The 72,089-nt window shown below is 36.3% G+C and overlaps 1 protein-coding gene across 1 annotated transcript; it reads right to left on the reverse strand.

Moving 5' to 3' along the window:
- On the reverse strand, nucleotides 17,237-53,849 carry SLC6A15 (solute carrier family 6 member 15). Its single transcript, XM_021385310.1, has 12 exons — nucleotides 52,699-53,849; nucleotides 42,696-43,171; nucleotides 34,085-34,242; nucleotides 33,440-33,566; nucleotides 31,151-31,332; nucleotides 29,452-29,562; nucleotides 26,813-27,054; nucleotides 26,526-26,718; nucleotides 25,465-25,657; nucleotides 23,047-23,206; nucleotides 19,912-20,074; nucleotides 17,237-19,273 (listed from the first exon to the last, which is right to left on the reverse strand). The coding sequence occupies exons 2-12, from the start codon at nucleotides 42,982-42,984 to the stop codon at nucleotides 18,902-18,904; spliced, it is 2,190 nt and encodes a 729-aa protein (XP_021240985.1). The 5' UTR covers nucleotides 42,985-43,171; nucleotides 52,699-53,849; the 3' UTR covers nucleotides 17,237-18,901.

The raw sequence follows: 72,089 nt of genomic DNA on the forward strand, positions 1-72,089 counted from the left end.
TGATCATGAATGCATCCATCTCTGAATAACTAGCACAACAGTTTTCCTTGACCTTTTAGGCAATAAGATGACTTTTATGCAATTGCTAACAACGATAATCTGAAGAAAAAAAAAAAAAAAACGTAGTCTGCCATAAAACCTGAAACAAATTTAAATTAAGCAAATAACTCTAACAAACTGCCATGGCTGGGACCATGCAAATGGTTTCCCACTTTCCAGTCTTTCTTTTCTTTCATCTTCCATGAAAGTAATCAAATGCTATTTTTATATCAACAGTAATGCTCAGCTCCAGAAAACAGGACTGATTGATGATTAGCCATTGTTCCATATGCAACCATGTGGTTCCTACTGTGCTTTGATTTAAATGCAGGCTTTATTGACGACAGCTTTGTTTCACTTCCCTCAAAGCTTGCTTTTGCTCAATAAGAATAACTGCCAGAGTAAGGCCAAACTTTTCACAAACACCCATGCATCCAAGTGCAGCACTCCACAGATCTGGCACAGAGCTGACCAAGTTGATCAGTGCATACTACTATTTATTTAAGGACACTGTGTCTTATAGAAGAGTCAGTGCCTGATCTTTCACTGGATCACAGAATCACCGAATAGTAGGGGTTGGAAGGGACCTCCAGAGATCGAGTCCAATGCCCCTGCAAAAGCAGGCTCCCTGCAGGCTCCCTAAGGATCTTTCCTTCAACATCCTACTACACAGTTCTTTGTCTTCAAAGGATGAGTTTAATCAGGCCACTGACAAATAGAAGTGGGAGTTTTTCCCTGTTCAGGGCTATTCTGATTTTGGAGTCATCTTTTAGCACTCATGGAAAATATCAGATGATTTCCAATATACTTTTCCAATCAGAAAAGTAAGATATCACTTACTTACATATTTATCCTGATTACTTGATAATTACTGGGTTCGATATGAGGGAGACACTGAGGGAAAGTATACCACAACTTGTGAAATGTAAAAAGACACTATTGTTCCCACTGGATGTTTTTTTTAAATATATGGAACAGTGAACTGGTTTACTTCAAATTATTTAGTATTTTGCTTCTGTTACACATGAGGATAAAAAATACTTTCCAAGTATGAAAACAGTCTATTCTTATATCGAATCATTCATCTCCCTCCACAACAAAAAGCTATTCTGCTTCCCAAGAAAAGTTGCAAGATGAACTCTGTAGTCAAGTTAGGAAAACTGAGTTTTTCTTGTACTAAAGTGTGACCAGATGGTAAGTACACATTACTTTGAAGCGGCAAAGAGAATGAAATCTCTTTCCACTTTATGCTCAACAACTGAAATAAATGTCCACAAGTTTTCAAGGTTCATGTTCACCTTTTGAAATATGTCTCGTTTCATATCTTAAAATTAAATTAATTTTCTATTTATGGACTAAAACCTATTGATGGTCTATTGATAACTGGTGTTTTCTGCATTTTGAGAAGTTCCTCCAGTCCATTCCTACTTGACAAACTACAGTACTACATGTAATTTTTTCCTCTTTAACTTACTTATTTAGCAATACTGTAAATTTTCAACAGCTACATAGTTATGCTCTACTCTATCTCTTTGTGTCTTTGAGTACAATATTTCCAAGGCTCAGAAGTCTGATTCAAAGAAACTGTTTAAATGTGCAGGCAGCAGAAGTGACAGACTGCAATATCTTCTGCAGTTCATGGTGAATTTGAGCCACTGCTTCTATCTCTTCTTATTTTGTGTGGGTGGTCATTGGACAAGTTATCTGCAGGGATATTACTAATACTCTGATGCTTTTATTTGAAGTCCAAGCCTATCAGTTAGAATGAAATCATTCCAAAGAACAAACACATTTTATGACGACAGGAAAAACTTACTTTCAAATGAAATTTAGTCTCATGAAATCCACAGCTCTGGCAAGTGTCTTGGATTGGCTGACCTTCCCATCACCGACAGTTTCTGCAATGGGTTGAGGAAAACTATCAACAAAACACCTCATTCCCATGAGCATCAAAACATTCCAGCTGCCAAAAATAACCTCATTTTTATGAGTATGTAAAACCTGCCAGAGTCTGACTATTAGCCACAGCACTGTGGAGAAAACAACTGCTTTGATTTGGTGAAGAGCTGAGTACTCACAATTCCCCACGCTATAATAAACAGTCCTAATAAGAAAGTCAGGCCTAACATGGCCTGTGGTTGTCTGAGAAGGGCTACTCCAACCAACATCCCAGCATTCACAAGTGCAATAGCTATGGGAATGCTACTTTAATGAACAAAAAAGTATTATGCTGGCATTACTACACGTGGTAAAATTTTTCGAAAAAGATAAATATATCTTCCAATTACAAGTAAAATCAGATCTTAATATGAGGTTACAAGACATGATGTTCTCACCCTGTTTCCTGGAAAGATTTTTAGCAGGCTGGGAAAAAAAACTGAATATTTTCATGGAAACTTCAGTATCAAATGAGCATCTTTCATCCACAAAGAATTTCTAAACAACAAGTAATTTTGGCTTACCTTGCAAAATTATTACAAAATCCCAAACACTCCTTGAAATCTGCACATCTTTCTTTTCTTTCTTTTTATTTTTTTTCTTCTGTAGTCCTCTGGTAAAAAAAAAAAAAAAAAAAAAAAAAAACTTTCTCTGATTTTCCCCTTACTCAACTCTATGTGATGTTGACTGAATCAGATCTGGCGTAACAGCACCAAATTGTGGTGCTAAACTGCTTGAGAACTCCAGCTCATGCTCCTGACGGATGCTGTTCAAGTTCTCATTCTGTACTCAGTACCACAGCACATTGTTATGTCTAATCCATCGTATACTTGATTACCTCCAGCCTATTTCCATAAAACTGAAGTATTATGCACCATACTGTATTGAATGGGCTGGATGCATGCTTATGACTACACTTGAGAAAGTACTGGTTAGACACATTTCAGAATGTAGCGTTCCATACTGCCACAAAGGAGAAAACAGATCAGTGTCATAGGCAAATCTGAGGCATTTCTATCATTGAGAGAGATGATTTTCATAGGAATTGACTAACCCATCTGTATCAATACCTATAGTTTTGTCTCCACTTATCTATTTCCCAAGAGCTGTGTGGTGCTTTGTCATATGTGTTGAACAGATTGGAATTGGTGTTCTTAGCAGCAAAACCTGAGACAACGATCACTATAATAGTATGTAGTGAATGAGGAAAACTAAAATATCTTGTTCTTGAATAGATTAACTTATAAGAAATGAAGATACTTCTGTTTATGGATCTGTTAATCTCAGTTTTTACTTTATTATTTAGTTTTGAATTTATGAAGAAGTTTTTGATTGAAATCTAAACTTTACCTCCATTTCCTTCTGGTGATGAAGGAGCATAATATTATTATTCTGCAAATCGAATCATTATTATTTTTATTGCAGTGACTTCATTCATGGTTTTGCTAGTCCACTCTTGCAGAATCATAAGATCATGGAATGGTTTGGCTTGGAAGGGACTTTTAAGATCACCTAGTTCCAACTCTCTTGTTACAGGCAGGGACACCTCCCTCTAGACCAGGTTGCTCAAAGCCCCATCCAGCCTGGTCTTGGATGCCTCCAGGGAGGGGGATCAGCAGGCTCTCTGAGCAACCTGTTCCCGTGTCTCTCCACTCTCACAGTAAAATCCTTCTTCTCAGGACTGCTCTGAAGCCATTCTCCACCCGGCCTCTCCATGTGGCAATATTGGTAGAAAGTCGGAACAGTATGTCGGTGACTCCAGCCCTTACAAAGAGGATTTCTATCCTAACCAGCTACAGCCTAATTAGAAAAGAAAGTGAAATGAAATACAGACAGAAATACAAATCTAGTTTCTTTAGAGAGAGAGATCATATATTCAGCTTTCCAGGCTGCCCCCTGAATGCATGGCTTAAGATGTAAGTAACCTGAGCATTACCTGAGGCCCAGGCTATGTTTAGGCTAAATTAGACAGTGATGAATGCTGCCAGGGGAAAGGAAAAGTAAAAAGAATCCTTGTTCCCCATGAAGCCCTCCAGGTCTAACAGTGGCTGTAAGAGATGTAGCACTTTATCACTGTTGATAACAAGATTACTTTTCTCTGCTCAAATGCAGCTGGTGTCCCTTATCCCTTCCTGAGAAGAAACTTTTAATGCCAACAACAGAAAAAAAACATTAAGTAGAGTAAGAATACTCACTATCCTATTTTGACTGTTTTCAACGTGTCAGTGAAAAAAAATCATGTAATGTTAAAATGTAGGTTACTATTCATATTTTATGGAGAAAACAGATATGAAAAGAGATTAATCAAAACATTTCACAAATGAAAACTGTGTTGAAGTTACATTTAGAACTGCCTATATCAGTTCTTGAAACTTAAGAAGTTATTTTTCATATTGCAAAGATAAATTTGCTTTCTGTTATTTCTAGGAATTTTTTTGTATATGCTTTCCAAATAAGTGGAAGAGGATTCAAGTTTACATTTTATGCCTGTCGGGGCATTTTTGTTGCTCAGCTGTTTGGAATTTCATTCACCTTACATCACAGCTCCACATTTACATCCTCTATACAGTATCTCCTTTTCCCAAAGTCAGGTGCTGTACATGATTATGTGACACAAGGAAACACTAACATGCATTTGAATGTTCTACTTTTGAAGCAAAGAAAAAAAATAACAGTTAATTTTTTCCACCATAAGAGCAAATGCAATGAGGAAAAAGGATAGTTGAGATCACAGAATCACAGAACTGCAGAGGTTGAAAGGGACCTCAAGAGATCATCGAGTCCAACCCTCCTGATAAAGCAGGCACCCTACAGTAGGTTGCACAGGTAGGCATCCAGATGGGTCTCCACAACACCACTGGGCAGCCTGTTTCAGTGCTCTGTCACCCTTACTATAAAGAAGTTCTTCCACATGTTAATATGGAACTTACTATGTTCAAGTTTTAGATGAAATGAATGAAGATAGGATATGTTCAATTTCATCTAGTTCTCATGAAAGAATGAAGATATTTCTAAACATTTATCAGATCCCCTCTCAGCCTTCTTTTCCCCAGGCTGAGCAGACCCAAGTTCCTCACCCTTTACTCATATGGGAGATGCTCCAGGCCCTTAATCAACTTTGTGGCACTACACTGGACTCCTTCTTGGAGATCCCTGTCTTTTTTGAACTGGGGAGCACAGAACTGAACACAGTATTCTAAATATGACCTCACCAGGGCAGAGTAGATGGGGAAGATCACTTCCCTCAACCTGCTGGCCAAGCTCTTTCTCATGCATCCCAGGATGCCATTGGCCTTCTTGGACACAAGGGCGCACTGCTGGCTCATGGCCAACCTGTTGTTCACCAAGATCCCCAGGTTCTTCTCTGCAGAGCTCCTCTCCTGCAGGGCATCCCCTAACCTATACTCATACTTGCGGTTATTCCTCCCTGTCAACGGTTTACAGGCGTTCAGCCCAGTTCCGTGACGAAGGGGACGGGGGATCCACGGGTCCACGCCCCGGGAAAAGGGAAAAGGGAAAAAAGGGTAAGGCGATGGCCCTGAGAGCAAAGAACAGCGGCAACAATCTGAGGAGAAACAAACTAATTTACTAAATAAGATATCGAAATGCAAAACAACACACTATAATACAATATAATTACAATTTAAGCTGATAAATCCAATACAGAGAGAGAGAATGTCCCAAAATCAAGGTAGGCCTTACTCTACTACCGACGATAAGACGGCCGGAGAGTGAGGTGCTGCCAAGACGAGAGACGGCGGAAAAAGGGACGAGGTCTCGTGATCTGCAAGTTTTTATACTGCGAGCTTTTATCTTTTCCCTCTGGCTGGAAAATGGTAACAGAGGAGCAAAGTACCGTGGGGACTGCAGTAGTCCTTCTCTTCCGAGAACCAGGTATATCCACTACATGATGTTATGATGTGGAATACCAATAACCGAAAATCATAAAACCATGACACTCCCCAGGTGCAAGACTCTATATTTGCTCTTGTTAAACCTCATCAGGTTCCTCCCTGCCCAGCTCTCCAATCTGTCCAAGTCTTGTTCAATGGCAGCACAGTCTTCAGGTGTGTCAGCCAGTCCTACCGTCTTTGTATCATCAGCCAACTTGCTGAGGGTGGACTCTGTCCCTTCATCCTTGTTGTTGATGAAGACGGTGAACAAGACTGGTCCCAGCACTAACCCCTGGGGAACACCACTAGTTACAGGCCTCCAACTAGACTCTGTGCCACTGATGACAACCCTCCGAGCTCTGCCAGTCAGCCAGTTCTCAATCCAGCCCACCATCCACTCATCTATCCTACATTTTCTAAGTTTCATAAAAAGGATGTTGTGGGAGATAGTGTAAAACGCCTGCTGAAGTCAAGGTACACAAAGTCCAGTGCTGTCTTCTCATCTACCCAGGTGGTGATGACATCATAGAAGGCTACCACATTGGTTAAGCATCATTTCTCCTTGGTGAACCCGTGCTGACTACTCCTGATAAACTTCTTCTCTTCTACTTGCTTGGAGAGGTTATCCAGAGCAAGTTTTCCATCACCTTTCCAGGGACAGAGGTCAGGCTGACTGGCCTGTAGTTTCCCAGGTCCTCCTTCTTGCCTTTTTGGAGACTGGAGTGACATTGGCTATCCTCCATACCTCAGGCACATCTCTGTTCACCAAGACCTTTCAAAGATGATAGAGAGTGATTCATCAGTCACCTCTGTTATGATAGTTAAGATCCTCAATGAAACAAGTTACTTGACTGCTCTTACTGTTAGTTCAGAAAAGCTATGACAAAAAATACAGAATAAAACCTGGGGGAAACACACAGGCCAAGGGCTGTAGCACTCGCCAGCTCCACACTAGCCATGTGAAATTGTACCAGTATATTCAATGTCTTCTAAACACTGCCAACCATGTTTTAAACTAAGGATGCATTTATTTCCTTGGCTTCAGAGGGAAAATGTCAGCTCCTTCCTCTCCTTTCAAATGAGCATGATCTGACCTGATAACCTAAACCACTCTTGCATTCTAGAATTATCTGCCATGGTTGTACAGCTTTTTGACTTGCCTGGGCTGCATTAAGTTAAGAATTGTCTCGGGCATCATATATTCATAATATGAATAATGTATATAAATAACAAAACTTGTATTTTTATATATTTTCATTAAAACATAAAAAAAGAGGGGAACAAAAACATAAAAATAGCAGGTTGAACACTTATGAACTATTGTTGCATAATCCTAGCCCTAAATTGTCAGAGTCCCTAGCCATAAAGCCAGAATCCAATAAATTATGTGTAGATTGTGCAAACCTCTTTGCACTGCACTGTAGTTTCCAGCAGTGTTTATAACACTCATTGTGACATGGCTGACAGTGGCATGCATCCTCCTATCCTACTATCTGGCCCTTCCTTGGACTAAAGTATTTGTTAGGAAGGAAGGGCATCTCATGGAAACTGGACAACACTATCTGCACCAGAAGAATCCTTGTCCATGCTGATTTGGAAGCTTATACCTCAATAAAAAGTATGAAGGACTTATTAAAAAATGAAAATATCATAGCTTTGTTAAAAAACCTGGGGTCTTTGGACTCAATTCCCATGCCTGTTTCTATTCCAACCTCGTCATAAAAGATAGAGATGAAAAGTTAAATTCAAACATCTATAAATTATTGTCTCTTTCCCTCCCATGTAACATAGGGTCCCATATAACACGGCCAATGCTTTTTTGTTTGCTTCTTTGTTTTTACAAACAGAATAATTTTGTCTTAATTGCACCTACCAATGAGTTGAATAGGCTCCTCCAAACAGAAAGGAAGCACTTGCCAACACAGATGAATTCTTTGTAAGGCTGTTGATGATACAGCTGCATTAGTTCAATACTAGACTGTCAACCTAAATTAGGGACCAGAGCAACGAAAATGAAAAAGATACTAGCAAATGCTGCACAGTTTGGCTCAAATATGTGATATGCAAGCCAGGATGCATACTGCATGAAAGATTCAAAACTGAAAACCTTCATCCATAATGGTTGCATAGGGACATGTTTTCCAGGGTTAAATTGTGTGACACCCACTGAGTAAACAGAGGTTTGAAGCTTAACTCTCCTGTCCCACTTTCAGTACTTTCTTCACAGTAGATGTATATGTAAGAACATTACATTTTCCCTCTGAGATTTGCCATTAACAAAATAAGATGTTCATTTTCTTGTTTTATTGAATACCACCTGGCTCACCTACTTAACATCAGATGAATAAAAACTGAATGAACAGTTATTTTCTCAGTCTTGGAGGGGATTCCTGCTGTGTTTTGTCTGTTAAAAATAAAAATAAAAAAAAATAAAAAGGAAAGCATAGAGGAATAAGACTGAAATTTCATTCTGTTGCTTTTACATTTCTCTTCCTTTTTCTACAATCACTGTAAACCATGTGAGGTTAGGGAGGTGCAAATTGGGGGTCAGAGTGATGTAACTCCATGATAGTTACTTCTCTCATAATAGCTGTAGCAGTATTCAAAATTTTTGAGATAAGATGAAGTACCTTTGGCTTTTGTTCCATTCACATTTAAGATCAGCATCGAAGACTCACTAAAGCTCAGCATTTCTCCTTGCTGCCTTGAAAGAACTATTTGTAACTTCCACTATCTGCTTACCTAGAGCACTATCTGGTAGACCAGATTGTGAACGGTAAACTACAATCCTTTACTAGATAAGGCTGTTGCAGAGCAGGGACTTAATGCATGTTTGTGGTGGGGAGTATTTCTGGGTTTGCACTGCATTCCACAATGGATTTTGCACTCTAGCCAGGTCTTAGGACACGCCAGCATTATGAATAAATAAATGTATAGGTCTGTTTGTCCCCTGCAAGGCTGCATTTGATGAAGAAAGATTCAAAGTTGTGTGCTTCATGCAGGTAGTATACGAGAGCATGTACAAAAGCAGAGCAGAAAGAAGACTCTTGCCTTCTGTGCTATCATCTGTTTTCTTGTTCCAAGGAAGCTGTTCTTACAAAATGACCCGCATTCCCGATATGCACACAGGTTAAAAACTTTGGATGTTTTTTTCTTTAGTAACTAAAGTAAAAAAGATTATTTTCATGTCTATGTTACTGAGATATTTATATTTGATCCTCATTTCTCCTCTGCATTTTGATTTCCATAATTTTACCCCACAGTTCACCTTTTATTTGTTGATGTTTTCCATCAGGGAGTTCAAATATACTTTGAGCACCAGTCAAGATATTGTATTATTGTACATAATATAAATATAATGGGCCCATCATGCTTCTGCTGAATGTTTACCTAAGTATTTTTAACATCACTAGTGTAGGATGTCTCATTGCCTAAAATGATTGCTATATCTTGAGCTTAGTGAGTTTCTGGCTATTCGTGTACTTTCCACAGAGAATATATTCCCGAGGAGTTGATTCTATCTATAATGATAACGGAGAAATCATCTGCTCATTAAATACTCCTGAAGTTGCTAAGACAGGGTATATTATGCCTATAAGAACAACATGCTACTTGCCATTTTTCTTCAAATCTTACATCTGAAGAAACTGAACAGTCAGCCATAGCTGCAAACCCTTCTGACTTTATTCCTGATGTTATGTCTTCAGGTAATATCTTCTGCACTTTTTATAGTGTATAAATAACTATGCGAAGATCCAGTAAGGACACTGAAGTGTTATATTTTCATTATACATCTTTCTTCACTTTCAGACATGCAGTCTGAAAAACTGTTGCATCACATGCTGAGATTCTGAAGTATTTTCTCTGGACAACAGTCAAAACTTAAATTTGCAATTGCGTTAGGAGTCAAATCTAAGATCTGATTTAGGATTTAGACATATTTGCATTATCTCTGAAGGAATGAGTTCCAACAGTTAGACAATAATATTTCGTAAAATAAAATTCGCCATTCAGTATTACAACTGTGATGATGAGAGGTCAGCAGCACAATCAAGCACACATTAACACAAGGAAATATACTGACTCAATTCAGCAGCAGCAAGCAGGCAAGGTTAAAACGTAAATGACTGACGTGATTCTTTTCTCATTAAATAAGGCACTAACATTTTCCTCACAATTTATTCTGGAAGATTATTAACCTTCTTCAAAAAGAGTATACTTTTAAACTCATTTAGTAATGCATGCATTGAAAGTTCATGTACATATAATATGGGTTTCTTAAAGATACAGTGGATCTGAGTATTGTTTTTGCTATGGCAAAATCCAGATAATCAACTCATACACCTGTTTTGGACAAATGTCACACAACTGAGCTGCTACAGTAATTTATCTATTAACATAAGAAAGAGCTCCATATCATAATCCACTCCAGCTGTTCACTCCTTCCTCTTACTTTCACCCATTTCATCCAGTGCTGAATAAATTCAATTCACTACCCAAAGAAAATAAAGTGAAATAAAAATTGAAGAGTTCTGTTGAGATAATGAACTGAACCTCTTCTGTGAAGATCTGAAGAATGTCAAAGTGGGGAAGAATGAGAGTGGGAAGATAAAACTGCCTCCTCCTCCTCATTATCAAAGAGCTAGATTTATTCAGTGTCACGTCATTTTGCTCTTTGATATCACAGTACCCCCAGAAAAAAATCTTGAAATTGATGCATTACAGAGAATGAGTAGATCCCAGAGAGATGTAGTACATGTACATAGGCCACGTGTGATCCAGACGAGATTCATTTTAATCTGTGCAGTATTAGCATAAACATTTCCTGTCTAGCATAGCAACATAGGCTAAAATTATCTGCATTCAGACTGCAAAGACAATGAAGAAATCCAGTGCTTATAGTCACAATGTAATTTACACATGTATGACACATTCTTTAATGTGGCTCTGCAAACTCCAGGTACTTCACTGACTTCTGAAGTTTGGTGATTGTGCAATAGGGAAAAGACAGAACAGCAGAAAAAAATTCTACCCAACAATAGAAACCAAATGCAGTCCACACTGTTGTTTTTGATGACTGTGAAAAACTCAGTGTAACCAGCTCTTTGGTACACATATATAACCATATGTATCTGTATGTCATGTTTTGTAGTTTTCAGCTACCTGATAATAATAAATTTCATAAAAATCTTACAGAACTGTGGATATTTTTTTCTTGTTCACATCAAAGTTTTCATGAATAGAATGGCATATTTTAAAGGTTGAAAGTGAAATTCCATGTTTCTTTCTGCAGTGGCAGTGCAAGTTTAAGCTGTTTCTGTTCTCAGCCCATCCTTTCTGTCTCCATGCTACCAAATCTATTGTGCCAGCACAGCATTTGGGGCTGGTCATGTAAGCATGATATTATGTTTTTGCTGTCTAAAGAGAAGACCATTCATGACATCTTGATTAAGATGTTGTTAAGCTCTATTTTCAATTTAAAATATACTTTTTAGCTGAAAGCTCAATTTCCACAAAGACCTACAGGCATTAATGTCTCTCACCTGTCAGATCTGGCAGTTTCTCTAGCATGCCTTAGTTTCTCTTTTTTTTTTTTTTTTTTTTTTTTTTGAGAACAAGGGGTTCTGTCACAGCAAAGTTACCACAGGAAATGTTGCTCATTTATAGATCTATAATTCTGGAACACTTTACTGACCAGACGCATTGCATCTGGAGACTGGGTATCTGGTTTCCATTCCAGGGGCCTTGCAGTAAAATGCATATCATTTAGGTGTCTTAAGTTTTGGCTAATTTCAAGCCTATGAGTAATGACTGGGACCATTCATATCCTTGACAGTAGGCAAATGCTCAGGAGATTTATTACAATGGTAAATCACAGTGACACTGCAGCCTCCAAATCAGAGATTTTAGTCACAAACTCTCATTTTTTCTTCACCCTACATCCTCATATCCTTATACAATGAGTTTTCTGTGTTTTTAAGTAATTATTTTTCTCTATAAACTTTATCACACAGTTGCCTGATATTTTACCCTGATTTCTTTATCTTCAATTCAGAGGGCTAAGATAAAATAATTTTGGAAGGCTGCTATATGGAAACCGTTAGGTCATAGCCTGAACCAGTGATTGAGCACCTGGTGAAAAGGCATAGCCAGCCCTGGGATCACAGGTGGAAGCAATTCACCTGCGTGACTGGAAGGGGTAGACCCAGGGTCTGCCCCTCCCTAACCTCATTCAAGGGCTGGCAGTCTCTAATTGGAGATTGTCTCCTTTGGACTGTTCAGCAAGCCCTGAATATCAGAAAGGGGTAAGAGATTCCTTCTTTATTACTGCATTGTGATCGCTGACCTTCTTGAGTAATTTGAAATTGGTTTAAAGCAGCTACATCTGCTGTCTCCTATCCTTACAGCTGCATTTCTTTAGCATCTTTCCCCAGACCATCTCAAAATACTTTACGAAAAGAGACCCAGTATGTCAAAGACACTTCTGTACTTAAAGGGGAAGGGATTCTTACACAGCCTAAGTCTTTCTTCTCCTGCCCTGATTCACTTCTCATCTCTCACTTCTCATATGCTAACACAACTTCAAAGAACTTTGATACATATATCTCTTCAACGACTGCATCTTACTGTAGGCTGTATCTACCAAAGATCTGATTACATCCTACTTCACATACCCTTCAGAAAAAAAAAAGGGGATTTTTTTTTTTTTTTTCCATACCTCTTTATCTTTCTGGTTTCTTACTGCCTATTCAGTTTACACTTGTTTGGTTATTGAATTATCCTTAATTCAATGGTATATTTCCCATTTTTATTTTACTATTTGTTCTTTTAATATACTCGATTTCAGTTCCTCCTTCTTCCATTATTTTTTTTCACTTTTTATTTTCTTGTTCTTTGAACTTCAAACCTGACTCTACCTTTGCGTGTATTTCCTTTTTGCTTGAATCAAAAATCTGAAAATCAACTAGACTTGCTTTAAAGCAACATTTTTATTTTCTTCCTACTCAATTGTTTGCTAATTGATTCTAGCAATTAAAAAACAGTCTTATTTTCCACCTGTTGAAGTCGGATTGGGTATGAGACATCCAGAGGGCTTCTCATATACATATACGCATATATATGGATGTATGTATATAGGTATACATGCATATATAAGAATGTATGCATATATGTATACACACGTATATAAGGAAATAAACCAAAAGACACCTGTTTTTTCACTGAGCAACTTCTTTGTATTAGCAACATGAATCAAACATTGTGGCATGGGAGCTTGTATTGCCGTTCTATGTACATCGTTGAGAAAGAGTAAATGACAAAGATATCTACTGATGATTTTTAGACATAAGTCTCTTAATTACTTCTTTTGTTCACTTAGTGCTAAGTTATGAAGATACAGGAGAGATGAAACGTACGGTGTTTCTGTCAGAGTGAGTGAGCTATTCTTTACACCCTCATTGCCAAAAGGTTTTAACAGCTGCCCAATACATGTTTTAGTAGCAGCACTACTTTCATAATATTACTAGATATCACAGTACTAGCCTTCTTGAGAAAGTTATAGGCTCAAGTCACTCCATCAGCTGCTGTCCCTTGTTGGTGTCCCTTGCTGCCCCTTCGCTTTCAGCTACCACATCACATCTTTCAGCACTTAGCAATGGAGCACTGAGGAGCTGCTTGCTTCCAAGACCCAAAATTGTATGCCTAGGCACTGGGATACTGACAGCATGTTGCTGTTTTATCTTTAAAAATATGTTGTATCTTTAGTTCCCGGGTATAAAAAAAAAAAATCATGAAAGCATTTGAACATGCAGAAGACATTTGAAGTACTGACTTTCAGAAAGAGACCATGGTAATTCTCAAAGCTAGAGAATAAAAGAATAATATTCTCTGCTTATAAAAACTCCCGAACATGCCATTTTACCAATGGATATGAAACGCGAGCACCATCCAGTGGCAATGGAAGTAAACCACAGCTGATTTGTTTCATTCCTTTTCTTTTTTTTTTCCCCTCTAACCACAAAATCTAACTAAACTTTTAAAAGTTTTCATTGAGTTTCCTGCATTTTTCAAAACTGGCATGACTACATTTATGTGAAACTCTCAAAGATGTTGTAGCTGTAGGAAGCTTTTTTTTTTTTTTTTTTTTTTTTTTTGGTACACTGAGTACTTTAAGTACCTCAGCTGCACAATGTGTGTTAGTCTTCCTTGGTGTTGAGTAGACACAGGTATTTGACAAATATCTAGAAGCCTTCTGCAAGCACTTTCTTTAATCATGCACTACTATCTTAAATTTAAGTGACTCTTCCCCAGCACAACAAGACTGCCATTACCTTACAACAGAGTGAAAACTCATCTGCTAATATCAGTTAGCTATCGTTAACTGGCTTGTATCAGCTGCTCTCTAAGAACAGGACTGTGATTACTCAGCTCTCCTTTCTGTTTTGCCCATTCTCTTTTTTTTTTTTTTTTTTTTTTCCCTACTCTATTTCTTCTCTGCATGACTAAGGTACCAATGAAATTCTGGAACATCAGGGAAAACTACAAGCAGGCAACAAAATTGTATAATCTCTGTTCTGCAGTTCACTGAAATCGAGTTTCTTGAAGAGTATTGAGGTACAGTGGCATGGCCATCATTTGTGTCATACTTACGCTGACAGGTTCTATTAGCTTTCATTGAGGACATCAGATCTCATAAAGCATATTGGTTTCAGAAACCTTGGACCTTCTGCAATAAATGATATTGGCATTGTATTCATTTCCACAAGTACAATTTTGTTCTTCGGCTATTTCTAATTGTGTAAGATTCGAGTTTTATTTACTTTTAAGCAAGAGCGCCTTTTGTAATTATCTTCTTAACATAAGGCAAATTAATTATGGCTATAACTGACGTGACACATAGGCATTCTGCCTTTTAAGTTAATAAATATCTGAAACTTCTCTTTTCCTGCTCTCCACTGCTCCTTTCTTTTTATCCATAAGGCAGACAAGTAGCAACCTGTACCCAAAGTAGGGAAGAACAGTGAATTCCCTTGGTTTTAACAGCAATTGTACACAAAGTTTCATACCTTGTTTCAACAACTCTTTCATATCCAAGGACTCGAATGCTACACTTGACAGATACAATGTTTTTAAACCTCCACACCTAGCTGCTTTTTGGCCTATTCCTACCAGTTCCTACTCCTTCAGGGAGGAGAGACTGAATTTATTTTTAACCCAACAGAATTAATGACGTTCCAAGGAGCTTCTGCACTTCAAGTTATTCAGTCAAGGCTGAGATTAAACCATGAATCAAACGCCTACCAGTAGATGGGACATATATGCAGGGATTCTTCAAGCCTGCAAAAGCTGATGAAGCTGAGGTGAATTATGCTAATTGAAGATAAAAAGAATCCATTGATCGATAAGCAGTGGTTTAAATGAGTGGAAAATCTAAATACTAATTAGAAGTCTTCAAGGAGACAAGCAAAAGGGGAGAAATAAGATATATATTCTCCAGCAGAATAATCTGCACTAGTACTACTTTCGTTGCATTAGTCTTCTTTGTGGTATTTTTAACAGAAGTACTTATTTTACTTTGATAGTGAGTTCTTATTTATATTCTTTTTGACAGGTCATCTGTAGCAGCAGACATTTCACATCTAAAACTAAGGTCTGTATAACTAAAAGCACTTATTTCTACAGCCAATTACTCTGTAACAATAAACTTCTGCTCTTTGTAGACTGGGCAGTAGATGTTTCCTTTGTATCTCTAACACTGATACATTGCCAACTGATCAGTTATGAAAAAGCAATCTGCTTAAATTATGCCAGCTCTCCCAAATGCTCTAATACATGCATTTTAGAGGACTAGATTAAAAACTACTTTATGTGTACAGTTTTTAACTAGTGTTAAAAAAAATAAGCCTAATAATTCAAGGTATCTTTAATTATTATTAATTAAAAGTCTCTCAACTAAGTCTAATATTTCTACTATTTTAATTATTGGAAACTTCTTCAGAAAATGCCAGCTTAGAGACAGAATATTATCCAGGATTATCATTCTAAAGAAAAAAAAAAAAAAAACCTCGTTCTTAAGGAATTTAACCAAATTGCAACGGTATTTTGGTTTGCTCAAGGTTTGGCATGAAACAAGCAGCTATAGTATGTTACAAAGCAATTATTCCACATGTGGACAAGCAGAAGGCACCCCCAGGGTGTTCCCTGAACCACATTGCACAATTTTTATTCCCATGTCAAAAGTCAAGAGGTAGGCCATACATAATAGAGAATAGTCAGAGCTATGTAAGAAACCTGTTTCACTTTTCTCCCTCTGAAACAGTTATGCTGGAGTGATGGAAAGTAAGACAGTAAGAAATCCTTATCTGGTAATGATTTTGACATGTGCACTTATCTCAAATGAAGTTATTTATTTATTGATCTGATGCTGAAAAAATGCAATTAAGTTCTGCCCTCTGCTTATTATAGGTAGTGAATTCAGAATTTACATCTAATTTCAAAAATCTCTGAGGTATGGAATAAACTATCTTCTAACTTTCAGAGTATCATGTCAGTTTACAGTGATACATCAAACTACTGTGTTCATACTTAAAGTCCTTGTCCAGCAGTTTAATAATAAGAGAGCAATCTCATTTACTATTTTTGTTTTCAGGTTCTTTAGGCACCTCCCTTAGGTGTTATTCTTTCAGATAGTACTGCTGAGACAATAGTAGGCTATGTTCTAATAAGTGGCAAAGGAAATTACAGACAAATACCTTGTCAATCTCTTTATTCATAGATTAAAATGTAATGGCATACAGTTCTTAGCAGTTACTGACTGAAAAAAATTATCGGCATAAAGCAAGCAAAACCAGAAGGAGCCTAATTAAAAAAAGCCATCTTGCTTCAACTTTTGATTACATACAGAGTAATATACATATTTACAAGTATATTATATAAATATAATATATATGTAATTTCATAACCACAATAAATATCAAGAAGGTCTTTTTTTAGGCACACAGCATAGAAAAAAATGCAGAATCTGCACAATCCTTAAGATTCTTGGAGTGACTCACTCTTACATTGTTTTCACACTGAAAAAACAAATATTTTACACAAAATACGTAGGCTGCTCTGAAAGTAATGCCTCCTATTTATTTCCATGGAAACAACAACAGATACAAAGAGAATAACACTATCTGATAGAGCAAATTCTGAGCTACAAAACACTATTTTTGAATATAGCCACCACTGTTAGCTAAGCATTTTCACCAGTGATGAACAAGAGCCTGTATGCCACACTCATCAAAATCTGTACCAGTGAAGGTGACCCACTGTTTCACAGCTGCTATGATGGCATCATTGCTAGGAAAATGTTGCCCATGCAGTCCATCTTTCATCAGCCTGAAAAGACAGAAGTCAGAAGGCACCAAATCTGGACTATACAGTGGATGTGGTAGGACAGTCCATCCAAGATTGAAGATTGTGGAGCACACTGCCAAACTATCATGGGGCCTGGCATCATTGTATTTCAAGAGAAAAGTTATCTTCTTCTCTGGCCTGACCCTGGAAGTTTGAGCCTTCAGTCCTTATGTAGTGGTCAGGGTTGATAGTTTATCTGGGTTCCAAGAAGTCCAGAAGGATCATCCCAAAAGACAGTGCATGTCACTTTACCTGCTGAAGGCTGTGTTTTAAACTTACTCTTTGATCAGGAATTTATATGCCACTGCTCCATGGACTGCGGCTTTGACTCCAGCTCACGTTAGTGATACCACATCTCATCACCAGTAGTGATGCAATCCAGGACACTGTCACCTTCAGCCTTGGTCCTGACAAATTTGAGTACAGTGTTCTTTCTTTCCCTATATGACCATTTGTGGGACTTACCTGGTGCAAACTTTGTGATATTCCAATATTGCCACCATTGTTACCAATGCATTGAAGCTGATATTCATCTCCATACACAGTTCCCTAGTTGTAATCTGCAGACTTGCACAGATGCATTGATCAAGACACTCTTTATTTTGTGGTATGACATTTGTGCATGGCCATCCAGAACGTGGCTTGCCCTTCACATCGCTGTCACCACTCTTGAAACACACCATCCACAGCCTCAGTCTGCTCATATCCATTATTTGGTCACCGTAAATGTTCAGCAAGTTTTGATGAATGTCAATGGATGCCATTTTTTTTCCCATGGAGGACTTCAGTGACACCTTTGCTTCATAGGCACTTCCATGTCAGACACCATTTGTTAGACTACCCCTCTGATGCCATCTGTCACATGGCAACAAAATGTAATGGAATATTGGTGGGAAGGTTCTCCCTCTACTGCTGTATCACCAGCATCCACTTCTGATGTCATGGGCCAGTATAATAAAATAGGAGGCATTACTTTCTTAACAGCCCTCGTATACAAATACAGACAGTTTATGCAGTCCCCAATGAACAGGGAATCTTTTCTTGCCTTCCCATAAGTCTACTCCTTGATTTTCTAATACTATTGCTCTATACAGATATTACATAAGAAAATAGTTTGCAGGTTTTTTACTCAGCTAATAGCCTAGGTAATTATCAGTGCTAACAAAATAAGTACAGCATATCTACATAAGGTATATACAAATGTGTGCACAAACATGGGTTTGGTGAACTACTTCAGAGCTCACTTTTAATACTGGGGAGTTAATCTGGAAGCAGGGAAAAAAAAAAAAAAGATTTCCAGTGACATTACCTCAGAAATATTACATAATCTGAGTGGGACCTGGGCTTCAGTGATAGAAAGATTTAAATTTAGAAATTAATTAAAAAAAAAAATTCTCAGCTACACTGGCAGATGTAGGCTGACACTGATTTTTCATTTCTTCTCTTCAGTGCAAATGAAACTCAGAGCATTAATCCAAAGGGAGTTTTCTCAACCTGTAGAGACAGTCATAACATTTTCAAGACTGCCACTATGGAGCACCTGAGATCGCACCCTAGTGTGTGAATATACCACCTCTTTTAGGGGAGCCATGATCAACAAGAGGAGAAACAGAGAACATTTTTTTCTGCAATTACAAGTCAGATTCTGGCATATCAGGCATATCTGCCATTAGGTATCCAATACCGTAGCGCCCATTTGGAGCAGTGTCCAGAGTTGGTGATCCAGACTGTTTTCGATATATGTTTTTCCCAAAATTTGGAGATGGCACTTCACTTGGACTCTTTCCATGAATTAGGCTTGTATTATCTCCCTCCAGATTAACAGGTTCCTTTATTATCCGGCCTCTTTTGTAGGATACAGATGCCAAGCTACCAGAGCTGTCATCAATAAGGTTGCAGCGGCGCACTATTAAGACTATTGGGACTGGCAGTATGGCCAATACCATCAGAGATATACAGACAATCATTCCCCATGTTGGGTAGCTGTGGAACTCTTCTGTAGCCTGAGAATGCCAAAAGAAAAAGATTAAATATAGGCCTCTCTACTCCAAGCATGAATCACATGACAGCAGACTCAGTTTGTCTAACAGCTCAATTAGTATTTAATTTTATACAGGGAAAGGAGCACCCCAAGCCCACAATATGGAGGCATACTGAATTCAAAAGTCAGACTATTGGACTTAAGACGATCATGGAATGGATTAAAATTCAAGTTCTGTATAAGGCACAGCAGATACTACCTGCATCCAAAAAGGAAAAGTTATCACATTGCTAATCTCTTTATTTAGTTCCAAGTACAAAATTGATGTGATATCTGAAATGATTTATTCAGTGCTGTCACCAACAATTTTCTGCACTAAAATAAAATTTAGTGAAAGTGAACAAATTATTTTGTCCTTAAAAACATCCCCAACATACAGCAACAAACTAAAACTCACCAAAAAAGCAAGTACATTCATGTCAAGCAGTTATATTTTAAAGCAAAAGAAATACTTCAAAATTTAAAAGATTGTTAATCACTATATCATTATTTATACTGATAATGAATTTGTAATTTAAAAATTTGGGGTTTTTTTCACATACTTTTGAAATACTTAATATCTGATTATGATGATTGTGATGACATCTACTATATACATACCGTATCTTCAATCCATGCATTGTAGCCTGGAGGACTTAATCCCATTTGGACAATACTAGCTACCAGCAAACATAACAATACTAAAGGTGAAACATACTTCCACATGTAGTAATAATACTGGCTTGGAGAAAATCCAAGCATATCTTTCAGATCCTCCATGAATCTGTGAAGGAAATAAAAGGTTATCATTACCCCTTCCACTGAGATCTCAAATACTACAGTTGATAGCACCTAATTTGAAAGAACAGACATGCTGACAAAATGTATGTATAGAAATACCTGCACTGTAGCTGACTGGATGGCCTGACAAATAGAACTTTGTTACCAGTTCTGAACAGATGAACAAAAAATTATCCCACAGTGCAATAACTTACTAAATTAGCTTTTCAACTTTAAAGATTCAGACATAATATATACTGTAACTAATACAATTACAGTAGAATAGAATCATGATGCCCTTCTAGTCAATAAAAGTTTACATTCCAAGTTTAATGCCTTATCCAAGATTATAATGTTGGATTGCTGAAGAGAAAATAGAGACTAGAGGCATCTTAAAGTGCATTAAATGAATAATTTTTGGTAAGCAGAGAGAAACAGTGAAATATCTGTAATTTTACTAACCAATTAGATCACATTTACAACTGTTCTCTTGAAACACGGGCTCACATAGTTTGTGAATTCAAATGATACTGTGTGTTACCACATATTTTCTGAAGAATAATCTTTCATGTAGAAGTAAACATCAAAGCAGAATTTGAAGACCAAGCTGCTTTCTATTTCCCTCTATTAACAAGGTTGAGTGGGACAGGAAATACATAAATATAACTTGCATTTTATGAAAGCCTTTACTGAAAAGATTCTTAGCGCTTGAGCCTTCTCCTCAATTTAGAACAGTGAATATTAATTCTGCAATGAAGTAACTACCTGAAGACTCTGCTAAGTGCAACTGCAGTTCAGACAACTGCAGTATCCAAATTTTTTTTCCCATGTGAACAGCTGGCTGCAAACAAAAGCTGTGAAATAAGTCTGCCCCACTTCCTCACCTCACAGCTTGCACAAGAATCCTTCTTCCCTTTCTGCTTCTGTCACTTTTATGGAGGCTGACAAACTTAAAATCCTGTTTCTGCATCATATAGATGGCCTTATCCTGCAGTGAGTTGTAAGCTACATGAGTAGTTTAGGTACTCTAGGTAGTGGAAAGGGTTGAGATTTCAGAGGCAGACCAGACTGCCTACTGCTGTAGATGAAGCCAGATGTCATGGACATAGCCGATTAGCCAAACCCTTTCCAGTTTTTGTGAAGGTAGAAGAAAAAGGAAACACTGTATTCTGCTTCCAAAGCAGGCCAAATCTAGTCATACCTGCTATTCACCTACATCTCCTTGGCCCTACTGTCAACATGAGCATTAGAAAGCAGTAGGACTGTTGCTGTTGATCAACTGCCAGGCCAGAGAAGATACTAGCCTTCCTCTTCTCCTCAGAAGCAGGCCATACAGGAGAATGTAGTAGACCAAATTTAGAACATGGGCCACTTGTTGAACCATGCTGGAAAGATATTTAAACTCATCTTTAATATACAGGAATTTACAAGAATCTTTTTAACATCTTCTTACATTGCCTAATGCTTGCTGAGGCATGTGCCATCACTTCTGAGCACATGTAAAAACAACACATCTTACAGATTCTGCAAAAATAATTTTGAATCCATATGTGTGCTGCAATGTAAAAAAAATATCTTTATACATAAGTTATGGTTTGCATCTTATAAGCTGCTGAAATAAAAATTCGCGAAGTTTTAAATCTGCCTTCTTTTGCCTCAAAATTCCAAGTTATGATCTGAACAAAACTATTTTTGTATTCTTGATGGAGTACATTGTTCCAGAGCCAGTAGAAGAAGAGAATATTTTTAGAGCTAATTCTTTTGGAGTGTGCACAATCCCTGATTCTCTTTTAACTCCCTTGTGGTCCCACTCCCTATTGAAATGTGTGCATGAAAAAATTTCTTATAGCAATAAACACATTTTGAAAGCAGTTACACATGTGAAGTTACTGTCACATAAACACTCGAAGAAATTTTGAACCACATAGCTTGGGGTATTCTGTTCTTTGTTTACACTGCAGTGAAACACGCCGTTAAAAAGATGCCGAATCTACAAAAGGTTTGTGCCCTCAAAAGATTGCCTTTTCTTTCCAGGTTCCCTAGCTCTTCACCTAATGAAACAAAAATCTGTTCTCTTCAAAGTCTTTCATCACCTTCTTCACTCTACTTATCTTATTTTATAAGCCACCATTCTCACATTCTTACAATTTCTGTCAAATGATGTAGAAACATTGGAGATACGATGCTCTTCACTCCCCCCTTCATCACTGTCTAGAAGTCATCACTGCTAGAAGACTAAACTTTTTTATCAAACATGCTTCCTCCTTTTAAGTTCTCATCCTATTCTTTGCTATAATTTCCTGGTTTTTTTTCCCCTCACAATATAATGCAAAGAACATTTAACTGCTAGAACATCCCAAGCTAAATCTAGATAATAAACAAAAACCTTCTTACTGTTACAGTCACTAGTGTTTGCTTTGTTTCTCTCAGGCTACCCAAAATACTACAGATCTGTTCAAAATCCTCCTCCTCATCTGCTGCTCAGACCACTGTTATGACTTCTTGAAATCCTTTCCTCGCTGTCCTTTACATATATAAATTCCTGATATTTGCCCATCCAGCCTGCTTTCTACCTCTAATTCTGACCCTTTTATTCTCTTCTCTATTTGTTCTGTGGGTTTCACCTGATGCACTATGCTTTGTTCCAAACCTGTTCTTTAAAGACTTGATTCAAGTCCAGAATTACCCACTTTGACTCCTTTACCACACCAAGAATAACACCTTTATAATCATACAGACCAGCAAGAAATAATTGCAAAAATAAATTTCTGTTTTCATCCTTAACTCCTGCTGCTTTCATTTTGTTTTGCTTTTCCATATCTTTGTCTCACAGTTAGTTTACAAATAGGGATATATTTCTATTGACTTGAATTTATTTGTTCATAGCAAATACTTGGTGCTATAGAATTATAACAGAAATAAATATTGCAATGAATACTGTTGATATGGACAGGGAAATATATTTCCTTTACTTACTTTTCTATTCCATAAATTCGAGTAACTGCAATGTTCTCCAAAATGACCACAATAAGCAGGGGCAGAGTAGCTGAGTAGTCATCAAACATCGTGACAAAATAATTTCCAGAGCGCTGCACAAAGATCAGGCCAATAAAAAATGCTACCAAGCAGCAGATGACTGGAATGAAGGACAGAAATGTGAGTTGTAATAACAATTTTCCATCGCAAAAGAGGAAATGAAGGGAGAGTTTGAAATAGCAAAGATGTAATTTAACACATTATTTCATTTCATCAAAGATGAAATAATTTTCCTTATTTTGGTCTCAATTTTGAGAATATTAGGAATTCTGCCTACTCCCTGTGAAACAGAAAAGTCATGAAATCGTTAAGTACTGGAATTGCCATACTAGAGCAGCCCTTGTTAAGCAGCAGGGATTCATCAATGGACTTTTTCTCATTAAACATTTCACTTAATGTGAGCTAAGCATCATATTATTTGGTCACTAAATCCCCTCCATAATCAGCATAATTTTTTTTCAGCTAACTTCATCAAGAATAGGATTGAATGCTTAAGCAGCTACAAAATACATCAAATTTCAATAAACTGTGAAATCAGTTGTATGCTGAGTGCCAGCAAGACTGATTCTCCTTCTTGAAGTACCTTTAATTCCCCACACTGAGAAATTAGGCTAATGATACACCTATGCAGTCTAAAATTAGGTGAGGGGAATCTGAACCTAAGTATAAAGCCTACTTACAGAATATAGTAATTGTACAAATTCCAGCTATTTGCTGTTGAGTAAAGTAGCGAAAGGATAACAGTGATGCTTTTCTTAAATACTGTGGTGTGAGATGACCATTCTTCAACACAGGTAGAATCTCCCCAGTGTCACTCTTATTAATCACACTGACTTTTATTACCAACCCCAAGAAAAGAATTTGAGTAAAATTGTATGTATGTGAATTTAGAAAACCTTGTTATTCTTACGTTCTCCCATTATGTCTTACCACCACGTGCACAATAAAGATGCACCTCCAGCTGTAAATTACGCTCTGGTAGGTACACTATTCATAACTCAGCATATACACATACACAAAGTAACTTTAAGCACATTTGTTGGTTTCTCTGAAAAGTAGAACTATAGTGAAAAAAGTTGCAAGTGTATTCATGCTTCCATTAAATCTGATGATTTGCGGTTTCTCAGCACAAACTCTAGTGCAAGCATAGTACTTATCAAATCTCAGTGATATTGTATGGAGCTTAACCCAGGCATTCCAATTTTGTAAGTTAACTATAAAAACACTAGACTACATTGTAATCCTTTGAGTAAAACTGACTTAAGTACTAAAAATAATACACATACAACACTTTTAAATGTTACCAGAGAAAAGCAGTTCTTGAATATTCATTTAATATTTTTTTTCAAATGGTATAACAAGGAGTTACAGTAAAATGCACCATTACACCAGAGTAATGACTATATAACACGGTATTTGCATACAGACTTAGGGCAAACCACTGATTTCTAAATGTCACATTAGTTATTAGTTATCCCTGAAAAATAAGCTGATTAACCTTTGTGAAGAATTTTATTTTTAAATCAAACAAAGCAAAAAAATGCATGTTTTGCATTATTACATGTTACATACTACCTTAGCACTCAGCAGTTAGGAAAGAACAGTATTCTGCTATACTAGGCAGCGGTTAACTCTTTCCTCCATGTAGCCAGAAAATGCTAAAGCAGCAGGTTTGGGTTTTTTTTTATTATTATTTTTTGTTCCTCCTGTCATAGCTATTGATACAAAATCCAAATTTGTACATAAGTGCCTAGCATCTCTCCTGAAGATTTTCAGAGACAATTTTTCATATTTTATGCTGATTTTTTATTTAAAAAAAATTGCTAGAAGAAAATCAAAACTACATGAAGAGGTTATAACTCACATAACTTTAGACATTAAAAAGAGAAAAAAAAAACTTGTTTAAGATCCTTCACATGTTCAACAGAGAAAAATATGTTCTTCTGGAAAGGATTTTTAATATAACAAACATTTCATTATAAATTAAGATTTCATTTGCTATTATTATTATGATTTATTGTAATTTGCAATATATTTTCATCATTTCCTTTTGCTTTGTTTCCTTGATGTGTGACACAGGCTTGGATGGAAAATATTCTAGAACAGCTCAGAAGGACTTAATGTAAAGAAATTTAGAACAGAAGTTCTCTATTAGATTGAAGTTCCCTGTTCCTGCTCTTGCAGCATCCAGAAGTATTTACTTGTAGATATTTACATGCATGTGTATGGAGGTATAATCTGGAACAGTGATTTTCTCACCTGTTAAATGTAAGTACTGAAAACTTTCATGTCAGAAAACCAAGACACATTACTTTTGGCTTACTGTTCTGATGAAAAAAGAAAGGTTGTGAAACTCACCAGTAAGAATTTCTTTCCTAATTTTGAAAGTATCAACAATGGGTGTGATGATGCCTTCAATGGTTCCAAACATGCTCCCAAGTCCCAAATTTACCAACATAAGGAAGAACATGACTGACCAGAAGGGAGAAGCAGGAAAGTGGGTCATTGCTTCTGTAAAGGCAATAAAAGCTAAACCAGTTCCTTGAACAGCCTGTTAGAAAAAAATCCACATTATAATTCATGGACAGTAGTAGTAGTCTTAGTAGTAATAGTAGTGTGACAGTCTGACTTCATGCTCTATTAACAACATAATTTTTGCTCATTTACAGATAATTCAGCATAGAGCTATTATATCAGATGGCGACAAAATACACTCTAATGTCTCTTGTTAGCATATAAAGGACTTCATTTCTATATCTATGTTTCAGTTTTATAAGGTTGGAATAGTACAGAACTTTTTAATGCTCAAGTCACCAATTTATATTTTAGCCTCAAATGCTGGTGCAACTGCACAGAGGTTTGTGTTTCAAACTCGAAGTCTCTTTGAAATAAAGTTAGAAAAATATTCTCTACAGATATGGTTTATCACAAAGATTTCAAAACAGGATGATGTTAATAAACGAATGTCTAATAAGTAAATAAAAATTTTCCTTTCCACTGAAGTAATATCTATATAAAGTAATATTGCTATTATTAAATAATCTTGATTATTTTAATTTTCTTGATATTTTTGAAATTTCAATTATCTTGATAATAAAAGACATAATTGAAACGCAGTATAGATACATCTCTATTTAGAATTTGGAAAAATGTCTGTGGTCAAACAGAACTTCAAAAATTTATCATCTCTAGAGGACTCATGTTATGGTCACAGCATGCTAGAAATCAGTGGAGACGTCAAACACAAAAGTGCTCACACCTAAGCAGGAATGAGATCCTGCACGGAATCTTATTTTCATATGGACTGCTATAGGTACACAGTATCGATATTCTACATAGGTATACTTCAGTTTATTTCAGGCTTACAAATATTCCCCTCTTCATAATATTTTTATTTAAGATGTATTCATTTCTCTCACCTTGTCAAGCTCATCTTCAATTTGACAAGATTTCAAGCCAAGAGAATCAAACTCTTCTTCTTTAACTTTCTGAATAATATCATAAACTAAATTGTAATCTTCTGCTGTAATGCTTGAGAAATTGATATGATGTGGGATCATATCTTGGCTCAGATTTCCTGTTTTCAAAAGTTTTAAAATCTTCTCTGAATTTCTGTAAAACACAATAAACACAAACTTGATGATCTATGTGCATTCATAAATGAAATTTACCATTAAAATAATAATTAAAAAATTGATATTCATACTGGATAACACATTTCTCATTTATGATATTGGCTTTGAAGCCCAGAACTGCAAACACCACCAAGGTTGCCAGCACAGAAGTGAAAAAATTGATGAAGGACACCAGTACAGCATCAAAATGGCAGTTGTTGTCTCTCTTGTTGTAGCTTGAAAAGGCAATGACTCCACCAAATCCAAGCCCTAAGGCAAAGAACACCTGAGTAGCAGCTTCTCTCCAGACCTTGGGCTCCAGCATTATTTCAAGCTGTTTGAAATTAGATACAATATATGTCAGCTATAAAATGCATTTCTATTACATGGAAAGAACACAGAAAAAAAAAAAAAAACAACACATGAAGACAACCTACATTGTAAAATACTAATATCCCACTATGCCCCACTACAAATATATTTTCATTATGATAAAGTTGAATGTAACACCTAAAGTCGGGTGTATTTACAGAGGAGAATTCCCATTTAATTTATACAATATAAGTCTTAAAGAGAAATATTCTATGCTGTAGGTTCCCAACAATGAGATACTACTGAAGCTACATAATAACTGAAATAGCAGCTAGTTATTCTGTGAAATCAGAGAAAACATCTGTCTTTTTTTAATTTGTAGTACTCACTCTCTTTTATTTTTCAGTACTTGTACTGACAGGCATTAGAATTAAGATTTCTATTGGGAAGACAAACCCATTTATAAATGCAGTAAGTATGCTGAAATTTGTTTTGGTTGTTTTGTTTGTTTGTTTTGTAATTTAAAGAGCAACAAATTGAACATGAAATACACGTGCTTATATGGAGTTCTATTACATGCAAATACATAAAGCAAAAATGCAACATATGAAACAAACACTTGGCCACCAGAATTTGCACAGTGCACAAGTAGAATCTCCCTTGTGACAAGTTCAAGACATCTAGCTGAAGTTAAATGAGTGATGTATTTTAGGAACAACTAATCTTTGTATCTCAACTTAAATGTTAACTTCAAAAACATTGCTCTTCAGATGATCACACCTCAAGAAATGTCTTTGTTTAAAGTTATTAATCATTGTGTATCTATTTAAGATCCTTCTCAATTCTGAATAGTAAAAAAGAAGTGTATATGAAACTTCAATATTTCATCTTCTTAAGTTGATCCACGGTCTCTGCCCATTTAACAATGAAAGACCTTACTTCTTCAAATATGACTTTTTTCTAAACCTCAGACCTTATTAAAAACAGTAAGACTGAAAAGCATCAATAGATGCCAGCAAGAGAAAACTATCTTATTCTGAGAAAAAAAAAATAAAGTCCGCTATTGTTATATATAGATAGCAAAAACTTTCTTCAGTCTTCTAAGTACACAGCCAAAAATAAAATACATTTGAAAAAAAGGGGTTTATTACACTAAACTTGTTGCTGACATATATATATATTTAATAATGGCAACACTCAAGTAGCTACTATACCTACTCCAACCTGCCTGTACCACACAGTCATGCCAGAGACTTTCCACTAGAGGGTGCTACAGGAATAGTCTTCATTTTACCAAATCTGTAACTGGTTTACTTAATAAAATGCTTCTCCGTTTTTACAGGCTACATGGAAACAACAAAATGTAGTCTGATATGAGTCTGATTTCCAAGGTAGTTTCCTGGGAACCTACAACCCAAGTTAGTGTTTAAATAGAGAAACATTCAGAGATTTTTATAAAAATACTTCTGAAGGCTTATATCTACATATTCTCCATCTGACTTACATGATTCCTAACCTCAGATTTAAACCACAACTTATATTTTGATAATAATAATTGTAAATTGGCAGATGGAAGTCTTTCAAGATCGTTTATCTGAACATTTGAAACAACTATATAATTAAACGATGAAATTAACTATAAAGTGAGGATCAACTGCAGCTTTTTGTTGCATGAAAGATGAAGTAACAAAGAGTGCAGGGTGGATATTAAAGAGGAGTTTCAGTACTGACTCCCTCTCAGTATATAAGGTTATTTTTCTAGATAAAGAAAGAATACTGTCACTGAGAAACCAGATTATAACTTCAAGAGTTCTGTATTCCATGTCTCCTGTAGATTTCTTCTTTGTCAATAATCATTACATTTCTCTGTTCCCCAGATTTCCCCTAATTTGCCTAAGCAGCCTACAAGTTCCTGCAGAACCACAACTCTGTAAAGCAAGTGAAGTTCATTTCTAAAAGGAACAAATCCTTTCAAAAATGACAAATTAATTATTTAAATCTATAACAGTAGTCAAGGTAATGCATTTCACTGTGACACCCCAGAATGAAGCATTTAAATCCTAGAGAATCACAAGATTAAAAATGCACAACTCTTTTCATTACTTGATCAACTCAAGTTTTCTAAACATCCTAATTCCTATAAACAGCACTTTCATTTGCTTATCTTTGTAAAAGCAGCTGGATCTGGGAACCAGCCATGCAAAGGAGCTAACTCCACACATACATTTAGAACACATGGAGCCTTATGGACCTTAGGGTTTGATGCTTTGGCACCGAGGTCAACAGCAATTTTGCTATTGAAGCAAACAAGAAAATAGTTCATCTTCTATAAAGGCAGTATGCTTATCTGAGAGCACTCATAAATGCTCAAATTGCCTCTGAAACTTTAAATACATTGCAAAAAAAATTAAGAACATACCTTAGGTGTGAACATGTGACGAATTCCATCCAATGATCCATTGAGGAGAAGTCCTCTGACTAGAAAGCACAAGAGTACCACATAAGGGAAAAGTGAACTAAAGTACATGATCTGAAAAACATTAAAAAGAAATTTAACATGACATTAGTTGACATTATTTTCAACAGTTTCACACTCAGTATCCTTTGTACTTATGGCTGAATTAAAAACTATTTGTTCTCAAAGAAATATACAAAACATGTTCCGTTCCCTTTGTCCCTGCAGAACAGAGCAAAATGACAAAACTGCACTCAAATAAATTCCATACTGTATTAAAACACTACAGTTGCCAATATGTTAACTAACTGATAATCACCTGTAAGCTTTATAGGGAACCTGCATGTGAAGTCAATGAGAAGATGAGGAGAAGGACAGAAATAGACTGTTTCAGAAATGTTTCCCTTTACAAATGCACTTTAATTCAAGTACATGATATGATAAAGATGCAGCATGAACAGAAAGTCATTCTGAGTTCAAAAGCAGAGAAGAAGCAGTCAGTGGAAAGTATTCAACAAATGGATTCAAACCACTAAGGAATGCTTATTGCCAAAAATAAAGAAGGAAAACCAGGGATATTCTCTAATCTACAGAAATCATTCAAGATCTTGTAAGTTTGACCTATAAAAGCAAGAAACCAATATTGCTTTGACTACTGGACAACCAAATGTCACAGGGCCTTGAGAATCCAGAAGCATGATGCTGCACGGTTTCCAACAGAATAAGCTTTTTTTTGCTGTTATATGTGAAGATCAACATTTCTGGGCTTCTGTATCATCAGATAGAATACATTTATGACACAATGATTGACTCATTTATCTAATATACAGAGAAAATGAAAATTTGTAATCAAATATGATCTTTCACTCTCCATCACCGAAAAGCAAATTTATTCTCTGCTTTAAAGTTTAGTAAAACAATTTTATCCCTAAACTTGCAAGTCATTTCTTTAACTGAAATATACTAAAGAGATCAAAGACTGTTTCACCTCAACACAAAAATTCCTAATAACAAAGAATTAGTAGCTGACAGGAATTAACAGTTGATTATCTCCCATCTGAAAATCCCACTGAGATGAACAGATCTCAGCAAATCATTCACTAGCCAATTTAGCTGGCTGGACAGGAAAGAAGTCAAAGTGATGTACTTGGATCCAAAGGGATGGTCAGTCATTAATCAAAGAAACAACACAGAATCCTGGCTGTGATAATGACAGAAGCATGGATACTGATGACAGTAGCAATAAAAAGCAAATACAAAGAATTTTGAGGGCCTAGGTGCATTGCAATTTTGCTGAGAATTACGGATATACTCAGAAACTTAATTCCCTAGACATTCAGAAGCACACAAGCTCTCGTTGCATTAACAGTTCAGCAAAGCTAAGGTGCAGTTCCTTGCAACAGTTATGTTGATGAGAACAGAAATTATTTTTCTTCAGATCTCAATCCCCACTAAATTACAGTTCCCATAAAAATTACTACAGTTTTAATGCTTAACTACTAAGAGAGTGGGGATTATACAAATAGTGGGGTGAGTCACAGCTTCCAGCTTACTCCTACAGATTTCATGAAAGAACAGAGGGTGTGGTGAGCAAAAATGTAGTGAAATAGTTCTTAAATGTTTCAGAGCAAAACACTCGCATTTAGGTAAACAGAATACTCACTTTGCCAGAAGACTGAATGCCTTTGATCATGGCTAGGCATACCATGACCCAGGCAGCAAGCAGGCAGACAGTCATCTTCCAGTTTAAACCCCCACTCTCTGACAGAGAGCTGGAAATATTCAGTGCTTCTCTGTACCAGTAATAGGTCGTCGCAGAACTCTTTTCACACTCTGGCTCCACAACTGTCAAGACATGTTAGCAAGTAAAGATTGGCTCAGGACAGAAGTATTTTCCCAACACTTTGTAGCAAGGTTATATCAACTTTATTTGATATTTGCAATTGTGCCATCATTGTTTTCTCTACAGAATCTGAATTTAAAAAGAGTAAAAGAAAATGGAACTGCCATCAATTGAAACTTCTGGATAAAACTTTTTAAAACACTCTTTTGGTATTACATATTCCTCTGCATATGATCAATCCAAGTCCTAGACAGAAATTATTTTTCAATTAAGTAGATAAAGACTTGAACTTCATTCTTAACACATAAGATTAGACTTCCTATATATAAAACTGTGAGTACTCTCTGTGAAAATTCTCCCTCTGAAGCTGAAAACTGATTTCTAATAATTTTGAAAAAAATACGAAGAGCATTACAAATAGTGTCTGCTTTGACATGGAACCCAAATCAACAATTACAAATGTTAATAACACATCAATATTAAACTGATGAGAAAAAAAATGGCTCCTACACACACCTATGTTCATATGAAAGTTGTGACACATTCCAACAGTTACTTTTTTTTTTTACTATTCTATAATTCTACCTTATTCATGACATCAAACAGTTTAAGAAATGTTGTGCATCTAATACATAGAAATAGAAATAATTCTTCCAAAAAAAAAAAGATTTACTTTTTTTTACAAATTATTTTTATTTGACAATCAAACATATTTCTAAGTGAGGTCCTGAGTCAAGATGATTAAAGAAAACAAGGAAAAAATATAGCAGACATCAGATCTTCACCAAAATAAACTGTCAAAAGTGACAGGATGATATCAAATATAATACTTTTATGTGTTTTAGCTTAGTTTAAATGACTTCTCCTGAAGGTAGGCTGAAAAACTCTATCTTACCATTTGGGCAGGATAAGAACATGTAAACAGACAAAAACTGTGGCTTGGTCGTGATCTTGTGGTCCAGTGCTTGTAGAATACAGCTGATTTGAATGAGTGCCAACATTCACAAATACTGATTATTTTTTTCAAACAATTGAAGGAAGTAACCCTTGCAAAAACCATTTAAAAACGCCGTACAGCTTTTCAAATATCCATGGTTATGGCATTCATTAAAGGATGGGGAGAGGAATGCAAAAGATAATAAATGAAAATTTAAGATCTGATTTAAAAATAAATGAAAATAAATATTTCATATTTCAAGAGCAAGACAAATGCCAAGCATGCAATTACCATAACTGAAACGAAGGTATAGGAAACTTTTCATGCTGTTGCATAATACTTCCATATAAGACTTATTACAACAGAAAATCACCAGTGATCTAATTGTTATTGGTTTACAAAGGAAGTAGTGCTTTAATCATATGCATTTCACTGAAGTTTACAGTTTTCCATTTTCTGCTTTTTTAGTAGGCAACCCCTCTTACTTTGTCTCCAGGACGTATGTCATACTAAAAAAAAAATGGAGAAACAACTCTTCTATCTTTGTTTTTCACCAAGTAAGCATTAAAAGAAGTATCAAAATCAGAAAAAAAGTTATGATAAATTGTATTTTTTGTTTTTTTTTCCTGCAACATACAAAGCAACACTCACCTAATTTTATTACTCTTTATTACAAATGCTGTTGACTGCGATGTTCTTTTCCAAAACCTTTGTATTTGTCTTAGATTAGTTTGTTGTATTTTTTCCAAGGATCACAATGTGACATTTTATTAAAATGCATTACCAACTTTGTGTACAACACTTTTTCCCACAAATATCTGTTTAAATCACATTTTTTTCTTCTTTTAGTTTCAAAATCTCAAACTTAATGTGACTGACAAAATGACAATAGAGAATTAAGAGAGTAACTCACTATAAACTCTGTTCAGCATTTCAGCAAAAAAAAATATTAATAGGGACAATAAAGTGAAAAATCTCTCTTTTCAGTTCTCTTCGGTTATGTCAACAATAACCAGCAATAAAAAGACATAGTTTTAAAAGCAGACTTTTAATTCATATATTTTTTCCCCAGTAAGCCTTGTGAAATCCAGTGAAATTCAGCAGAAAGATTAGGTTTTACTTAGTGAGTGGATCTGTATTTGTACGATTTTTAAGAACATTAACAGACTTACATGTATGGGATGCATTTTTAACTAGAGGACACTGGTCCCATGGTAATGGATGCTGAAAAGACTGGGAAAAGTAAAACAGACTCCATCCAATAATGACATTGTAGTACAGAGCCACAAAGAAACATACCTATTAAAAATACAAAAAAAAAAAAAAAGACATACCAAAAAATTAGATTTATGAACTACATTTGTAAATTCAAAAATAAAAAAAAACACCCTACTGACATTACCTTTGTAGATTTCTGAATGTCAGACAAGCAACCTAATTTTCACTAGAATTAGTCACAATAAGAACTGAATGGGTCTTTCTATTATAAATTAACAACGGCTTTTTACACTTTCGCTTTGCTCTATAGTTATCATGTGACATCTATATTTTCAAAGGCTTATTTTTCCTCCCAGAAGTCTAATCTGTTCCCAAGTTCCTAATTTCCAAAGAATCACAAAATACAAGTTAACTGGTTTTACAAATACATCCATATAAACATTTTTACTGTACTAATTTAAGATCTTCCTAAACAGCGTAAATTGATCTTATAGCCCAGCTATAGGTCAGTGCTTTTTCCTTGCAGGAAAATAGAAAGTGTAAATCATACAAATTGGAAGTGAGTTAAGGTAAAAAAAAAAAAAAAAAAAAAAACTTACTACACAACTTGCAAACCCAATTCCTCCAAGTTTAGGGCTGATATAATTCCATACACCGATACTCCCTCGGCGGATTCTCTGCCCCACAGAAAGCTCCAAGAAAAAGAGCGGAATCCCTATGATCAGTAGCAAGATTAAATATGGCACAAGATAGGCACCTAGAAAAGGAACAAAGTAGAAATTAGAGTGAGTGAAGAAAGAGTCACTATCTGACATAACTCATATGAGACCACCCAATACCTTCAAGCTTGTGTCATTCATGGCAAAGCTTTCTCCATTGCATACAAAGAATGATTTCAATTGGATGCTGGACACAAATCTTGTAAGATCAGAAAAGTGCTGAGATAGCTTATTTCTAAAGCAATGTAATGTTTTCAGGCAAATTTTACTAAAAGTGAATCATTTTCTAATCTAATTGTTTGTTTGAGTCATTACTTTTGCTTGCTTGAAAGTTTGGGCATATAAACAAATTTTTTGTTTCAGGAGCTGAATCATCATTTCCTAAAAAAAATCCTGAATCTGCATTTGTAACAGAGCAGCAAGACTGAATTTATAAAGGAAATACAGAGCATGCTGTGCTGTTACAACACTGAACTTCATCCAATCTTCAGTGCAGTTTCAAAAGACTATAGTGTTTTTTTCTCCATGTACACTTCAGGTGCTCGGGAAGGGCAGAACAGTGATCCTATTCAGCTAAGCAAACAACAGTCTTGCCCCATTTCTACCAGGCTCTAGGGAGATACCAGAGACATGAGGTAGAAGTGAGATGGAGTTATCAGAGAACCAGACAGCCCACTTGCAGTACTCACAAGCTCCTACTAAAGACTTCTGAGAACACAACTGTTACTTCATCTTTTATATGTATGTGAAACAATTCCTCTTTTCAACGCTGTATTCCCAGGATGTGGTCACACACAATTCTAACTTCAGGGTGTATCTCCATCTATTTCAGCAAAACTATTTGCGAGCAAAATTTATTCATATGCTAAGTGCACTGACAGTTTAGAGCCAAACTTCATCTTTGCCGCTGAGGAATATACAGGGCTACAGCTAAAACAATATCCAGGTACCAGCAATTAGAAATACAGTACCTAATTTTCAAATGTGTGACTCTTACACTGCAATATAGGGTACTGTGCTGGCCACCCTGCCTAAGTCTTTTAATTGCAAACACCATACGGCTAATGAAAATCACCTGAGATGTGGCATGTCGAAGCAAACAGGCTACAAAGCAACAACTCAGAGATGGGGATAGTAAGGAGCCTAATCAGTCTAATCTCTTCTGTGATGAGAGAGAAGCTGAGCACAGTTCAAAAGCCAATTTGGGATTTATCCTCAACTCAAGCTAAGCACTACTTTAAGTTTCCTTACCCAGTGACAACTTCCTAGGGCTTTTTCAAGAGCCTATCAAAATACACTGCAATTTACATATCCTTAGTAGGTGGCTTATTTCAGGGAATAGGCTTTATTTTAGAGAAGTTAAACTTTCATAAGCTGTGCAGAAGGCATCAGATTTTATGGTGCCATCTGCTCTTGTTTAGGTCCATTTGCTATCTTACTCTTCATGAAACATGCACAAAGAGGACACCATCACCTTAGGTTATAAAGAATTTATGAAGATCCTAAGCATGGAGTAACGAAAGTCTTGAGTCTAAGAAAAGTAAGAAAAAGATAGAGGAAAAAAATTTTTTTTTAAATAGCCACTGATGGACCAGACAAAGAACCTATTGATTTTATTTACCCTACAGTCTGTAGGCTACTGTTAGTAATGAAACAGTTCCTTGAGTTTTATTTTCATGACAACATGGTAATGCAATGAAAGCACTAGAGCAGCATTTGTTCAAAAACTACACGAGGCTCTGAATAAAGTACTGGTTTAGAGAATACAGTGCTACCTCATAGAGACAAATATCATGGTCTATCTACCTATTTCATACACTGTCTGATTAAGTATGTGATATAAATACTGTTTATCCTGCAGTAGCAGCTACATTCCCAATTTGTACTCTGGCATCCCTTGTGTTTTGCCTTGTATATGGCACATAATGTTACAAACACAAAGGATTTACTTCCTACCATGGAAAAACAAAAACAAAAAACAGAAGGAATAGAAGGAAATAAATGTAATGAAAACTGAGAAATAGAGTAACAACAGCATTCTAAAATGAGGAGGCCTATCTAAGAATGTAGAAGACATATAATACCATTAAGTACTCTTGTTTTATCACCATCATTCTCCCAGAATTTCTGTGAGATGGGACTACACTGTTAATTCACACTGTAAACGAGACACAGAAGCTTAGGCATCACTAGCTTTAAAAATGTGGTTGTACAATTCATTGAAAATCAACAGTACACAGGTTTTTTAATACTGTAACACTATTGCAAATTATACCTAATGCCTTAATTAGATAGGCATTGCATGGCTAGGCAGAGAAAAGCCTAAACATCTCAAAAAAGTTGGGGCCTAAGTGACTTACCCTGTATCCCACTGGATGACTGCACTAGAGCAGCAACTGAACCCAGTTCTTCTGTGTCCCAGTCCACAACCTTAATCACAAGGCTGCAAAGTTAAGCACATGTTTAAAGACTGGGCTGATGTGGGTGCTTTATGGTGCAGTATCAATGTAAGTAGCAAGATTTATCAGTCAGATTCAACTAAATGAGTTAAATGAATGTGGTGTTAAATCCACATTACATTATACGTTACACAACCCTGTAATTCAATATGGATGGCCAGCGGAGATCATCTCTTTACTTAAGGGCTTGTGCAGAGGACCTGAAACACTGGTACACTTATCAATCAAACCTACTCAGCTCCCTTCTGATAGTCCCCGTAAGGACATAATGGACTACAGTGAACATCTGGGTTTAAGTACAATGCGGTTTAGACACATAGTTGTATAATCTAACTGTATCAAAGCTGCAAAATGCTTCTGTGTCCTATAGTTCACATACCCCACAGTATCTCTGCACAAGTACTTTGTTTCATCCTTCCCTTGAAGCAAGACCTGCTTCGATAATCTGTAAGACAACTTCACTTGATCATAAAACAGAATCACTATGGAAACAGCTTAGCATGTATTTTATTAGCCAGTCCATGAAAACATGTGTCCTTGGAGTAGCAATATTGAATAAGGATCATTTTTATTTGAATTAGAACAATAAACAGTACATGCCGGCCTTGAACAGCATCCTAAAATTAGTTACATTCATATTGTCTGCCACATCTGCCAACTAAACAATTTTTTGGCAGTTACAATTTTGTGGTTCAGTATCCCCAGGTCTCCTTTCTACAGTTTAAAAACCTTTCAACTCTAAAATCACTTTATTTGCATATTTTGGTCTTAAACATTGGCTTTTCCATTAAAAAAAAAATTACTCTATATTTTTGTCTCAACTTCATAAGGAAAAGATATGCATACTCAAACTATATCACATCTTTTTTCATTAGAAGTAATGGCAAAAATACAAACGATTTCTTGATTTTTGGACCTAGTGAATATTAATACTGTGCACAACACAAATTTCATGTCTTATTTTTTTATTTAGCCAAGTATCATAATCAGATATCTAATAAATAATTTCTCTTTAAATTATATACTAAATTTAGCAACATTATTGCTAGAAGTGGAATGTTACCACTGTATTTTATTTAAGTTTTTATAAATGCCCAGAAAAAAAGAAAGAAAGAAAAAAAGAAAGAAAGATAGAAAAAGGGCATGGGTTTCAGTGAGTGGAGTTAGAAAACAGTTCCAGAAGTAATATAACATAACTATTACCACTCTGATAGTACAGAACTTTTCTTCTCCTTACCATTCTCGATACAACTTGAAAAATCTAAAAACTTTACAGATTTGTTTCAATTGCTGCTGTGGTAGTTTTTCATCTACTGTTTCATTCCTGTTCATTGCAGGGGAGTTGGACCGGATGACCTTTAAAGGTCCCTTCCAACTCTAAGGATTCTATGATTCTATAATTCTACAAATCAAATCTTATTCAATGCACGTGAGCTTTACCACTGGCTTGATAAGACATCAGGGTTCTTGTACCTTACAGCATACTTACTAATAGAAAGCTTGCAAGAAGACCTTATCCAGATGAAGATTAACTTATTTTGAATATCAAGTGTTAAAATTGTCAAAGTTATGAGAAGTGGACAACATAACATCAAAGATTTACAGTCTACTAAACTTCTTTAAGTGAATTCATTCACAATTACAAAACACAAATTGTTTTTATCAAGAAAACTCTAATAATAAAGTTTTTATGTCGTATCAGTAGGTTTACAGCCTATCTTACTGATTGGATGGTGTACCTGTCAGTAGTCTTACACAGATTTAGTATGTGTGCCTATTTACAAAACTGTGTTTAAATCCCCTTAGCCAATCAGCTCTAATGAAGAATTAAGCTTGCAAAATAAAAATCAGACATTTTCAGTGCACTGAGTGAGAAAAAAATAAATGTCATGAGCTTGATGCTATAGTGTAAATTAAGAATTCACAAAATAATATTGAAAATATTAATGAATTCAAACCATTGATTACACACTATTGATAAAAAGCTAAGTAACAAAGCTGCTGAACATATTATCAGTGTTGGAAATACAAGAGTACTTGCTTTGTTCCCATTCCACTAAAATTTGACAATAAGACTAAATTATCCAGTCACTGCTGAGTCTATAAAAGTTTACATGTTATTTCCTCAGTAGTTCTCAGGAATAGCTGCTTTGTTTCTCATAAGCTCACAGAATAAAACTATTCAATTTGCTGATATTTCAGTACAAAATCCAGACTCCTTAACTACAAAACCTCCTGATACAATTTCACTGGTCAATCTTTTCAAATGCATTGGCAAAGTAATCTGCTATAGATTTTCTCATGCTAGTCACACCCTTTATCTTTTAATCTTTTGTTTACTAGTTTGTTGGGTATTTTTTTTACCTCTAACATTAAAGGAATATTAAAAGTACTGACCTTAAAAAAAAAAATCAGGAAAATTGAGTCAATACTCATGAAAGTACAACACAAAATTCTGGGGTGCAAAGACACTCAATAACTCAACATTAGAATAAACTCCTAGACAACTGTGTTCACTTGTCTTCACAATAAATCTCACTTAAACATCATTTATGCTAGCAGAACAGACAAATTACTTCATTTTGGTTACTTCTAATAAGTGAATCTACTACTTTATTTCAACCTTTAACCAGAGTAAACTCTAAATATTTTTTTGTTTGAAAAACATGAAAGGTGAAGAAGCTACTCACCAGATGATTGATTACAATAAACAGCAGGAAAATATAGACCTGAACTGTTTATTTTTAAGACTCGCTACAAATCACAAGGAACTGAGACAGCTTTGAACCTACTGCATGCTAACATAGGAGGGCTGCTCTGAAAGTAATGCCTCCTATTTTCTTACGTTGGTCCACAATGTCAGAGGCAGATGGTGGTGGCATGGCAGTAGAGGTTGAACTTTCCTCCCAGTACTCCGTTACATTATGTTGCTGTGTAATAGATGGCAGCAGAGGGGCAGTCTGACAAATAGTGTCTGACATGAAAGTGCATATGAAGCAAAGGGGTGTCATTAAATTCTGCCATATGGAAGATATGATGCCCACTGACACTGATGCTTGCTGAGAGTTTATGGAGACCAAACAGTGAATGTGAGCACAGTAGTGGGAGGGTGGTGTGTTTCAGCTGTTGTGACAGTGATGTGAAAGACAAACCACGTTCTGTATGGCTACACAGATTTTTAAGAGCATGGCATGCAGGCTCTTGTTCATCACTGGTGAAAATGCATCTCTAATGGTGGTGACTACGTAGAAAAATAGTGTTTTGTAGCTGAGAATTTGCTCTATCAAATAGTGTCATCGTGTTCTTTGTCTCTGTTGTGGCTTCCTTGGAAATAAATAGGAGGCATTATCTGGAATAAATATGAAGACCAGGATCACTTGACCACAACAGGGCACATAAGATAGCATGGCTTCACAGACAGGCAGGAAACAGTCATCCCAGTTTTGAGATAAGTCAAAGTATTAAAACGTCATCAACTAAGGAATAAAGTGCACTAGCAGAGAGCAGAATAGGGATCAAAAAAACAAGTAAGTGTGCTAATCACTAGGTTAAGGCCTTCTAGATCCCTTCTTCCAGTTTATTCTGAACAATTTGCTCTTCTCTGAACATCCTGAACTTCAGAAACTCCTCTCTCACTCAAACAGTCCAGATGTTGTGATTAGGACATATTCTCAGAGAAATGGATTGAACAGCTTCAGATTCCAACTGAATCCACAGAATCTGATAGCTATCAAAAACAAGGAAAGAAGGCAACAGGACTGAGGCCAGGTGCAAGGGCAAACTGAGTGGAGAGTATGAGGGAGAACTCTCCTGCATGGTGGTAACAGCTGTTACATCAGCTCTCCTATCTTACGTAACTTCACTCTGACTATAATTAAATACTGAAAGACAAAGACCCGTGCTAGTGTCTAAAAAACAAGGAGTTGTTATCATTCTGTTAATTATTTTTCTTCTATTCACATTGGCTACGTCCCCAGATGATTTAAAACATTGTGAATTCCTTGAAACTGCTAGTTTTCATCAGCACATTATATGGTCCACCCTGAGTAGTTAATTTTCTATCAGAATTATTACAAAATTTGTTGTGTTACTTATTGTCTTTTGCTCAAAGTGCAACATGAATTAAAAGACAGAATTCCAGCTAAATTACTATATCGAGTTTTACCTCCTAACTTGACATTTATTCCTGAAATTCTGTTATGAAGTTTTTATACAGAAAGTGTGTATCTGAAAAAAACACATACATTTGTCTTCACATAGTAATAAATAAGTTGCATAGTGTAAAAATGGTTAATATCAAAACCTTTTTAATTTACCTTGAGTATACTCATTTCCGATGCAAATTACCTTTGTGAGGCATTAATGAAAATCAGCTTTTTAACCTATAGGCTGGAATAGTGGAAGAGGTGCCCTAACTACCAGATGGAGATTGGGTTTTGCCTACCAGGGAGAATGTGGTTCTCTGGTGAGGATAGTGGTGAAGGAGTTAAAGATCCGTAGTCAGGTCCTTCTGAACAATTTCAGACCTTCACTCACTGATCCTAAAACTCCGTTGGGTGCTCCCTCATTCTCAGCCAACTAAATGCACACCACTGAGGCCTCAAATTCTCTTAATACTTGCTACATTACAGCTACATCCCTTGTTACACTGAAGTCCGTTACACCTGTATACTAGCTTCTTTGCTCTCTCTTACAATAAACATTCACTGGGAAAGATCAAAGAGAGAAAGCCAAGGAAGCCTTAGCTCTAATGATCACTTGCTTTCCTCTGTCTTGCAAAATTAGCAACCACGTTAAATTCAGACTTTCAAACTGTTGCAACTGTAGTCTTGAGCTACATCTTGATACCATAATTACAATGAAATTATCTAGAATATAACATTTTAATAGCTACTTCAACTAGTATCAGTCTGCTCTAAAATTATTTAACAGAAGTATTAATTTTTTCAACTAATAGTGATTCATGACAAAATCTAAGTTATCTAGTAAGCTAGATGACATTGTCTTTCATTGAAAATCTGTTTTTTTTGAGAAACTACATACAACTTCTGTTTTCTCAGTTAACATCACAGTTACAGATGAAGAAAATTTTAGCTTCCATACAGATCATATGACTTTCCCTCCAGAAGAAAGGGGAAGAGAAAAGGAAGTTAAATGAGTGTGAAAAAAAATTCTTGCACTAAGCAAATATCAAAGAATTTATACTTTATACTGGAGATGGAAGATGTGAAAGTAAAAAATCTCCCTTTTTACCTTTTAAACTGAGTAAGAGACAGTGGAGAATTATACTCTGATTATACTCTAGACTAATTTTTATGGTACAGCATGGGATAAAACACTAATCCCAGAGGAAGGCATCTAGCCACCTATTTTCTTCTATATTCAAGACCATAGATGGACAGCTAATAAATAATGTTGTTTTAAGTGAAAGGTAAAATATTTAGGAAAATAGAAACATGTAACAGCATAAAAAAGACACATTCCCTTAATGCAAATTTTATGATGCAAATTAATCATTATCAGTAAAACAAAGAATCCTTTTCACTCACTAATTTGCAGGAAGTAAATAAAGAACTAGGAGCTGAAGACAATCAAAAAGCAAATCTCTGAAGCTTAGTACTGCTAAATAGTAAAGACCGAATACTGCTTTGGTCTTTAAAGTGGATGTAGACTTAATGCTTTGATTCATTCCCCAAGTACTATAAAGAACACTTTAAAACAGTGAAAACCCAGTCCTAAGTAATGCAAAGCCTCAAGAAAGACCTAACAAAGTTTTGGTTAACCACTGGTTAAGTCCCAAGAACTGTAAGAAACTATCAACATTGAAATGAGAAAATGGAATCTTAGAATTATCTACTACTTACTTTAGCATATCTGTCTCACTAAATAAAGAGAACATGGACCTTTCCTCAAAAGATCTGGCAGAAATTAAAGAAAAATCTAACGTGCTGCAGAAGGTTTTACTGTATCTGCGCTAACCTTAATCTTAAAGGTTAGCTTCATCATTTAGCTACCACTATCACAAGACTTACCTCCACCATTTTTCTGACACAGATACGGGAATCGCCACACATTCCCTAATCCTACAGAAAATCCAACTTGTGCCAGAATGTATTGGAGTTTGCTATTCCAAGCAGGTCTTTCATCTTCCACATCTGAGCCTTCTTCAACATCCACATCTTTTTCTTCCTGATCATCAACCATCAGCTCACTCTTCTTAAAGGCATCATCTGAAGAGTCTTCATTAGAAAGAAGGTCCTTAACTGACTCAATGACCTCATCATCTAGGTCTCTTTTCACTACCTTGCTGTTTTTAGGCATTTGTAATATGAGAAAAATACAGAAGTCAAGTTCAGTTTGGACAGATGGAGAAGTGCTGAAGAAAGCTCTCCCTCTGCTTGGCAAAAAAAAATTGAAGAAGTAGAATAAAGATGCTGCCTGAGTCCTTGATAGCAGGGAATCAAAAATAAGGACTTCTGTATCAGAATGTTTGTCCTACTGAAAGTATCTGTGAGGAAAAAAAAAAAAGAATATTATACAATGCAGAACTTAATATAGTAATCATATGTTCTGGTTTACCCATTTTTCCTTATATATAAGGTTTGAGAAGAGAAAGAAAAAAAAAAGAGAAGAAAGAGATACTAAATTTCTTTCACATTGTAGGACATAAATTCATGTTTTCATATAAAATGCATTTCATTCACTTGTTTAGGGCTTTTTTTGATTGTTTTTTCAACTGTTTCCTACAGATAGATAGGATAATTGCTCATATTTCAATCTGGAAGCATAATTAGATTCTTCTTACTAGACAGATTAGGGCATGCACTTTTCTTACAATTTGGGAGGCCAGCTCCATTCTTTCCCAACTTCGAAGGTCCACTTGAACTGCTGAGTTTATTAAAAATATACTTTAAGCAAAGTAGATTAATGTTTGGGGACCATTTCTGAAAGTCATACACCAATTAAGATGCTGATGTATAGGACAAACTCAGCACTTCAAAGGCAAGGGAGATTTATTTATTCTTCTTCTAGGAATACATAACCACAACCATATTTTCAAAGGAGAGAGGCTCATATCTTCTGAGCATTAATGCTTCAGATACTTTATTGGAAAAAGGAAATAACTAAACATATATAAAACATTTGAGAAGCTGTTACCAAACTCATTGAAAAAGCCTACTGCATGCACTCAAATGTGCATGCACAGACAAAAAAACAAACGAACAACAAAAAAAACTAACCTGCATTTAAATACATGCTTTTCTTTAACACAGTGAATCACTTATAAGGACTGACAGACTTCCTTGCAGCTGCCACACTGAAGGTAGGAATTTGGGTAGGAATTTTTTTCAAGAAATTCAGAATTTCTCTTCTATTCACATGGGACAAAACTGATATGTGCAAAACCATCTGCACAATTAAGAGTCTTAAAAGGGATTTAGACTATGTGCTAAGCTTCTTGAAAACCCTAAAGCAGGACCAGATTTCCACATGAGTCTAATCAAAACTCCTGACTGATGAGAATCAGAAATTCCTAGAGGATACATGCAAACTTTCTGGTTTTGCTTATGAACTTGCCACAATATCTGGTCCATAAGATGAAGACTGTACTATACTGTGAGGAACTCACATAGAGCTGAGAGCTGTTCAGAGCATTACTGCACAGACAGCACAATAATTGAGACCTCAAGACTGCTTCAGTGCCTAGTGACAGGTCACAAAGAATGAAGTTAAGCCACTGGAATGCAGCCCACAGCTTATCCAGGAGACACAAAAACAGCACTAAAACCTCTGCGAGCACGAGTGCTATTATCAGCCTTGGGTCTGACAGGATAATTAACTTTTTGAAAGTTTCCTAGGATTTTGAAGCTGAACCTCACTTCAGTTGCCTACTGAACTCCATTGTAATCTCATTCAATTCATTCCCTAGATTTCTGTAACTGCCTTTTCACCTTCCCTCTCTCTCTGTCACTGCCTCCTCTTACCAACTTCACCTATGGGCATGGATCCCACATTTTTCAAGCACAGTTGAGATGGTTTGTGATCTGCTTCGCAGCTCACCACTGATGCTGGAAGGGCTCAAGATCCTATAAATCTTCCTTCTAAACATGTGGTGGAGCTAGTAGCAGGCTTTATTTTGACTGAAACTAGCTCTTCAAAAAAATAAAAATAAAATTAAAAAATAACTGTATGAGCAGGACACAGAACAGTGTAATGGGGAAAGCAACTTTATCTATTTTATCTTTCAGATTGTAAACTCTTCAAAAAACTGTATCCTGTTCTAGTTATTCTTCAGCAGCTGTAGCTGTGACTGACATTTAGATAGACACAGGATGCAAACACCAATAATACATCAGTTGAAGCATTTATGCAGTCCTAATGGAGCTTTGGGATTACAAACCACAGCATCTGTTACTTCAACTGCTACTTCTATTCACTTTCCAAACTTCTCCTTTCATTTCCTTGATGTAAATTACGGCAGCTTCCCAGTTCCATTAATTAGTAACAACATCAGGTAGTAAAAAGTTAAAATGAAACAATTTCATCTCTGTTCTTGATATAAAAGTTGCAGAAGTCAATCTAATCTACATCAAAATTTGTCTGTATGTCTGAAATCCTTTTTGAATTGTAAGAAACAGACAGCCATTTATCAGTATTTATTAAAATATTTTAAAAGATCACACCCATACAGGTATTTTAGCTATAACAACTTTCAGAGTAGCAAAATGATTTATCTGCTGCTCTCCCAAATGAGTCAATGCCAATAGAAATTGCATCATTCTGCCTGTCCTCTCATGCATTAAACACTGCATTGCTACACTTCAGTATACACTGGGCCTGATATTGTTATTCTTAGCACAATATCATATTAAGTTTCCCTTCATTAACCTTCCATTAAGCAGGCTGTTATCAATAGTAATATCATAGTACAGGCTTGCAATATCTGAGAAAATGCTGGAGGCATGCTCAGCAGGCTGGTGGGACAATGTTCATTTTCAACAGTACGAGTTTGCTAATTGAATATGTATTATTAGCCAGACTGTGTCAAAGAGTACACTGCTGACGTCCTTCAGGATACCTCACAAATCTACAGGTGGATTTGGACTTTACAACTTGTTTTCTGTACTAAGAGTTTACTCTAAACCAAACACAGTCCTACCTCAGCAGACACTACCATCAGGTGCACTTAGTCAAAATGTGGTCCCAGTTGATTTGTTCAAGGGCTCTGATGCTGTGTTGTGCTTTCCCAGAACACACTCCAAGAGACTTGCACAAAACCCTCTTTCTCTGATCAACCTGCTCAGAAGGTGAACTCCAAACTACTCAGCCTGAGCCAAGTACAGATATGAATGTCCCCAGATGAAGGCTGAAAGAGGAGACACCTGGTAAAAATTGCTCACTGGCAGAGTTGGCTAACCAGGAATCACTGAACAAGCTTTATTTTGTATCACACAAATGAACATTAGCACTTCTTACCTATAAAATACTATTTTAGGCTCCCAAATAATTTGGCTCTTGTCAAGTACAGAGCTGAAGTTCTTCATTATAATCAAGAAATAATTAAGAAATATAATGCACAATTCTGTTAAACTGCTCTTTCAATTCCACTTATAGCTGCCTTCTATATAGACTTGTGTAGTAATAAAGCATTATGGACTGCTTCTCCTAGTATCTCCAAAGTACTCTCCTAAGATAAATAAAACCACCACATTTACCAACAAACTAAAGAATTTGGTATCAGACTCAGACATTACAGTCATTATTTTAAGCTTTAAGTCTTAAATCTTGCCATGGATGGTAAAATATTATTATATGATACTATTACCAGCACACTGGATTTAAAAGTAAAATGTCAAAAATACAACTTAGTTTTATTAAAGCTCTTTTTTGAGGTTACTTTTTTTTTTTTTCCTATTTTATTTATATCCATATTCACTGGAGAATATGATTCTTCTCTGGACTTTTCCACAACTTAAAGCAGTAAAGAACGATGCTATCCCTTTTCTTATGTAAAATACCACTTTAAAATCCTAAAGTTAATCTTAAACTGACCTAACAACTGTCCCTACTGTTTGAGGGAATTTAACAGAACAGAAGTTACTGAAAATTACCAGGGTTCAAAATCTGAGTTGGCATAAACAAAGTTTTTGGAAATAAGATGCTAAATCAACCTAAGATATTTAAGATGTCTTACTAGTATTGTCCTTGATATGTTAAATTTTATACTTCTTTCTGGTACTGAAAGTTAAAAACAGTCTTTTCTCACACATCAATAAAACTGCAGAACAAAACTTTCCTTCTAAGACAGTGGGAATTTTGTTATTTTCCTTCATGGGAGAAGAATCAAGCCTTAACACATGCAGAGGGAAAGCAACATGATTAGAATGCCACATTATTAGCAGATTAAGCAATAATAATCCCTTGCAACACAAAATTCAGACCCAAATTAGCTCCTTAGCAGATCTGGGCTCTCTATACAACTTTTAATTCAGGTACAAATCCAAATTTTGTTTTGCTGGCACAGGAAGATAAGAAAGGCAGTCTCAGCTGACCGGACTGCAGGCATTTCCAGTAGGACTGGAGACAACTTTGTCAGCTAAGGCACAAAAAGACCCATTCAGAAACGTTTCGCTTCATAATATTGTCTCCTAATCTTTCTTATATGTATTCTCAAGTAAAGGAGCTGTAGTAGGGTTAGCTGTAATCAAAATACAGCAACTCAGTAGAATTATCTGTACTCAGATTTCAATAAATGAATAATAATTCTCAAATATTCTTTGATAAAAAACGGTTTCAATCTTTGTCTAAGCTAGAAGAAGGAAAAAAAAGTGTCTATTTCATAAAAGGATATCAAGAAAGCTCAGACAAATTAAGAAGTCAGAATATGTTACTATAACATCATAAAAATTGAGAAAAAAATGGATACCTTTTTAAGTTCAATGTTTGCCATTAAAGGCAGGGAGAAAAATATTACTGTTCATTTCTTCAGAGCTAATTAATCATCTCTGATGAAGCACTCAACATATTAACATGCTACGCTGGGGGTAGCAAAACACAATATAGAGCTGCAACAAGTTCATAGTACTATAATCTCTCATTTGAGCATAGACTGTGAGAGCACAGTGCACCAGCCCAGTCCCAAAAGCTTGGCAAAATCGCCTGTTGACTAAATCTCCTCCCTGACCAGTATGATTCAGCAGAGGACACAGAACAAAAAGTCAGGATTCTCACCGTGGCAGACATTCAGAAATGATCTTGACTGAAATACACAACAAATTTACTGGCTGAGAATTACATGCAAAAGTGATGAAGATGAAACATATAAAATGCACCTTAAATATGAAGTCTACAGCCAATATAGAAAATTGAAAGGCTAAGTTTTAGGAGCAAAAGACTGCTGTGAGTCCACAGTAAGGAATCAGATAACTGGTGCCAAGACGATGGGGTGAATAGCTGATGATAATACTTAACTGAGAGAAAAAGAATACTGAGGGAACAAAGCAGGTTTTGTGGGAGTACTGAACTCGTGAAGAATGGTTATTGCTGGAGGAATCTGTGTACAGATAATTATTTCAGCAAGAGTTACAACGGGTTACAGTATGCACTTAGCAAACTGAATGAGTGTTGCAATGCAGCATTATGTTTTTTGGTGGAAACAAGAATATGCACCACAGTCTTTTTGCCTAGTCAAGTCCATTTTATCTACCCACTCCAGCAGTCATTATTCTGCTCTTCAGTATGAATTACATGACCTAGCACTTTGCCCTAGCTGGTTTAATGCAGCTCGTTAGCAGTAGATACAGATTCAAAGGGTATCTAACTCAATCACAATGAAAGATAATTATATTCTGTAGAATGAAACTTACATGTATCTGCATTCTTTAGTGATTCTGAGACATGCTAATGTACATTACACATTTTTTATTCTGGTGTTCATAAAGCTAAATCATTTAGACTATAGCAAAAGTGTTTAAATACACAAGATTAAATTCAGACCTGATGTAAGTATGGGTAGTTACAGACTTCAGTGACACGGGGTCTGCTTAATATCACTGAGAAATTTGTTCTCAGTTCCTACAAAATGTTCTTTGTGTTGTGCATCAAGAATTGACCAACAATTTCTTTCCCAGACTAGTCTCCTCCAGTTACTGGAAAATGCTCTCTACAGTCAGAAGAAAAAAATACAATGGCTTAACAAGAAAAGTAAGATTTCCTTCTCAGAATTGTTCAGTTTCTTCAGCATCACTGGGTGAAGAGAAATATCTGAGAGAGAAGGCTACAACCTAGACCTCTTGAACATCATTTTTTTCTTCTCATTGCACGCAAGTTCTGAACTTTATTGGTCCTACTGTAGTTCATCACCACCTTTCATAGGTTTCTCAATATTTTCTTCTCACAAATCAACTTCACTGAAACACTTGACAGAATTGCAGGGCACACTCTCTGTAATTTCCTATTCAGATGGAGAAAACTATCACTTATCCTTATAGGTTTTATTGAAGGATTAAATGTAGAAGCTACCACTCTTCCAGTTACATGAAATAATGCAAGCAATTCTGAAGGTACCGACTGTTCACTGGAACAGTATGATAGTCATAACTGTTGGCAATGTGGAAAAAAAATCTCTATTTTCTAAATTAACCATATAAGCCACAACACGACCATGATTTTATTATGAAATCTTATCACACACTTCTCAGATAGGAGAGAATATGAAAATATCTTAAATATTTAACTCAAGAACTGAAGTTATTTAAGTTACAAAATCAAGTATTGAAAGTTAGATATTCTGCCTTCTGTGCATCTGAATGGTTCAATAAGTAAATCAAGTTGTCCTTGGGGAAAAAAAAAAAAAAAAAAAGTGGTTACTTCTTTGCCTGCTTTCTATACATAAAAGTAAAAGAAAATGTAAACTGTATGTTAGCAGAAATCTTGCTTCTCCTCAAAACAGAGTGTTTTATTTAATGATATAAATAATACTTTCAAATTACGTTAGAGTAAAGCCCTGAATTTTAAAAGAAAATATTTAATCTAAATTCCATTATAGAAAACCCAAAACTGTAAAGTCGCCATTCCAATTTCTCATCCCTTCTCCATTTTAGCATAAGAGTATGCTGAATCATTAGCGCTGCGGTACACATTTCTGGCACTTGAAATACTAATATCATTTGCCAGCAGCAAAGGTCAGTTTTCCCAAAGTGGGAAACAGACCACTGGCACCGTGAACTAGATTCAAGGCCTTGCTGTACACAACATTACACAGCCTTTTTCTTTTCTCTTTCCCATACAGCAAATAAGGAACTAAGAGTCTCAGAATGAAGAATAAGAACAAGGAGCTCTGTTTCAATGCAGGCTTCTGGGAAGCTCAGCCCAATTATTCTCATTCCCTAAAAACTCTTCTAACAGTTACCATTGTTATTTCATCCTATTTTGCATGGACTTGTCAGGTTCTGAATACCCAGCTGTTCAAAAGAGTAATGTTCAGTTATCATTATTCACTGATATTTTTTCCTAGAACATTTCCTGAGTAATAACAGCAAGGCTACTCCAAGAAAAAGAGAGTTGCTAAAGTTTTGGGATGCCACCTGCTGATATGTCAAAGTTCTTCTGCAACCAATGGAAAATTTAGAGGTCTTTAGTCACATAGAAAAGCTGCTTCTAATATTATTATCATTTTCTTTTACAACCTTTTATATGCTGATATATATAGTTTATGAGTAAGCTGTTCTTCCAAAAAACTCAATAGATATCCTGTATTTTGGAGCAAGAACATTACTCCTTGATATGAGTGGAAAAGTGCAGTGGAAAATAGCTGGGGACTTGGGTGTGCACATGTAGATCTGTGGATGCTCTTGGTTGTGCACTAGAGGTTTACAGAAGAAATTCTGTCTTCCTGAGAAGATTTCTACCACAAATATTTCCCTAGAGATTTAATTCCATACCACCACCACAGCAACTACCCCAATGCACATTAGCAATGCAATTCATACCAAAAGGATTAGCTTTAATTAGCAGATGGCATGTTTCTTGCTATTATCTCCCAAATATATTTCCAAATAACCTGTGATTTTTTTTTCTTTTCTGATAAATTCAACATTTTAAAAATTTTGTGCATACAGGCTTTTGCAATATACAGCAGAGAAAAGAGTTGACAGAGTCGTTCACACTATACGGTCCTCATCTGCACTATTACTTTTTTGCTTGCTCGCCTGTAAGAAAAAAGAAAACTGTAAGAATGGCAAGACACTAGAGGTCAACAGGAATCAGCTTAGTCCGCAAAAGCATTTTCAACATGTTTTAGCAGCTTTGCTTCTTCAATTTCTGTATTTGTGGGACACCCAAATAGCAATTAAATGGCTTTGTTTTTCATCCATGGATCAAAACCAATGGAATTCTTTCTTCTTGAATCTGAAGTGCCCAACTGAGCGCAAATGAAGTTTTTGATGTGCAGCAAATGCAGAATCATGCTGTAACCCTGAAGTTATCTTAATAAGGTCTCTGTGTAAATCACAATCTTGTATATTAGCAGAGAAAAAAGTAATCTACCTATGTATTTTGTAAAGTTTTCTTTTAAATAAGATATTGATAATGTATATCTGTGAAACACAATGCTAAATAGGAAAAAAAAATGGGAATATTGTCATCATTTTTTAATCATATGGAGAAAGCAGAATAATAGATGGATAACATATCCAAGGCATATGTACATTACACCAGATAACTCAATGAAATTTTTATTTTCTTCATGTATACTCCTCTTCGGAGTGGAGAGCAGAGATGTGGATCTCCATCCTATAGCATGTCACAGTGCCACATTTACAGAGCCTTACTGTTTAAAAATAATTAAGCTTCTCTTATGAATCAATACTACGGCAGCGAGCTTGATACACAGCAATATCACACAGACAAAATAAAATGGCTGATAAGGACGAGGTCTTGGCTACAGCATCTTTTACAAATAAAACAAAGTGCAAATTACTGAAATGGAGTAAATTCCATTGCAATCTCTCAACAGGCAAGTTAGTGTGACAGTGCAGGCATCGCATTTGCTTCCACAGCAAAAGCAAAGCATTGCAACGAAATCCCAGTTTACCCTAATGCAAATGTGGGCATGGGAAATTAAGAGGTTTAATAAGAAAACAGAAGAGATTTAAAAACTTGGAAGAGAAGTGCGGGCATCAATCTGTCACCCCGTGGGTATTGCAGAGGGCTGCAGTCATTACAAGCCCGAACAGTAAATACTTCCCAGACGCATCGAGGTTGAGAAAAGGTCCTCATTACCATACCCACCCAAACATGGCTGACACCGGGGCGCGCCGGTCCTGCGCCTGCCGTGCTGCTCCGGCCACCGCGGCCGAGGGATGCGGGATGCGGGCAGCGCCGCGAGGTTCCGCGCCGCTCTCTGCGGGCGACGCCCGATGCACAGCGACAACAGCGCTGCGCAGCCAGGCCCGAGCCCTCCTCCGCCCTGTATCTGCAGCGTGAGAGGCTGCGGAGGGTACAAGAAGGGGATGGGTGCCGCTGGCACATGCCTGCCCCGCATCTGGTGGAGCCGGGCGGCAGCCGCTCGCAGAACGCAGCAGACCCCGCCATGCAGCCGGCCCTCGCCCCCCGCTTCTGCTACTGAAACTCGCGCTGGAGGTGGTGTACGCCACACGCGGGAGATGAATGAATGAATGAATGAAATTTTTGTCACTCGTGATGGGAAAAGAATGTATATCCCCCACCAGAGCAAAGAGAGAAAAAAAAAAAAGGCGCACTGTACATCTTTGTAACCCACCGCTGAGTTCAAACACATACGCGGCTCGCAGCGAGCGCTCGCTATTGTCTCCCGAGGGGCCAGCTTTCTGCTCGCGGGGCCGCAGGAAAGCGGGCACCGAGCGCAGGGCACCCCGCGCCGCACCCCACCCCGCTCCCCGCCCGGCGGCAAGAGAGCCGGGACGGGCGCGACTGACACTCCCGCTGCCCTCCGTCACACCAGCCCCGGGCGCGGCTCCGCGAGGCCCCTCCGCCCGAAGGGCGCCGCCGCCTTACCTCCTCCGCCCGCCGGCAGCGGGAAGGAGCCGGGTGCCCCCGCGGGCGCGAGGCAGCGAGCGGAGCTCAGCGGCGGACAGACGGCGACGGCGCGCACATGTACCCAACCCTGGCTGCGGCGGCAGCGTTTAAAGACGGACATAAAAGCGTCAGGGGGAGAGGAAGGGGGAGGGCGGTGGCGGGCCGGGGGAGCCGCACCTCCTGACGCAGGGAGGAGCCCCCTCCCCCCCACCGCCTGCAGCAGCATCTCCTGAGCCGGAGGCGGGGGGGGAGGAGGGCAGAGGCGGCGGCGGCGGGAAGGGGCGGAGGAGGAAGGAGACGCCCCCCACCTAGCAGCCCGCCCGCCTGCCTGTCGGCGCCGCCGGGGCCTACTTGCAGTCCCGGGCCCATGTGCCTCACGCGTGGGCTGCGAGGGGCCTTCGGGCGAGGGTGGAGGGGCACAGGCCAGGAGGGGACCCCCGGGCTGTGGGTTTCCTTGGAGGTCGTGCAGTAGAGGGGTGCAGGTCTGAGGAAAGACTGGGCAGTCAGAGGAAGGGCGGCAGCACAGTGGCCACGGTGGGTCCATCTCCAGGCTGGAGGTCGAGATGCACACTGCGGAGGGGACGGGGGGACAGTGTGAGGAGCGCAGATAGCACCAACCGGCGCTGGTGGTGGTGCTGCTGCAAAAGTCTTGTAGTGCTAGCTTTCATCGCTGACACAAACCACTTGGGGGTGAAATTGGGATACTTCTCTTTAATCACCCCGTAAGCTTCCTATCACTAGGTCTGTCCACTGGCTTTGTGCTATTTTGCTTGTTTGCAATCCTTTTTCTCTAAAAACATTCATCAGTTCTGGTTAGAAGGAAGGCAGCTAGTAAGAGCTGGAAAGAAAGCTGCACAGAGGCGCAGAGCTGGCCAAGGAAGGTGGGTTTGCTTTGCTGAAGATGGGCACAATGAAATGGAGTATGGACCTTCCTTGTGTTCAGTGTGAATAATAATTGCAACAATTTAACACACATGCTGAAACAGAATAAAACTTCCTTATGCTGCCTGAATGAAGGAGAGATTTTTCTTCAGTGTTACGAATTCTCCCTAGCTGACTTGAATGTTTAGCAGAGAAAACTGTGATGCAAACCTATGTTCCTATTTCTACTTCATTATCAAAAGCAATTTGTCGTAGTGTGGTATATTCCTAATTGCTAGTACACTTTAATAAGAATTTCCACAAGTGGTGTTTCAGTTATGTGCAGAAACAGTCCTGCAAATAAATATATTCTGTATTTTACGGATACATTTACAATATGTTTGATTGAATACAAGAAATATGGTGTTTTTTGTTTTTTTTTTTACCATAAGGGTGATGAGGCACTGACACAGGTTGCCCAGAGAGCTGGTGAATCCATATAGAGTTCAAGGTCAGGCTGGAGGGAGCTCTGAGCAACCTGCCCTAGCTATCGATGTTCCTGTTCGCCGTGGGGGAGCTGGACCAGATGACCTCTAAGGATCCCTTCCAACTCAAACCATTCCATGACTGGGTACTGTTTGGAACTATAAGGAGAAGAATTTACATTTTCTGCTGCCACATAATAAGAATTAGGCTTTCTTTCTTTCTTTCTTTTTTGTTTGTTAGATCAACTGATAAAGTTATCATATGACCACATAGCTTATTGCCACAGAAAAAGGTCATTCCTGGATGCTTTTGAATTCTGTGTACAGTTAGTGATGAGCTCAGATCTGTAATCATATTGTCAATTAACTGATGAGTAATTTTACTGTGAGAAAGGCATCATTCAATTTTTATTGTCCATCAAACAGATCCTCAGTTACTTACTTTTTCTTTCAGCAATTGCAATTCTGCTAATAACATTTTAATAAGTGAATATAGAGTAACACATGGGTAACCATTCAGCAGCAATATTTTCGTCTTCTTCAGACTTTCTGCAAACCAACAACTTACAGTCTGAATAGATGGGCTAGGGCACTTTTACTGTAGCTCTTGTAAGTAGGATATTCTTACTGCAGATCTTGCCATCACCTTTGTTGTCTTTTTATTAAGTTTACTGAAACTTAAAACAACCATCTTTAAATCTCACACTGATTTAATCTTCAAAGAGCAGATATTTCCAGCTTCAGAAATGTAGAAGTGAATGTGTATAAGTGACAAACATATGATACAAAAGTAGCTTGCTGATTTTTTTGCCATATTTTTAAGCACTAGAAGCCACTGATGGACAAAAATTTTGGGATTAGCCCTGACAGTGTTGAGCTACACTGTAGGCTAATTTATCATTCTGTAACCCAAGTGCCTACACATGTAGAGAGAATGCCTCATTTGCTGGTCAGACTTGATGAATCTGCTCTATCTGTGCTGGTGACTCAGGAGATCTAAGGACAGAAACAGTCTGAGTGGGAAGCAAGAAAGGCCAGCATGAGAAATGTCCTAAAGAAAAGCTGCATTTTTTTGGATGTAAGCATGTCTAAAAAAAAAAAAATCTACTCATTTAAAAATCAATTTTTTATACATTTTCTAACCATTGAATAACTGCAGTCTTAATTAATAACATACTGAGTTCTTTAAAAATCTCTTCTGCCCTGAAGTATTTGTATTCATTAGTGTCATAGTGTGTCATTCTGTAAGAGGTGAAAGTTAAAAATAATGTTCTTCTAGCTTAGATGAAGTAACTTGCACATATCAAAATAGGAATAAATATGAGTGTACAGCAGTAAATTTGAATTGAAACAGTGATAGCTGACTGTCATTATTACTGATTAAAATCATCCTTAATGTTTATTCATGGTCTAGGGCATAAACTTCCAGGACAGAATGGTTTAGTGGTTTGAACCTGTTCAGACTTCTCTGTAAAAATCTGTTGCATGGTGCTTCAATTAAAAATGTCACTTACTGTTAAATGAGTCTTTTGTATATAGATAGATCTATCTATATACTAATATACATAGATATATACAAATATATATTTCTGGAGAAGAGGAAGCTCAGGGGAGACCTTATTGCTCTCTATAACTACCTGAAGGGAGGTTGTAGTGAGCTGGGGATTGGCCTCTTCTCTCTTCAGCTAGTGATAGGATGAGAGGGAATGGCCTCAAGTTGTGCCAGGGGAGATTTAGGCTGGACGTTAGGAAATACTACTTTTCTGAAAGAGAGGACAGGCGCTGGAATGGGCTGCCCAGGGAGGTGGTGGAGTCACCGACCCTGGAGGTGTTCAAGGAACGTTTAGATGTTATGTTGGGGGACATGGTCTAGTGAGAACTATTGGTGATAGGTGGATGGTTGGACTGGGTGATCTTGTAGGTCTTTTCCAATCTTGGTGATTCAATGATTCTATGATATAGAATCAGTGCATGTAAATGACACTTTTTCACATGGGGACTAAGTATGGAATCAGATAACACAGCATCTCACACCTTTTGAAGTTGTCAATATTCTTAATGTTCTCTCTATCTCTGTATTAGTATTGAATTTTAGCTTCAGCTATTGCCACTAAGAGTATTGCATATTGTAAGCTGATAGGCACAAGTAATTATCCACTATGCCGATCTGCTCCAGCTGTACCATGATGGCTTAAGTCTCTGGGAGACTGTTTTACACCAATACTTTATATTTACAGATTTTAAACTATGATCTGACGTGCAGTAGGTATGCAGATGCTTCACACAGAAAGTCAAGTACGCTGTCAATAGCAAACCTAATGTTTTATACTTATCAAGTTGATTGCTCTAAGGACTGTGTTCCACCTGAATATTGATTCTATGCTACTTTCAAACTCTGGTAGAAACAATAAAATATGCTTAGCTTTGCTGGTATAGTTTCTAAATGCCTTTTGCCAGTGCCAATGTCCGTTCTAGACAGCATCATTTGTTAATGTCTTGTCAGTAACTCTCAACTAACTGGTGTTTTCAACACCAGTTTTGGACCACTGAATAAATTCTCAGCCTATTAAAATATGTCCAATGGATGGTGAGCACATTTCTGAATGCATTAATGGGAACTGCTGCGAAGGAGAGAAGATTCTTGGATTTATTGCCTAACTTGGCTTATCTTTCTGAAAATGAGAGAACATGATAGAGGAACATTCTAAAATTCAAATCTGATCTGACGTCTGTGTCACACATAAACTTATGCAACTCAGGCAGCTGGATTTGATGGTGACTTCAGTGTCCAAGCAACCCAATCCAGCTGACTACCCCATTTTAGTGGAGAATAGTATTAGAAATGAAGTCCCAGAAGTTGTGAGCTCTCATGAAAATCTGTCTGGATTAAATGTGCCCTTCTGTCACCTATTGGAGAAATAAAACATCACAGATACTTCCCAACATGAAACAGTATCATCATGTTAAATAATAGAACGCTTGAAAGATGTGCAAATCACAGATGCTCATGGCACCACAAGATTAATTACAGGTAAAAAAATACACAATCCAAACTAGTAAGACTCATATAAAATCGTATTTTAGCAGTTATACCTAACAAAATTGATTGTGGTACTTGTGAATATGTGGAAAATAAAGATGTAATTCCAATAATTGAGCCATTCTTTGTACCTCTGGTTATGTAAAAAGATATCATCATATCTAAGTTGACGGTGGCATTGTAAAAAGCTAGCAACCACTTAAGCCACGTCTTTCCTTGAAGATATAACAACAGCCATAATAGCTACAAGAATTTATTCCCTAGCATACAAATGAAATTTCAAGACAACAAACTTAAAAACAATGTGGTTGAGTGGGCTGAAAGTTAGGCTAAATAGTTAATAAATCATCCAGCAAATGCACAGCAAATAGAGGAATAAAATAGGCTATGCTAAACATTAGGCATGGTAACAAAACTCTGAAATTGATCCTGAACAAAAATAAAATGTGAACTTTTTAACATATATGTGGGTCTTCCTAAAAGTAATGCCTCCTATTTATTTCCATAGAAACGACAACAGATAAAAAGAGCACAATAACACTTCTTGGCAGAGCAAATTCTCAGCTACAAAACACTATTTTTCAACATAGTCACCACCATTAGCTATGCATTTTCATCAGAGTTGAAGAGCTTGCATGCCATGCTCATAAAAATCAGCGCCAGCAGAGATGACCCACTGTCATTGTCATCACTGCTGAAATGCACCACCCACTGCCTCACTTACATCCATTGTTTCATCCCCATAAACATTCAGTAAGCTTCCATTAATGTCAATAGGTGCCATTTTTTCCACATGGAGGAATTTGATGACACACCTTTGCTTCATACGCACTTCCATGTCAGATACCATTTCGTCAGACTGCCCCTCTGCTGCCATCTGTCACACAAAATTCAATGTGATATTGGTGGGAAGCTTCAAACTCTATTTGCCTTCCACCAACATCTGCCTCTGACATTGTGGGCCAACATCATAAAGTAGGAGGCATTACTTTTGGAGCTGCCCTTGGATATAGAAGACTTAACTACAATTTTCAAGAAGCCATTTTTTTAATATATTTTTCAAAATTTTTCAGGAAGCCTCATGATCCATTGATTTTAAATCTCTTATGGCCATTTTCAAGTTTTTGTCTGCTTGTTTTAAATGCAGTCCTGTTTGGCTAATGACTCTGGTGATCTATTCATGGAAGTAATAATAGTTTGTCTCCAGCAGTATCAGAAGGATTACAAGAAATGTCACAGTGCAAGTGTTTTATGTAAATTGCTGATAGTTCTGATTTTGTGATAATGAATATGTTGAAGAACGTTTACTGAACAATGTGGAACAACTGACAAGTCCTCATGACTTCTTATTGCAGAATCACGCTATCTGCTCTGGGTCATCTGTGAGAAGGAATACTGTTGAGTTTTGAAGGAAAACTTTTCCTTATTCCTTGGGATATGAATTATCTCTTTAGACAGAGTGAGCATGGATCTGCTTACTGCCCGCCTGCATTCATGTTTAGGTGACATTTAGGAAGGAACTTCACTCCTTAGTCTGGGGAGAGGATAAATGCATTGCAAGGCTTGGGTGTATATAGGGATTAAATTATTCGGTTCCAGGAATGCTACGTGCTAAGGGTTTGGCTAGTTTTGCAAATGTGTACCCATTTTTTTTTTTATTTTTTGTTTGCTTAACTTGAAGATATAGGTATAATTAATGGAATTATATGATAGCTATCATTTCTTCAGCAGAATAAATTAAGTACTCCATTTCATTCACAGGAAACAGAAATAGCATTCAAAGTATCATTCAGCTAAATACAAAGGATCATGTTAATTGTAAGCATTGCCATAGACATGAATTTTGGTTTTGAAAATAGTACTGAAACTACTGCTTACTAAAGAAAGACTCCATGTTTTAGATTCATTTGTATGACATATAGAGAATCTCAGAAGCTGTATTCTCTCTTTATCCACATGTGTATGTTTATTATAAAATCATAGAATCATACCAATAAAATTATACTATGGAAAACACCTTCTGATTCTCAAAACTCACTGAGACCAGAAGAAAAAGTGTGAAATTAATCAAAATTTTGTAAGTTCAAAGACATTTCTTCTCATTAGGTGTTATATTCAAGGTGACACATTTTCCAGAAAACTGTTGAGTATGTATTTGTAAAACTGATACTCCGAGGATAAGCAGGTAAGAACTATTATTTCAATTACTGTAATTCAGAATAGCATGCAAATAACTGAACATAATATTCTGACAAAAGAGGAAAGTTTAGTCTCAGAAATCCCTAAAAGACTTTTTTACAGATTGAACTTATAATAAAATAATTTTTAGGATAATAAGGAGTAAATACCTTAATATACTCAGATACAAGCAATTCCCAAGAGGTTTTCAAGTGTATTTAGGCAATTACATGCACACTTGTGCAATGTTCTAGCATAGCCACCCAGGATATGGAGAGAAGAATAAGACCTCTTCTCCAGAAGGCTGAAGAATATGTAACAGTCAAAGAGGACATTGTGAGGGCTGGCTGAAGATAGTAATTACTTTGAAAAAGATGTCAGCATTTTGTTGAATTGTTTTCTCAGCACCAGCAGGCTGCGTAGGTTTGTGTTGCAACGCTGCATTGAGGAAATTAAATGTCTAAATAAAAGCCTAATGCTTTCACCTTATCATATCCTCAGTTTTAAGACATTTGAAATGAAGTGAATAGGAGCCATTATTATTATCTTTTAAGCCACAGATACATAAGCATCACATAAAATACATGGAAGAGTATAATGATGTTCTGTTCATGAATATATGATAAGTCTTGAATGAAGTGATAAAATGGCAGAATGCTTTCTGTTTGTTTTTTATATTTATTTTTTTACTTTATTACATAATAGCCCTTTAAAGAATGTTAGTTTTGCTTGTAGAACCATACTATATTTCATATTTTGAATTCTATACTGTGGACTGAGTTCTGAATGTTATTTTTGCTCAAATAAGTGAAACAGTACACGATACTCGGAATTGTTCCTTACATTTGGGCTAGGTAGACTGTTTAAACATATACTTTCATGGTGCTTTACTGTATTTTTTCATCTTAAAATGCAGTGAGCCAGAATGAAATTCTAGCCTCACAAAATTGTGTTCTAAAATCTAGGACAGCATGGACTAAGCCAATATTAATTTGGACAATGCTTGAAGAAAAGTGTGATTTAAAGACAATCTGCAGAGTGTGGCTGTGTGTTGGGTGTCTGTGTGAGACTTCAGGAGAAATCAGTTTGAAAATAAATTTTAACATATGAACTCAGGTTACAAGCTGGTGGGCTGAGAAATTCCAATTTATTTCTTAATCTCAGGATTGGCAAGGCCAAACATAAGGCTTCACTCATCTCTGTAATCCTACCAGTCGTTACTGCCCACAAAATCTGTCATCCTCTACTTGCAGTATAACAACTGGAGAGTGAATAGGAAATCCATGTTAGATTTTTTTCATGTCTTTCTCATGTCATTTCATATTTATTTATTTATGGCCAAGGATGGAAATCACTCATCCCTAAATTTATCATGTTCAGTCCTAAATCTACTTAGATTTCACCACCACATCTTGCTGAAACTTGATTCAGAACTTCTCTCCTGTGATGACTAGAGGTCTTCTTTGAACATCTAGTCACAGCCTATTCATTGTCATTTGTTCTTGTGCCAAAATTTCTTAAACAGTTTTCTGTCTCTGCATTTTATGTAAAACAACATATATATGGAAAGCGATGCTATCCCTTTCTCCCTTTCTGGCAGAGCATATGCAACTGAGATCTTTTAAAGGAATGAAAGATATTATGAAACAACACTCGTATTATGTGCATGCATTAGTCATGCACAGAGTGAAGAGATAGCATCTTGGGTCTTAAAAGCAGCAGGCATATGATGGCTTACTACAGTGTCATAATAGTAAAGTGTTCTACTTGAGCATATTTATTCCATCTCTGTTAAAAGCTAATAAGTATCTAATGCACAACACAAGACAGATGTACTGTATGTTGTTCCTAGTTATACATAGGACCAGGACAAAGTTCCACCTGAACCTAGGGTCTGTGTCTACTAGGGGAAAATTAAAGAGGTTAAAAAATGGATGCAAATACAATGCATGTATGATTTCCGTATTGCAGGAAATATGTAATATATTTCAGACAAAATTTCCTGTAGTTAAAGGAAAATACTTGTTTATCAAAGAAAGATGTGAGGATAATTTGTGGAAATTATCCTCAGTAAACTTATATGAAAAACTTATGTTTTTCATTTCTTTCTTTTCGCTATCTTCAAAATTTGAAGATAAATCTGCATATGATTGAAGTCAAATGAGTGGCTTCTGTTTATCCTGTTATTTGCAGACATATTTGCAATCCTTGAGTTAAATATATTTCTTTATTTTAATTGCTAAGAAAATTCTTAGCAATTTTATGTGAGCTGTGTTTAAAATAATGTCTAGTACTTTTGGTAGCCTGGAATAGAAATAATGGGGGTTTTTCCTCCCTCAGCTTCTTCCAGCTACACAGTAATTGAAGAGTTACTGTTGAGTTTTGCTCCATTTTAATTATGCTCATTAGCAAAGCTCTGTTTGCCATCAAGAGTTTCACCATCATTTTTTTGAAGGCTAAAGCAATCTTGAGCATTTTGAATTTCTGCATATTTTATTTAAACAGATTCTGTGCTTACTAGTTGTAAAAGTCCACAAGTATTCCTAGAATTTTCCCTAATTTACCACTGGCTCCTCTAAAACCAGGAATGTTAGTCACAGAATTACTTAATCATTCTGTTTACTACATTGAGCCAGGTAATGACCACTCAACGTGATTTTCTGTAACTTTTCCTGATTTTTTTACTTTATGACTTCACTGTTCTCCAGAACAAGGTAATATAACATCAATTATTTTTACTTCTTTAATTATCTGTAAATAAAGAAATGTCCTGCTCAGGAAATATTGTTATCAATAGTAATATTGCCTCCCCGAACTAGCTGCAGTTTCTATCTCTATGAGAAAGGAATCTGCAATATTTATTTTGTCAGTAATATTATTTTCTTCATATCAGTGTCCCATTTTTAGGGTTAAAACAAAAAAAGTCTGTGCTCCCCCTTAAAAATTTCTGAATTCTTCCATAGATGTGATTTTAACCAGAAATATATTTTACTTATTCTCTATTTTCATTTAATTACGTAATTCAGCAGCATCTTCCAGAATACTGCATATCATCTTTAACTTTGTCTCTGCTCCATATCTTACACCAACAGTTCTAAGTCTCTCGTTTTACTTTCAAAGATCTTTGCATTCATTTATAGACGTTATTTTCTCTGATGTTCAGCCAGTTTCCTAGCTGAATTAGGTAATCTTCCTCTAACTGACTTAAGTTCCCGACTTCTGCTCTTGCTACTGTTCCGCTGTCAACTCTGTTCATATTTTCTTTCTCCTAGAATACTATTCTTTATCTTCTATGTCCTTTACCACTCCATTTATTAAATTTTCTCTTCTTTACTAACTGTAAGCAGAATAATTATGTGAGACTCTTCCACCCCCATTCTCTGTGGAATCAGCTTTGTTCTTGGATACCTGGGCTTACTTGCAGACTTAGAATTGATTCCATCTGTTGGGAAGAGTTTTTTCACTGCAAATACCTCCCGTCAACTGGTATCTCTTTTAAATCTGTTCAGTCTCATAATCTAGATCTGGATTTCCAAAAATCTGCATCTGCAGGGTTTATAATTCCAAATACCAATTTAAATACTAAAAGCAAGGCTAACTCAAATCTGCTGAAAGTCCACTTGTGATCAGATTTCTGCTCTAAGAACTGCTGGACTGGCAGAACTCTTGAGTTCATTGACTTTCCACTTCCATAAATATTTCCCATATCTGCTATTTATCCATGTTTTTCAGGAAGCTGTTTGGCCAGACATGAGGAAGAGACAGTGATATTTCTCTTTTTGAATCCTTTCCAGTCTACAGTTGATATCTTAAATCTTTGTTGTGTCTGAATCTACTTGATGGGCAGACCTCCTTATACATCTTCATTTGGAATTTCTAACCACAAAGACCTTACTCTTTTGATGTAGTGATTCTTTCCCATCTGGCCTATTCCTGTCTACTGATCATTCTGTCTAGTAGACATTCTCATGTTTCTTAACATACCATCCTGTCTTTTCTTCTCATCTGCTTCCTGATTGTCTGTCCTCTTCCTTAGATTTTACTACTGAGATGAGCTTCCCTCCTTTTTATTTATTTATTTTTGTTTGTTTTACTTTTTCTTTGGTAGAGGAAGGGATATATTCCTACTATTTATCTGCAAAGCTACTTTGCAGTTTACAGAAAATTCAGAATAACTTTAGCCACCTGAATAGTGCTATTTAAAATATACACATATATATTTACTCCTTTTGTATTATTATTGTTTTTATCAGTTTTCTAATTACCTTTTGAACAAACATTTTGAACTTCTTGCTGTATCTCTGTAATTCAAATAATGTTAATCACACTGTGTGCTGAAACTCCCACTAATGAAATACTGATTTTTATTACAGGAATTAAGAATTTTGAGACAAATGATGTCAACATCAGTACACTTATACAAAACTGAGTTGTATACATTGACTAAGTCCATACAAAGCGAATTTATGAAGAACATGGATTAAAAACCTGGTGAGATAGGAATGGCATCTTTTACTGATAGACTGTGTAAAAATGCAGATTTAAAATTAACAGGCCATAGAAAGGTTGGCCATGTAAACTATTCTGGATTCTACATATTATTTTGCTTTCTATTTATTATATTTATGAATATTATATAATGATTACAATGATTCAGTGTAGTCATAAAACTTGCTCATATTACTTTTTTGAGAATGTTTATAAATATGAGAAGTCAGCAATTAGTATTTTCTTGAAAATACAGTTAATACCTACTTTATGTACTTTATGTAAAACAAAATATGCAACATCCTCATTAATATTATTGCAGTGTTTTATTTACTGAGAGCTCTAATTTGGTTTCCTGTTACTGCTATACAAATGGTGTATCAAAGAATTCATAATACTTCAGTGAGACTTTTCTGTGAAAGAGACTTTGAAAAGTCAGTCTAATAGCAGAGTTTAAGAACAAAGTTTCAAAATAAGAGACATTAATCTATACAGGGCTTTTGACTCAAAAGTAAATGTTAAATGCAGTTTGCACAAGTTGTAATGCAATTTATAAGTGGTGATATGCAAGTTTTGAGTTCTGAGTTCGTTTGTTAGTTTTCCTAGAGCTGTTGATTTATCCTGAATGTTACAATAAAACTGAGAGCAGTATGGACTGTAGAAATGAAGTTACTAAGTAATGACTAGACTGTGAGTTTAGTTCTCTGTAAATATGCTTTTCTTAAGATCCTGCCTATCTTACAGGGCTTTAGACTATGAGAGTAGATAGAGATTGATCATGTGTTTAGCAAAGTCAATGGCAACATTTCCATGGTAAATAACAATTAGAATCTCCCCACCCTTGGCAGTGAGTCTGTGAGCACATGTGAACAAAAGCTCTAATTTGCTGCAGGTATAAACTAGCAGGAGCTAGCTCCCCAGAGCAGGAGAAGTAGGCAGGAATGTGCATCGCAGGAATGTATGCCTCAGGGTGGACAGTTGTGGTACTTAGAAGTCCTGAAGCTTTATGCATCAGACTTGCTTTGAACAAGAAGTACCTCCAGACTCCAAGGGAGTAACGCAAACACAACCACATTTCTAGCTGCAGGACTGAGCATCTGTTGCAGGCTGGGAAAGCATGATATATTTGTTCAGATGAGGTATATAAATTAACAAACATAAAGCTTATTTACAAATATATGTTTTGTTCACAAAAATAGCATGTACAAAGTAATTAATTTATTGTGAATACCTACAAAGGGATAATTAATGGTGGATTCACATGAAAGCATCAGTTACAAAGCTGATTTTCCTGGTCCCTTATCTTTAAAATGCACTGGTCTTACCTGGACATGACAAATAGGGACCATAAGACCTTGCAAAGCAAGACTTGTCTACTTTGTAGTGCTGATATCGTTGTTGAAAAAGATGGATTTTGTTATAAAGAAATGAAAATGTGTCATTCAGTTCCTAAGGGATCCCAATGAGAAAATATGCAAATAATTTTACCATTCTTTTACCTGTAAAAGTAAACAAATTGCATGCAATCAAATATTAGTTTTTAATTAAGGGAAATGTTTATTCAGATTGGGGTCAGATGATTACAGCCAAGTTTATCAAATATAATTGATCTTCTACTAAATTAGCCGGAATATTTTTCTGTTTTACAGAGGATTATGTATTTCTGAAAGCTTTTTACATATTTATCAAAAGCTGGAATAAAGGTGAAGAGAGAACAGAGCTTCTTGCTAGAAAAATAAGCTAATTAAAATGCCAGGAGGTAGGGTTTCCACCAAGTTGTGGTAACAACTTGAGTTTTGTGCCATTTTGGCAGACATGTACATGCATAACAACTAGAGTACTGACTGGAATAGCACAAATGATAGGTACAGAGAAGCAGCATCATCCAGGGCTCAGCATTTAACAGGAGAGACATGAGTGTACTGTGTTGAGGGAGGAAATTTAGTTTAGAAAATGCAGTTCTTAAAAATATAGATGCACACACATGCTCACACTCTTGTATAAGTAATGTCTTGTGTTTCAGTTTTTATTCATCAGTAGAAATTAAGTGGTCATTTGGGGATTTCTGCTAACAGTGAATCTACCAGTCATTGGAATTTAATTATTTCCCTTATCTCAAGCTACTTCCATAATGATAATATTACTTTACGTAACAGGATTAGAAACACTTAATAAAATGTTAAAACCAATAAAATTTAAAAAATAAATTGTCAAAAAAACACAATATTTTCAAGACAAATCTTCAAAAATCTTAGATAATTTGAATTTTTCTCATTATTTTAACCTAATTACTTTCTGTACCAGTAGATTTCAGCCTTGTATTTAAAAGTGCATATTATCAGTCTTATTAGTTCACTAGGTGAATTCCTCAGTTCTTGCAGTTAAATAGATTTTTCATTTTAAAACTAAAATGTGGGCAGAGAAAAAAATAGGTGGTTTCAGCTGTTTTAGATTTAGTTTATTTAGAAAGTCAGTGTAAAAACCAAATATGTTCTTTTTTTCTCTTTACAGTGTTTGGGAAGATTCTATGTTTAGTTTCTTTAGAATTTTCTCCCATATCTGAGCTAGAATGCTGTAATTTTTCTGTGTCATCTCCTTTGATGTGAGAAATAGAAGGATTGCAAACCACAGAATTCCTACAAGCAGAATCCATTAGAGGCTTAGTACTATTGCCTAGATGAATTTGGATACACTGTTATAAAACACAGATTGTAATCTAAGAAAAAAAGAGATAGCTTTTACTACCAGACACCAGCCAAAGAATTATACCTATTATGTGCAGAGTGCCTAACATGAAGAAATTAGCTGTTGTTTTTTAACGCAGATTAGCAAGTAAAGGGAAAAATAAAAAGAAACACAGTAGATATGAATTAATAATATGAGATCTGGTAAAATTCTGAGAGTATATACAAGATAAAGTTTTATCATTCTAGAAAATAATTATTATATATTTGAAAATTATAAGTTATATGCAATTAAATTCTTTGAATAAATAAATATTGTTATGAAATGCTTTTGTATAAACTAAAATAAAATAAACTGTGGCTTAAATTCAAGTTTGTTGGACATAAATGGGCTAGCAATCCAGCATATAGTGTTTTAATTTAACAAATGGGCTTTGTTTCATCATGAGTGAAAGAAGGGATTTGTCTGTACATCTGCAACATTTAAATGGATAGTGATTATATTACTCATCATCATACCATTTGCTTCTTATTCTTAATTGCAAGTCTGGCATTGATCAGATCAGCATCCTACAAATGTTGGACTCATCTGATAACAGCTTTAAAAGTTAACCTGATATGGCTAGCAGGTATTTCTTTCTGCTAGCACCTGGAAAATTACTTATTTTTGCTGGAAGCTAGTATACATTCTATGTATGTAAAAATGAATAAATATACACTATATGTACACTTGTATGTATACGACTGCATATATATATGCATACATTTATGTATGTATGAATATATATATATTTGCATACAGCCACCTATAGATAGATTGTACATCATTGAGATAGAAAAAGATTTGGACTGACAGATGCGTATCCTTCTGTCAGATCTACCAGTTCTCACAAATCTTTGCCATGGCTGTGAGGAATAAGGCTGGCTGTTTTAAAAACAACATGCAGCTAAGCACAATACAGATTTGCTGCAGGAGTCACTTGGTGATATTCCATGCCCAGGAGAGTGGTCAGAGCTAACGGTCATTAGAGAATGGCGTCCAATTTGGAGCTCAGCATTTTCCTCTGGAGGAACATTTTTATGTTCGTAACTACAGTGTCTCCTAAAGAAGGTATCAGAATAAAGTGCTATTTTGTTCATTTTGCATGGTAGAAATACTGTACGCTACCAGTGTCTATATAAGATTTGCACGACTTAAAAATGGGTCACAGTAGTGTGATGGTAAAACAGTATGAGGAAAATCTACTTAACTGATAGATTTGCTTGCTTTTAGTTTTCTGGCTTAATTAAGCAGCCAGTGCTAGTTTCTAGGGCATATATTACAACACATTATATCTGTTCTATGTAACCAGAAGGAATGATATCCTGCCAGCTTCACAGTTGTGAGCCGTAAATGTTGTCCTCTGGCTACACAAAACTCAAATTTAAAATATTGTAATAACTTCCAAGAATGCAGTAATGATTTTCTTTGTGCATTTTGTTAGGCTAAGTATGATCTTCACCTTTTATTATTTTAATATTCATTTACTTCTTTTCTTGTGTATTAGAAGAAAGTGATCCTGAAAGCTGTAGGAGATGAAGATCTATGCAAAATGAAATCTGAAATAAAATTGTCTGAAACAAGCTGCAAAGTTGTACATTACCCTGGCATGTTGTGGTATATAGATTAGAATCTTTTCCCTTAGGATATAATGCTATTCTCCTGACAATAGCTTTTTGCTCCTGGTTATGATTTCCAAAAGCAAAGAAGTTACTTCAAAGCATGATTTTTATCAGTTGCAAATGGAGCAGTGCCTCTAAATTATGGAGATACTTTAAAATTGCTTTCCTTTCACTTCAGTAGAAGTATACTCAGATTCTCCAATATATGAGCACAGACTACTTTTTATCTGTGAATCATTTCTACATATGAGAAAATATCTGCCTTTTTGATACTACAAAAACCCTTGCTTTATTATTAGAGAAAAAAAGAATTATTGGATGATATATCAATTTAGAGTGATATTACAGAGAGTATCCCATAGTGGAAGGCATACTTATTGTGACATCTGAAATAAGACATATGATGACAGTAAAATAAAAATATTACTCAACCACATACTTAAATGACTGAATTGTCCAATAAGCCAAAAGCAGAGCATTTATTATTTTAAAAGGGCACATATTTTTGATCACAGAAACTACTATACTTGGGGTTTTTTTTATTATGAAGATCAATTTCAGTGAAATATTCAGCATTTGGGATGTGAGGAGTAGGACAGATTTCATATACCAACTTAAACAAAATATATTTTCTAATACATAATTCATTCATTTTTTTCTTCTCTCATATCTGCAAGATGAGTGTTGAGTTATGAAGTAGAAAAACTATTAATATCTATGCTGAAAAATGGACCACAAGGGCCTACAACTCTGCAGTACAGAGCAAGGCAATCCTGGAAGAACAGACATGGCAAAGGAGAATGCGTCCCTGACTATTCCACATTTATTCTCCAATGAACCAGAGCCCAGACGTCTTTTCTTTTGGGGGAGAGTAGGTATGTGCCATCAAACTGGATATATCATCCTTCAGAAATTAGATAATCAGGAAGGAGGCCCAGAACTTTATTTTCACATATCAGGTTCAAGATCCTGAGCCTGCGCTCTGGAAGTGTACGCTCATTCTTTAGCGCCAAAAAGTGTAAGGTCCCCTTCCTAGTGCCAAGTTAGTAAGTCATCCCATTTAAATCTGCTTACCATTGGCTTGTAACTAGTGTTGGGTGATCAGTAAAGGGCGGACAAATTTGGAAGTGGTTTCACCATAGCACAGGCAAGTAAGCAATTCCTGTGTTTCCTTAAAGTTAACAACTTTGGCGCCCCAAAGTCATTACCAGACCGACGGCTATTCAGGATCTTCCTTCCTTTAGCCTCCTCTTCCCAAAGCAGTCAGGTATTTCCGCTAGATATGGCTGTAAGTCCACTTAAAATCAAGAGATAAGATATATAAGAAAATTAGTCTTTAGTTTCCACTTAACAAGCCTTTTAATTTTGCAATTCTTTTTATTGCTAAAAATCATAAGCCAAGATACTATGTGTGACTGTTATATTGATTTCAAACATACTGATCTATTTCCTAATGACAAGAATACCTGTTAGCAAAAGTAATACACTTCAAAAAATTGCTCAAAAAATCTAGCTATTTAATTTTTTCAGAAAAATTAGTGTTTCTTCAAATGATATCAATCCACAAACAGAAAAATGAAGTCTGTCAATTTCAAAGTCTGTTTTAGGACTGTGGAAGATTACACTTCACAAGCAAATACAATTTTTTTTTTTTTATCACATCTAATTGAGCCTGAAAATAAAAAAAAATCAATAAGAAAAGAAAGTCTTTATTGGGTAAAATACAGTCAAAATTTAAGTCAGAGTATGTATATTCTTTCCCTTGAACGCACACTAATATCTAAATACACGCAGAGGAAGGGAAGAGCTCCTATCTCACTGCTATGCATGCAGATAATCAGAAGAAATGAAGATAATTGAATCTATTACCAGAGAATTGTTGCTAGAATAGAAGAGGCAAAATACAAGTTATTTTCATATATTAATAAAAATGAAGAGAAGGAGTGTCTCTTAAAGAAAGAAGGCAGTAAGAAGATAAAAGGAGTAATGTGAACCAGTTACTTTTTTATCTGAACTTTCAGCTGAAACATATATTTCATTAAAACTATAAATTATTAAAATACTTCACATGAAGTTCAACAGTTTTAACCTCTTGTAAATATCTCAAAGCACATCAAAATTAATATTTTCTTGAGCTTTGGATTTTTTTTTCTGCTTTAGCAGCTCGTTAGGAGTACTTCATTATATTCAAAGTTCAGGGCAACATCACATGCTACTCTACATGTCTTAGCCTGGCTGAAAGAGGTTTTTGTCTTTACTTTTTACCCTTTCCATCTGATTTAGTTCAGCCATTTACTTCCTCTTGCCATAACTGAAAGTTTGTTTACTCTTGGCTGATGCTGTGTATTTTGCTAGCAAGAGTGAACTGGTTTCTGACACATTTCCATTAGTACTGACAGAAAGCCACGTGGATACTTGCTTCTTCTATTTCAAATTCTTTCATTCTTTCTTCACTGCTAACTTAAATATGTGTTAAGAAGCAATGCCCAAAATGTCACCAGAATTGAATTTGCAGTTTTCAAGGGGCGTAAAGAGAGTGAGAGATCTGAGAAATTTGAAAAAAATACCATGCCATCTGGAAGTTTTGACAGTGGTTTAACAGTGTAGAAATTCTGCTTTTTAACTTTCTCATCTGAGAATCATATCAGGACACTAAAAATGCTAAGTAACTGTACAGTTACTACATGCTCACAAATGTAGTGTAATGTTCTGTTCCATTAGTAACAGAAATTTGGGATCAGTGAATGTATTCCCTAGAGATCTGCTCCAAAATATTTCAAGCACTGCAGACCAATAGGAAGCAAGTGATGAATGTGCTGTCCTTTTTGTTGCTGGTATTTCTGGTAACTAGTAGAATTTTATGAGTTGTTAAGTCTTTAGCAGAGGGAGGAGGATATAGGATATGAAAATGCAGATAAAGTAAAACTTACAGTAGAGAATTTATAACCTAAATACTTACCTTTTACTTATACAAAGCGTGCATCTTTGGATCAGACAAGAAGCATACTTTTCTTCCTTGTGACCTTATACGCTTTTGCTTATTGCAGTATGACTCATGGCAGCACAGTGGTCTGCATGAACACCAGCATGCCTGCAGTTGTCTGCTGCATGATATCTGCAGGTGATCATACCATGAACGAATGGAGCAATTGCTATGATTCACCTGCCTCAAGCAGTGAGTCTCCTGTTGTGGTCTCTTCCTCTGTTTACACACAGATTCATATACATACACTTGTACACTCCTTTTCTTTTTCTGAGGGATTTCCATACTAGGATATAGCCAACAATAACCTAAAATCAAACAATGCTATATGGCCTCATGTGTGTTACTTCTAACCCATTTATAACATACCAGTACTCACCCAGACAGATTAGATTTGCTTAGCTGTGAAGGGAAACACAGCTCAAAGAATAATTAAGAAACAACGTGTGCTTTTTTTCCTAGATTTCCTTCACGTATTTACTTTACAAGTCTCCATTCGACTTTAATTAAGTTTTGCCTTGATCTTCTCAGCCTGGAACTCTGGATTTTTTTTTTTTTTCTCATAATACAAGTAATCAGCAGATCACAGAATGAAAAGATTATGATGATTTTATACTGGCTAAAAATCTTTGAATATGATGATTTTATACTGGCTAAAAATCTTTGAATTTGTTATCCTTTCATGAGTTTCACATACATGTGAAGTATCAAATTAATGAAGACTTATTACATCTATGGATAGTGCTAGAGGAGTCTTAAGTGAACTCATTTAAGTCATGCTCACTTTAAGAGTTCTTCAAGCTAACAAGGACTAAAACCCAGGAAACTTGACCAGCTTCAATAGCTGAAATTAATACAAGCACTAGGTTTTGGCGGGGTTTAACATATATCTGATTATATTTAAGATGAATAACATTCCCCCCGAAAAAGTTTGAATTGCAGTGTATGTAATTCATATGAGGACTGTAATTCCTAACTATTTTTTTTTC

The sequence above is a fragment of the Numida meleagris genome, chromosome 1 (genome assembly GCF_002078875.1).
Source record: "Numida meleagris isolate 19003 breed g44 Domestic line chromosome 1, NumMel1.0, whole genome shotgun sequence".
In the NCBI taxonomy this organism is placed as follows: Eukaryota; Metazoa; Chordata; class Aves; order Galliformes; family Numididae; genus Numida; species Numida meleagris.

Coding starts and splice junctions, on each gene's coding strand:
- SLC6A15 (XM_021385310.1), bottom strand. CDS start 42,984: ATGCCTAAAAACAGCAAGGTAGTGAAAAGAGACCTAGATGATGAGGTC. Junction 33,567..34,084: donor TTGGGTTTGCAAGTTGTGTA/GTAAGTTTTTTT, acceptor TATTTTTAATAG/GTATGTTTCTTTGTGGCTCT. Junction 27,055..29,451: donor GTCACATGTTCACACCTAAG/GTATGTTCTTAA, acceptor AATTTCAAACAG/CTTGAAATAATGCTGGAGCC.